At 41.7% G+C, this 72,089-nt stretch overlaps 2 protein-coding genes and 1 pseudogene across 6 annotated transcripts in view; all 3 read right to left on the reverse strand.

The window, feature by feature from the left end:
- Positions 1 to 8,121: 8,121 nt before the first annotated feature.
- Positions 8,122 to 50,845, reverse strand: foxo6b (forkhead box O6 b). The gene is made up of 2 exons (XM_044170972.1): positions 49,181 to 50,845; positions 8,122 to 12,370 (listed from the first exon to the last, which is right to left on the reverse strand). The coding sequence occupies exons 1-2, from the start codon at positions 49,676 to 49,678 to the stop codon at positions 10,655 to 10,657; spliced, it is 2,214 nt and encodes a 737-aa protein (XP_044026907.1). The 5' UTR covers positions 49,679 to 50,845; the 3' UTR covers positions 8,122 to 10,654.
- Positions 50,846 to 58,148: 7,303 nt separating this feature from the next.
- Positions 58,149 to 63,177, reverse strand: LOC122864839 (annotated as a pseudogene).
- Positions 63,178 to 69,586: 6,409 nt separating this feature from the next.
- LOC122864093 (replication protein A 32 kDa subunit-like) overlaps positions 69,587 to 72,089 on the reverse strand; it is a 4,084-nt gene continuing 1,581 nt past the window's right edge. For all 5 annotated transcript variants that reach the window (XM_044171162.1, XM_044171158.1, XM_044171160.1 and 2 more), the window contains 5 exons: positions 71,962 to 72,030; positions 71,735 to 71,842; positions 71,281 to 71,400; positions 70,250 to 70,347; positions 69,587 to 70,057 (listed from right to left, as the gene is read on the reverse strand). In XM_044171162.1, the coding sequence (XP_044027097.1) occupies positions 69,976 to 70,057; positions 70,250 to 70,347; positions 71,281 to 71,400; positions 71,735 to 71,842; positions 71,962 to 72,030 (477 nt within the window). In that variant the 3' untranslated portion in view covers positions 69,587 to 69,975. The remainder of the gene's footprint in view (positions 70,058 to 70,249; positions 70,348 to 71,280; positions 71,401 to 71,734; positions 71,843 to 71,961; positions 72,031 to 72,089) is intronic.

A 72,089-nucleotide genomic window follows, 5' to 3' on the forward strand; every position in this document is an offset into this window, starting at 1 on the left:
AACTGGATCTGAGAAATGCATACCATCTGGTCAGAATGGACGAGTGGAAAACAGTGTTCATCCTGACCCCTCATGCCAATTCATTGTCAAAGTGGATGCCTCTAATTCCGGAGTTGGAGCCGTTCTCTCCCAGCGTTCTGCTGATGAAACTCCATCCCTGCACTTTTCTCTCGTCGGCTGACCCCAGCAGAGAGAAATTATGATGCTGGGTATTGTGAACTGTCAACCATGAAGCTTGCCCTAGAGGAATGGAGGCACTGGTTTATTGTATGGACTAATCACAAGAAACTGGCTTACATCCAAATGTCCAAATGACTCTATTCTTCAGCTGGTTCTCCTTCACCTTCACTTACTGACCCGGCTCTTGGAACCTCAAACCAGATGCTCTCTCCCACCACTTCACCTCTGAGGAACCTCCCTCCAATCCTGAAACCATTCTTCCTGCGTCCTGTGTGGTGTCAGCAGTGATGTGGGAGATTGAGTCCCTGGTCAGGGACGCTCAGCCAAGCCCAGGTAATGGTCCTACTAACCATCTTTTTGTTCCTGATTCTGTTCGCTCCCAGCTCTCGGTTTTCCCGTCATCCTGGCAGCAGTCACGTTCTGTCCCTCCTGAAGCAGCATTTCTGGTGGCTTTCCATGGCTGCAGACACCCGTGCCTTTGTCACTGTTTGTACTGTGTTTGCCCATGCCAAGGCCTCCCATCAGCCATTAGCTGGTCTCCTTCGCCCACTGCCGGTCCCTGCTCATCCTTGGTCTCACATTGCCCTCAACTTCGTACCTGGTCTCCCACCTTCCCAAGGTAACACCACTAAACTTACCATTGTGGACAGATTTTCCAAAGCCATAAATTTTGTGGCTATTCCTAAGCTCCCCTAAGCCCTTGAGACTGCAGACCACCTGGAGAGCCATGTTTTCCACCTCCATGGGATCCCCACCAACAGTGTGTCTGCTTCATGGCCCCCAGTTCATATCTCAAGTTTAGAAGGCCTTCCTCCGAGCCCTCGGAGCAATAGTGAGGTTATCACCCACAGTCAGACAGAGCGAGCCAACCAGGACCTTGAAGCTCTTCGCTGCTCTTGCTTTCCGGAACCCCTACTCCTGGAGCACTCATCTGCCATGGGTTGAGTACGCCCACAACTTTGTCACGCACTACCATAGGTATGTCACCTTTTCAATGTGCCATGGGTTTCCAACAACCTCTGTTCCCAGCCCAGGAGGATGAAGTTTCGTCCCCTTGGTCCAAGCCCACCTTCATTGTTGCCGCAGGGTCTGGAAGGATGCTTCACTGACTGCAACTGTCAGATCGCCATCGGACACTAGCCCCCAACTACCTACCAGGTCAGACATTGTGGCGTTATTCAAAAGATCTCCCTTTAAAAATTGATTCAAAGAAGCTCACACCCTGTTATTTTGGTCCATATGAAATTGAATCTATCATCAATCCCACTGTCATCAGGCTCAAGCTCCCTTCCCACATGAAGATTCACCCCACATTTCATGTTTCTCAGCTAAAACCAGTCTCCACTAGCCCACTGTCTCCTCCAGCTGCAAAGATGCCAATAAAAGCCCTCATGTCCCCTCATGTCATATACTAAATTGCTCCGGCTTGCCCAACCCCCCATCAAAATCCTAGTACCTTACTTTTTACATAGATGATCTCTAGTAGTAAAGTAAGGGCGTTGCACTAGGATTTTGACAATTATCACATGTAAGACAACAAAGACTGCATAACAATGAGCAGCTGCAGACAGCATGCAAGCCAGAAAGTAATAACTGGTAAAATTGATTTTTTTTTCCTCAGCAGACTGAGTAAATAAAGAAAATAAATTGTATTAGTCAAAAACTGTGACACTAGTTGATTAGCACACCCTTTTGTTTCTTCAGTGAATTAATAAAATTAATTAATGAAAACACCAAATTAGAAGAAATTTAAATGTTTTTTTAGAAACACTGATTGAATACATTTAGATTTTTTGAGTTTCCATTCACCTCCATCAGAACCAGCTGCCCAATGGGTCCTTCAAGTAAACTCATCAGGAATTACACTCCAAGATGGATTTTGGAGTGAAGTCCTCCCTTCTTGGTCACTACTAACATCACCAGCTGTTGCACAGCTTCCACAAAGTTCTACAAATTTTAGGGGGCCAAACATTAAACTGGTTTGCCAAACCTATGTAAATGTAGGTATGACTTATATGACACAATGTGTGTTTTAGATATTGTAGTATGTAATTTTAATATGAGTGGGAAATATCCAAACATGCTAACCTAGCTGAAGTTATTAGACCATTTAGTCTGACATTACTGGCATAATGTTTTGCAATTTGAGGTATATTTTGTTGCACATGCCCAAAGAGCATGCACACTAAAGACCTGGAAGCGTCAGGAAGCCCCCGGGGGCTTTTTTGGTGTATGCGCCCAGTGAGCAACTTACATAGGACTGAATATTTTAACGCGGTTTCCAGGGATTTTTCTGTACGGATCATGCCTTGACTATCCTCGTAAAATAATGATGTCACAATGGGGTTTAATTGCCAAAGACTCCTCGCATACTGTATCTCTTCAACTTTTCCTCATCTGCACATTAAATCTAATTTATTTTTAATAGCTCTATAAGCCCTTCTTTCAATTAGTCTCTTCTGATTTAAATTACTTTATTTAACTGTATTATTTTTAATATTGAGAGCAAGTTGAGTGTAGGAAGGAATGATGATGAGGAACAGTGCAATAAAAATTATTTTCCTACATTGATAAAAGCCATTTTAAGCCCTCTTTATCCACATGTGTGTTATGCTAATTTTCTTTTGTCTTATTTTTCCCTTGTATAAGACCAATAATGTTAATAAAATATGATATATATTCTCATACTCACTGACCCAGACACATTTCTATACAAGAAAAATCAGTTTTTTCAAGTCTTCACCCTCCCCCACTGAAGTAACAATCAACTTCCAGATCAATTAGCATTCAGTATCAAATCTCACACAGTATGTACTAAGCCCAAGCTGCGTATTATTGAGCAGATAATTGTTGCCTTGCGGTGGTTTGAAGTTGCTCGCTGACTGACTGACACTGATACATACACATACATGAACAGTAATTACTAACAAGCACATAAAGACACATAAAGAGTGAGTGACACTGATAATTAACACACATGCAACACATGCACTCCTCTTTCTTGTGCCTTTCAGAGGGGCCTGTGTACACCCCAGTCAGAATAATCCATCTCCATCATGTCGACACAGCACTCTGTCACACAGATTGTCACACTCACTAATTACTCTTTAAAATAATCAGCCTGTGTGGCTGGAGATGCAGCTCCCCTCCATGGCTCTGTCTTGCCAGGATCTGAGAGGTTTAATCTGTGGCGAGATCAGACCTACTGGGAGCAGGAGGAGGAGGGATGGGATACGGATAGAGGGAGGCAGTTGGAAATGAGAAGGAATTTGGGCATCTTAACAAACTCTTAATTACTTCTCTATCCTCTGCTGGTGGCAGGCGTAAATGGCGGTCCCTGGGGAGCCTGTGATCCACTTTCTGATCTGCAGAATTCACAGCCGAGCTGCTGATCAAAAAGATGGAGCGGCCTAGATGCTTCAAACACATGGGACCTTTTTCCAGCGTGGGACTCGTGGCTTGTCATTGAGCGGAAGTTTGAATTGTTGAATTTCATGCTCAAAAAAGAAAAAAAAAGCTCAGCTCCCTTTTAAAGACAAGAAAAAAAGAGAATTTGAAGAGAAACAGGGTGTTAAGTTGCTGCATGAATCGATAATGAGCATTCATGCAACGTGCTGAAGGCGTTTGTCCCATATATGAGGCAGAATTCATTGGAGATGACCTCCACCCACATTCTTGCTGTTCTAATATACCAGGCACAGCTTTGATGTTCGCCATCAGCTGAATCCCTGGGGAGGCTCTGTTGTAATAAACCACAGCAGTGAGTGCACTGCAACGCACTCGCCAGCAGGAAGTACCATCAGCCTGTCCCAGTGGCTCCTTGGGAACTGCATGAGGTCAGGAGGCCACTGAGACTGGATGCAACTGTACATTATGTCCACTGACCACCAGTGTTACACTTTATATTTCATTGCTAATCCACAGAGGATGTAAAGTAAGTTGCGTGCTACTTTATGGGTTGAGACAATTAGGCTCGTCTTTAGAGTCGTATAATCTTTCATGTCATGACCATGAAAGAAACAAATTTCTGATTGGCTGGCAGGTGTTGATTAAGATTGCTTAACGGCACACATTAAACAAAGCCCTGCAGCACAGTTTGACCACTCGTATAAATGAATGCACAAGGTATATTAAACTGGAAGTAACCATAGCAACAGTACTTCCGTTTGATAACTCTCACTGAAATGGACCAACAGTAACCAACAGTTAAACTAACCACAAATACAATTTTAAAATGGTTTGTGATTTGAAGCCAGCCTACCTTGCTATACTTTTTTAAGTGGCCATGGCATTAAGCCTGGTGACAGACTTGCATGTGTCCTGATGAAGAAGATAAGATAGTGCTCTTTGCTTTCACCTTGTCCTTTATTTTCATGTATCAGATTTTTTTTGATGAGTTTTATTTATTTTTCCTATATTGGTGTTCTCCAGTCGGCATGGATTTTTGGTACTGACTGATGATGTTGGTACTGTAATGTGATTGGTGAAACATCTGTGTGGGTGGACACTAAAAGCAGTAGTTATATCACTTTAATTTCAACAGCGCAACAACCTCTTAACCAGCTTGGTCAGTTGACATTGTTACCCATTGCTTAGGCCATCTGTTATGAAGTACATCATACATATGTGACCTCAGCAATCCGTACGTTACTCTATCGTTTGAATCACTGACGCAATGTCGACTTGCGAATGACCACTTTGATTCAGCGTTTGCAGGTATGACATTCTCCAATCAGAACTGCACCACGGAAGTTGTCAGTCAATTTGTTTGGAATTTAGTGCAAACATGTGTGAAGAGACTGTTGCTAACAAAAAAGTTGACATTTTCAAGATTTTTTTTTTTCAAATTATCCTGTTAGGTTCAGTAGTGTTCACTTTCTGTGTTGTACTCTCACAAAGCTCCATAAATCAAAGGGTTAGGTTGAGGTATTGCAGTAGGTTATATATGGTTCAGTTTAGGTATAGTATAAGACTAGAAAAGGTTTGCAGAGATTGTAATTGCTGCAGATTGTTGGAGAAGATATGTGGCCTGAGAGTAAACTGTGAAAAGTTCTTTAGGCAGTAAAGTATTTATTCTTATGCATTGTATAACTGAAAAATGTACAATAAATTAACTCTAAAGTGAATTTTAAATGTAAGAAAAGTGTCCTTCTATTTGGTACTAACATGTTTGCAAAGAATATAAGAATATTGTATTGTAGAATATATGTATACTGTATATACAATATAGCCTATATATGTATATATAAAGAATATAGATTTGCAACAGTGGTTTCAATTTGGATTATTTTTTGATTATATTTTTCCATTTGATCATTTTGCAGTTGTATCAAGGGTGTAATTCCTTTTCTGGCCCTGGGTTTCACCTGACAGGTAAAAAGTCCTAACTGTCAGATTGGTGGAGCTTGTTGGAGCCATACAGATCTGCAGACAATACTGAGGGCTAAAAATAACTATGTCTTCCTCTTTGTGTTTTTAGGGAAAACTATTATCAGTTGGACACGTGTAATTACAATCTTCCCCTGAAAAGACAGTAGAATTTAGCATCAGTCAAAGAAAAGGTGGGAAAGAACAGTACTCTTTTTTTCTCTTTTAGAAAAGATGCACATTTTTATTTATTAAATATTTATCTATAAAGTATCATCTCTTTATTGATAAAAATTAAATGGGCATTTAGCGTTAGTGCATTAATAATACAGCTTTTTACATAGAATTTCCGTCTCTTTTGTTAGACTACAGTTATTAATGAAAGCTCAAAAAACAGTTTTACCAAAATTATTAGATAGTTATTTACAAAACTACACCATTGGATTGCATGATTAATCCCAAAAGTAGTTAGAGTAGTGTCCTGGGATTCAGTGGAGAATTTGAGTGTCTCTCACTAACATTTACTGACAGACACACACATTATACAGCACCATACAGTTATGCAGATATCATACCCTATACAGAGCTCGCCTATGAGCCCACAACCTTTGTCAGATCACAAAATTCCATATCCTGTGAAATATGGGGACGTCTCTAAACTAACTGCAGAAGAACATGGGAGATTAGGGAGGAAAAGTGCATTAAGATGCTTCAGTTGTAAATATATATGAGGAGGGAGAGAGTGAGAGGGAGAAGGAGTGTAGGTTTTTAAGTTGCTGTCACTGGGCTGTCACTGTGTCTGTCAGAACAGATCCATCACAGCTCTGACACGTCAGGCTTCACATTTGCATGGAGTGCAGCAGGAGCCCGTCCTTATTATGCATTCTGTCTCACACTAACCTTCCTCTCTCTGCCAGATGAACTAACTAGCATCCGAGAAGCATATTTTATAGAACGGCATGAGCTGCGGATGATGGAGAGCTGTTATTGGCTTCTGACAGTGTGTGTGTGTATGTGTGTGTAGCACTGGGTGCCGCCATCTTCTCAGGTGTACAGGGATCAGCCATCTTGTCAGGTGAGCTGCTGCTAACTAACTATATGTTACTTTGACTTTCTCTGCAGGCTCACGCCACACACACAGCAACAGAGAAGAGGGGGCGATGAGGACACAGCCGTATGTTTGTGTGTGTGTGTGTGTGTGTGTGTGTGTGTGTGTGTGGCACAGTATGGCGGTGCAGATGCAGTCAGTCCCTCAGTGAGGAAGCGTCCACTGGGACAAACACAGCTGTGGCGTGGCATCGGGTTGCTAACGAGCCTTATCACACAGGCGCTAGACTAGACACACACACACACACATACATGCACCTACACATGCAGGGAATAGTGCACAAAGACACACTCAGACAGTCCCAAAACTGAGGTAAGGGCTGATAAAACACAAACACACACAGGCACCCTGTATACCCTGCAAAACACATACATTATCTACACACACACACACTCATATTATCTCATATACATACACTCAAGCATACACAAACAAGCACATGCAGCCACATACACATTCATATACTGTATACACATGTTCTCTATAGAAACCTTCATACACATACTGTAGACACACAGGCCTCACACACAATTTCATGTACACACACATACAAACGCATACACCCCCACACATACAGCTAATGATGTCATATGCTGCCATACTGATGTTAACTGTATGACTGCTGTTAATGTGAATACCTCGTAATTCCACTTATGGTTTCATGTTCGATTGTAAAAATAAATAAATAAAAATCTGTTCACAATCTAACTAAACATTTAGAAGATCATTAAGATAATTGCTAAGACCCAGGAACACAGGGGTCATCGCTGAAAAGAAAGTCAGATGGGTCAAGAAACATAAGCAATCAGACGATCAGACAGGTCGTAAACAAAGCTTGAGGTTAGTCAAACTTGAGGAGGAGAAAACAACTTTCTGCTGTAAACATCCATCACAGTTTACAGACAGACTTCCTAGTCAACTTTAACCTACCCTACTTAGTGTAATTTTGCACACACACAGTTTTTCTGTGCAATGAGCAATTATTTTCAACATTTTAGGTTGGCTTACTTTCAGTTTTACCTCCAAATGAAATGGTTTGATAATCTGACTGTTGGTTTGTTTAAAAACTCTTTGATTGTCTGACTGCTTGTGTGTCTTGCTCCGTCATTGTAGCGATGTTGCTGTGTTTCCAGATTTCAGCAATTAGTGCTGAGTGTTATTATGACTGCTAAAAATTGTTAAAAAGTTGTAACAAACCAGATATTTTTAATGTCCATTCTTCATATATAATTGCACTTAATTTACCTAATACTTTAATTCTGATTCTCTATATTGTAGTTTTACTATTGCTATATCTATTCTGTATATATGACACCTATTACATTATTGTCTGTCCTGGAAGCGTGATCCCTCCTCACTAGCACTTCCTTCCACTTAAGAGTTCATATGCAGGAGATACAAAGTTTTCAGCTGACAGCAGTGCACATATGATTGTGTATGCAAATAACAGAGACAAACAAAAAACATTTATGTTCTTATTTGTTTTTATTTTACGGTCACCAGATGAGCAGATACATCATTTTAGAAAAGAAATTGATATTTGCAAAAAAATTATAATACAATTTTCTCAATATAGATTATGTACAGAATGAAATGTAGTCAAACTGAAATCAGCATTCTGCCTCTTTGTCATCAAGAAGACAAAGCAATGAGGGGTCTGAACGGTCCTCCATAGACCCATCTCCCTTACCAATAAATATAAACTGTATATATTATGTGTGCTGCACTCATCCAGGCATGGACAATACCAGGGCAAGTTAGTTCTCAACAAATTTCCCTTAATCAGTTCTTATACATCACTGTGCTACACACACACACACACACACACACACACACACACTCGCACACCCACGAGAAGCTTGACACACAAGTGCACACAAGCCAGAGAACAAATTACAGTTGGGTTACAACAATGGGTCATCTTAACTCATGAAAAGGAAAGAAGAAAGCAAAAGAAATGTGTATGGAAATACCCGTCATTGTCCTTGATCAGGAGGGAGAAGTGGCTTTCTGGTCAAAGCTCGCCGGAGCTGGCTGAGTAGCACTTGACATTTGGCCTGATTCAAACAGCCAATTCTACAGAAAGCTACCGAGCTGGAAAATCTCTCCCAGTCTCACAGATCCTGCCTACTCCTTTAACTCCCTCCCTCCCATTCAGTCTCTCGCTGTATCTATCTTCCTTTCTTCTCTCTCTTGTTCCTATTCTCTCTATCTTGAATGGTACAGGTGCCAGGACAAGGGTTGGCGAATGCCCCCTTTGCCTGTTTTCCCTCTGGGAATGAAGAAAATAAATGCACACGAAAGCTCCCATCCAAGCTGTATTGAAACAGGACAGACAACTGCACAATCACAGAACGAGCACAAGAAAAGACGACAGCAAAGTAAAGCTATGGCCAGTACAGGGTGGGGAATGCTTGTAAAGGGGATGCTTGAAGGACTTGAAGGACACTATAAGCACAACGCTTGCCAGCCGCTTTACCTTGTTGCTGGGCATCACCTCTCCAAAATCGCCCTCCTTGTTCTTGGGGGGGGGAGAATTATGACTTTGTGCCGATGAGCGAATACACACACTTGCATAAATCATCCATCTTGTTTGGCGGTTAATTACTCTTGTTTACCCTCCGAGTAACCTCGGGATGGGGTGGCGCGATAGGAGGGAGCCTGGGAAGAAGAGATAGCACCAAATAGTAATCTGCTGACGCTGTTCATCAGTGTGCAATTCGCAGGAGTAAAAGCACATAGTGGGCTTGAACCTGGGTGTTAGTGAATTAGACAAGGTTGCCTGGGGTCTGAGGACAGCAGCTCCATCAACATCCTGGCCTGACCACAGCTGCTCGCTAAGCTGTTCTGGGGTCAGCCGGTGAAGGAGCCATGCTGAGGCAGCCCAGCGCAGGCCAATCAGAGAGCTCCTCAGGATGTACAGCAGGCTCTGATCGTTGCTTATTTCATTACGGGGAAAGCTACATAAATCCACAAAATGGAGAGGAAGAGGCACAGAGGGAATATTTGCATTTCTCCTCTCCTATCATCTCCTCTCAATGCCCCCCTCCCCAACACCACCCCTTTCAATCCCTCCCCCATTTAGTGCAGAGTGACTTTAATCATCACTTTCGCCAAAACACATTAAGCCGGTGTGTCCGGAGTTGAGGGGGGAAAGGGGGGTTGAAAAAACACAGAGTAGCGCATTAGATTTGCAATAGTGATGCATCACTCTGGCATTACTTTGGAGATTAAAGAAGGGACGTTGCATTTCAATGGAGTGGTGCTGATGGTTGACTGATGGATGACTGTCCTCCTACACTGAACCAAACAGGAAACACCACTGTCGACCAGGGAGGGAAGTCACACTGACCCTGTAGTTCCCCCCCCCCCTTCTATCCCTCCATCCATTTAGTTCTTATTCCCTCTACTTCTAAAAACCTATTTTTTTCTTCATCCTTAACAAAGTTTCCCCTACCTTTTAACCCCCAATCTGAGAGCACCTCTCCATGAAACGATGTTTATGAAGCCGTTTGATCATGTTCTCAAGTCAAAAACAACACTTCCTTTGTAGGAGGAGATAATACTGTAAAGTGGATGGCATACATAAAACTTAAGCCAACACTCAACCTGACTTTGACTGGTCTTTGTGTTACTGCATCTGTATGGAAAGGATGGATGTAAAGTGCTTGAGAGCTTAGAACAGGCAGGATGAGATTGGGAGGAGACCATAAAAACATTAAACAAAACAAAAATTGAAGGGCAAGAAAAAGGGGGGCTTTAGAACTGAGCTCATTGGGGCAGGTTCAATATGGAGACAGAAAGCTTTTTAAACGAGGGGTAGGATGTGGGTGGGCGGGTTGGGTGTCCCAAGGAAACAAAATGACAATACGTATTTTGTTCTACAGTCTCAGAGAAACAGAATCACAGTCAGTCAGTCCAAGGGTGCAGCCCACCAGCAGCCTGGCCCAGTGGGTGAGCTTTCCGGTCATGCGTCCATCCAAACCCTTGAGCCTGGGTTCACCCTGGCACCCAGCTCTGGTTGCTGTGTGCTGGTGGAGGGCAAGCAAATGCCCCCAAGCTCACGCCCATCCCGATGCCCACACCTTGGGACAGAGAGCCATCAAAGTTGAAGTCCATGCTCTCTGTGTCCATAAAGTCACTGAGCAGGATGGAGTCTACATCACAGTCTAGGCTATTATGGATGTTCTCCATCTCCAAGTTGGGAGCCATTCTACTGTGCTGTTGCCCCTGGTAACCAGAGTTCCCCGGCTGGTGGTTGTTGTGGTAGTAGCCATGCCAGGAGTCAGTCATACCCTGATGATGAGCTCCAGGGTAAGGCTGGTGACGGGGGTGAGGTGCGGACGCCAGGCGGCAGGGGTCCTGGGGAACATCCATGACGCTGGCAGGGTTGGGCGGCAGGGACGGCGATGTTGGGAGGTGTGGGCGGGGCCCATAGTGGTTGGAGGTCTTGAGACTGTAGGGCTGCAGGATGTCAGTGCTAACCCGTGGGGAGAGGGCCTGTGGTTGTGGCCCACTGTGCATAGGGTTATGAGGGTTGTGGGTGTGGGGGTTCTGGTTGTGCATGTGACTCTGGCTGGAGCGGGGGTTGTGATCATGGCTGGCATTTACTTTGTTACTGTGGCCATGTTCGTGACTCTGACTGTAGTCGTGGGCTGGGTGGGGCTTGTGACTGTGGCTGTAGTCGAGGCTGGCTTGGTGTTTGTGACCCTGATTGTGGTTCTGATGGTGGGTTGTGTTCTGGTCATGAACTGATCCATGGCCATTGTGTAGGCTGGGATTGTGAGCATGCTCTTGGCTGTGATTGTGGTTATGATTGTGGCTGCGATTCTGATTGTGGCTGTGCTGGCTGTGAACGCCATTGGTTCCCTGTGTCATTAGTGTGTGTGTTTCCCGTCCCTGGCCCAGCACTGTGTCTTTGTTGCAGTACGGAGAACCTCCAGTAAGCAGACTCTGCAGGGCGTTGTTCTCTGAGTAGCCCCTCATTGGGCGCTGGAAGCTGACTGGCTTGTTCTCCTGGATGGTCTCCATGGGAGTGTGGTGCCGGAGCATTCCCATGGAAGGCTGTGCGTACATGGGCCCACAGTAGGAGCCCTCCGCCTTGGGCCCAGGCACGTAGGGATAACTGTTGCATTTGATTTGCGGTGGCTGGGGGTAGCCGCTCTCATCTAGACTGATAGCCCCAGTCAGGTCGGTCAGCTGGGGCAGCTCCACAGTGGGGCAGTGGCCCCCAGTGCCAAGGGCCGGGGAGCGGGTGCTGGTGGGGCTGGGGTATAGTTGAGGGGAGGCTGAACAGGACACTCCACCCTCCTCCGGTTCGTCAGCCTCTGCCTCAGCCAGGATCGGGGACAGGCAGCCACTCAGCGTGGAGGCAGAGGAGGAGGTACGGGAATGGAGGTCTGTCCAGGTGTCATACTCCTCACCCCCTATGCCCACACCTCCTTTCCCTGCTGGACTGCCATGCTCCGGGGAGTCTTGCATTGTGGGTCCAGCCCCCTGACCTTGTCCCCGTCCAAGGCCTGCTCTCTTACGGCTAATGCGACCCTTGGTCTTCAGGTAACGGGTGCCATTGTCTACAGATGCCGCACGTCGTCTGGGCCCCTTCCCCATCTTCCCTCCTTCTGGGTTCAGCATCCACCACGAACTCTTCCCCGTCCCTTCATTTTGCACCCGGATGAAGCGGCTGTGCAGGGACAGATTGTGTCTGATTGAATTCTGGAACGAGAGAGAAAGATGGGAAGGAGATGGTGGGTGAGAGGGAGAAGGAGGCAGAAAAGGGAGAGAGAAGAGAAGAGATAAACATTAACACCCAAGGGAACATTTAGGGTTAAATAATCATTTCTTGAGAACACAAAGTCATTTCAAATTATGGCCAAACTATCAAGGCTGCATGGCGAATGAGAAAAAAGATGGATAAAGAAAGAGAGGGAGATGGAGGGGAGAGCAAAGAGGGCAGGGAGAGTGAAGGACCAATCGATACCTCCCCTGACCAGCCTCTCCTCTCCACACGCGCTCACTGAGTCATAATATGGACATGGGTGCAGCCTCCACATCAAACCATCACCAAGGTTACAGAAATGAATCACGCAAGGCAACCCAATCACAGACAGCCCATATCGATTGCAGGGCCTCCAAATATGAGAGCCTGAGACCCAGCCAGAGACAGGGAGGGAGGGAAGGAGAGGGAGGGAGGGAGAGGCGTGATTTGGCAGGAGAAGATCTGGAAGAGCACCAGAATGAAAAAAGAAACACAGATACAGAGGCCTGGAATAAGATAGAGGGGAAGTAAATGGGGGGAGGGAGGAGAAGAGGGACATGCTCATTTAACCTGTTTTAAACTCATGGCACAATTAACTTGACCGTAGGCAAAGACGGCAGATATCATTATGATGAAGTCTTCCTGTGAGTACCTTTGAAGGAAGACGGATGTGGCAGTCATGGGTGGGTGCGGAGTGTGGGGGGTGTATAGGATAAGCCTCTCCAGACCCCTGTTTAAGTGTCTGAGTGACGGCTGTATAGTTAATCCAGGGCTCCGCAGCAGCATTTGAAGCCAGTGCCAACCTGGAGTGAGTTGATGAGATCTAAGCCTGCCTAAAGGAGAGCTTAGCAGGGATACACATCATCTCAGCTGGCCAAGTTAGTCTAAGTACAGCATGTTCATCCAAATCTTTCCTGCTTGTGTCATTATTCACACTCTCTCCAGCTATCCTCCCTTTTCTCTTCCGCCTTCTCTTTCGTTCCTCTTTTGCCTTTCACTCTTTTGTGATCTTTTGGGAGAAACAAACCCCCCTCAACCTCAACCCTCTACCCCATGTGTGCAATCACACACTTTTCTTTTTCCTCTCTGGAGATATCTATCTATTTCTGCCTTGTTTATTACCTGCACATAGCTCACAATCTCTGTCTCCTGATATCTTGAGCCATTCTCTATCTTCATTCACTCCCCGCCTCCTGTCCAATTTTCCTGCTCTCAGCCCCATTCATCTCCCTCTCTGTGTCCCAGCGTCTCTTGATCACGACATTGCTCATTCTCTCCCTCTCTCTACATCCATCCTCTCATCACCTTACACAACTTCCATCTTCCCCCGTCTCCCCTCTTTCATTCATTCATTCACACTGAAAGGCAAGCAAAAATCGGAAACAAACAGCAGGAGATGCAAATTTGAGCTCAGTGGGGGGCCAGCTTACATTTCACCCTTCAGCGCAATCCATACAGTCAGCATATACCAACCAACCAACCCCCCATACAATACTCTGGCAGCATACAGAGCCGCATGGCTGTGAAATGGACAGACAGCTAAAAGAGGTGACTGTTCTTTGTTGTTGCAGCGTATTATGAAAAGCACAGCATCCAGAACAGCAGGTAATATGTTTCTCGCAAAATGTTTACAGGGGAAATTCAGCTTTAAGTGGGTTTCAAATCAGTCTTGTATCCTACCTACTACTATTCTCATTCATGTAGAAAAGCCCCCTCAACACACACCCATCCCCTCAGCATGACTCCTAACAGGTAATTTTATCCCATCCTCCACTCAAATCACGCTGCTTTGACTAGACTCTCTTCACAGACATGGAAATTGGATTGGAGAGATGTATTTATGGTTTTTTTTCTGCTGTTCAGAGGGGTCCTCTCCAAAACACCAGGTCGGTAAAATTACACAAGCTCAACGTTCGGAAATGAAATGGGCTGACTGCACTTCTCAGCCGTGGCACGCTACGGAGCACAGACTTTATCAAAGCCAAATTGAACGATGACGTTGCGTGAAAGAGGCCGCCAGTGGATGCGACCCACATCAGGTGATCTGAGAGCGGTGCTCTGACAGGTTCCTCCACAACATGACGGCTCTGGCTGGGCGTAGCCATGGCAACAGAGTAAACCAAAAGAGAGAGAAATGAAGAGAGAGGAGGTGATGGTGGGGAGGAGAACGGGGAGAGAGGAGGGGAGGTGGCTGATGCTGTTTGATGCTGCAGGCAACTCCAAACAGCCTTTTATCTGAGTCTGTCAGATTCCTGCTTCCAATCCACCAGGGAGGCTCAATCACCAGTAGTCCCAACGTCTCACTACCTGTACCAAGCTGTGATTAGCAGTCGCGCGCGTGTGTGTGTGTGTGTGTGTGTGTGTGTGTGTGTGTGTGTGTGTGTGTGTGTGTGTGTGTGTGTGTGTGTGTGTGTGTGTTTGCATGGGTGTGAGGGGAGAGAGAGCTTCCGCACAACTACCAGAGCAACAATTATATCACAGTAGACTGCTGTTCGTTCACCTGCTGATATATTGTAAAGTAGGCTACTATAATGTGGCAGCTCCCTGCTCATCTTCTGTATATATTAAGATTAAACTGACATTCTTTTAAGGCTGAGACTGACCGTTTTGTACTAAAATTGCAAATAGTGATAATTTAAATACTATAGTTTCCTAACAAAACTTATTCATAATTATGTGTTTGGAATCTAATCAACATGCATCCGTTTAGGTTATGGACATAGACAACTAGTGTGCATTTCATCAAGAATGTATGTAATGTAAATTAAATTCAACCAACTGTGTGGACAAAAACAGGCTATGTAACATTCTATTTCTTCTTTCTACTTTGTGTTACTTAGCCTTCCAATAAATAACCCATAGGGTTTTACATTTGTTATTCTTGCTATTTTGTGTCTTTACAAGATGCTTAAGTCCATGTACAATGTTGCCAGTTTATGAAGTACACCTAAACTAATGTAGTCTAATACAACAGCCCTCTCTCACCTCACTCTACAGCTGACATCTGGCAGGCAGATATACATTATTAAAGCAAGTTTTGGAGTGATACAGCACTGACTGTAATTTATAAAATGGAAATTTGATTAAGGACAAATAATGTTCCTTGTCATAATCAACTTCTTGTGATCTAAAGTGGTTTATTTATGGTATTATGTGTACTTTTGGCTTCAATGTTATCCTGTCTGTTCTGTTGACCCTATGAACTCTATGAACCAAAGTAAGTTCGGAAGAGCTTTTATTTTAATGGCAATAAAGTTAACTCAACTCAAATCAAACCAGCTCTTTGGCTCCTTTTTTCTGTAAAAAGAACGGACATTCAACATTGGTTTCTTTTAACTATGACCACGGTCGTTTCCTAACCTTAACCAGGTGGTTAGTGTTTTTACTATGACAATCAAGGCCCTACAATTTACAGTCATCAGTTATTTAAAAAAAAAAAAAAAAGCCAACTACTAACTAACAGCAGGGCAAGAATGCGCAAAATTCAACCAAACTGCTCAAAGTCTGAGAGCTGGTCAAAATAACACTGCTAGCTTATAATCTTCACATGTGGCGTCAGCCTATAGTTTACATTATAGCTTGCTTAGGTCAGTTTTAGCAAGACCAAGAAAACAGCCACATCAAAACCATATATCAATGCCATTTGGTACAGTTTATGTTGTCATTAGTTGCACTAAAGATACGTTTCGCTAAATAGCCAACGTAAGATGTTACTTAACCATCTAAAAGAAACATTGTGAGTTCAGCAGAGTTCAGAGTTCAGTTCTGCCAAGAGCTGTCTCTAGCATTGGAAAGCCACCCCAATTTTTAGTCCTGTTTTCCTTTTTATATCACTTCTTTTCTTTGCCGCGGAATGGGGTTTTCCTGCTGGGAGAGGCTAGTTGGGATGGCGATAAAAGTAGCTTGCCAAGAGCTTCAGCCATCTCTGTGTTTCCGTGAAACTAGGGTTAACTTATAGCATCTTTGGCTGTGATTTTGTATTTTGTCTTTCACGAACATTTCGTTCAAAAGAACATATCTTTTGGGTGAATAAACTGAACTGAATCACTTCCTGAAATGATCCGTTCTCTCAGTCAGTTCAGTTGAGTTCTCAGTCGGTTGCGAGTGAACGTGCAGTGATACACTCACTCACGAATGACTCATTCATTGTGGAGGAATTGGGTGTGTTCAAGACAGCAAATACAAAGCTGATTAAGCTTGCTAACATTTAGCTGCAATGATTCAATAACATTGGTCTTGGACTGCAATCCAGATATATGACATTATCTAGATTGATATATGCATAGGCTAACATTTAACGTTACTGCGCACAGTGCCATGTGCATGCACACACACACACACAAATCCTTGAACGTCTATCTTTGTGAGGACCGTCATTGACATAATGCATTCCTAAGCCCCTTACCCTAACCTTAACTATCACAACTAAATGCTTAACCCTTACCCTTACCCTCACCCTAACCATAACCAAATTCTAACCTAACCCATAAAACCAAGTCTTAACCTTCAAAAAGCCCTTTGCAGTTGTGAGGACCAGCCAAAATGTCCTCACTTTCTAATAATGTCCTCACTCTGTAGGTAAAAAAACATGTCCTCACTATGTAGCAAGTACAAGTACACACACACACACACACACACAAACACACACACACACACATACAACGTTACTGTTTTGAAAAAAGGACAGCTATAAGGATTTATAGAATTAGATTTTCTATCCAGTACCTTCAGTGTTTGTTTGTAGAGTTTATGGAGTGGTTGCACTGTTGTGTTGCTCACCTGAGACCAAGTTGTGACACATTATGAGAGATGGGATAGTACCATAGAGTGCATAAACAAAATTTCTACATCTGTACTCATTAGATTTCAAATACATTTAAAAATGAGCTAGGTTATGTTTTACAACCTTTTGTAGTTTACAATGTGGTGGTGAAACCTGCAATATGAAAACATTACATGAAGTAATATTTCATTTAATAATTAGGTGTTAAATATATGTGCTGTATATAATAGGGTAGGACTTTGTTATAGCAGCTTTCAGTTTGCGAATGGTATTCAACTAAAGTCTCAGCTCACTGGCTTATCCTTCACAAACAACCATCCTCAGTGCACTAGTTCGAGCTGAACTGAATGTTCGGCCGTGTTTCAGTTCAGCGAGTGGGACTACGCAGTTGGAGCTCTGGTCAAGCACTGAACGATTTGGTGAACAAATCTTTCTAATGAACTGATTCTAATGATTCAGTACACTGAAAAGAACTGCTTTATCCATCACTATTGTGCTTGAAATCTAGCCTTCAGGGGCAGCTCTACTTCTTCGTCCTCTCATGTTGGACTGAGGGCAGACTGGACACTACAGTGACTCACTATCGCCTCTCGAGGCACAAGTGGTATTACAACACAGGACAGGCCAAACAACACTTTTTTTTTAATTATTCTGGGGGGCAATTCAAACAATGTATTTTGTGTGTGTGTGTGTGTGTGTGTGTGTGTGTGTGTGTGTGTGTGTAATTTGGAGGACTTATTGGTAAAAAGATGCTGTGGCAACTGTGGCTAGAGACACATGCAATGGGAACAAAACTTAACCAAAACACAGACAACCAAAACATGTTAGTGTGTTACAGATTCCGATCTAATAAGGAAACAGCCAATAGCAACAAGTCAGTTCCATTGATTAATGATAGACAAACATGATGGGAACAACTTCGCCCCCGAGAAAGATAAAAACCAAATAGACTTATAAAAGAATGACTTTATCCTCTATATTGTTCCACTTTAAACATCATCACAATACCATCCTAAGTGTTTGCAGACTAAGTGCAACTATAAGGGCAACACCACAACAAGATGCCAAAACAGAAAATCAAGGAACCTTCTGACTACCACTTTAATGATTTAGAGTTCAGCATGAGTTCAGTATATCAAGGTGACTCTGGTGCAGGATTGGACCATCACATGCAAAGGGAAGGCAGAGAGTCTCCAGGTTATCACTGCAATCAAAGGCTATATAGCAGGAGATGTCACTGATTAGCACACTGTCAGCCACAGAGGGGGAGCTGATCAGCAAAATCCTCCAGCGTAGTCTTTGGTTGGAATGAAACCTGCAGACTCTCAGCCCTCCGTAGCACATAGCTGCCCATCCCTGCCTGAGTGTATATATTAACTTGTCAGAAAGACTGATTCTGGATGTGGAGAAGCCTGTTCTCTCTGCTCTCAGCCTTTGTCTTTTTTCTAATGCAGGAGGAGATGGACTGTTGCAGAGAGAACAGTGACTGAATCTGTTCTCACATCCACCCTCCTCCTCTACAGGGAACACACTGCACTGTATCCAGCTCCACTACTGTATATTACTGTATGCATAAATAGTGACTGAGTTTGACCCTGACACATTGCTTCTTTCACTGAGTCAGGGGATAGTCAGTCCAGTGGTTAGCTAATGGCCCGTGGACACACAGATCTGTCTAAACACAGAATTCTTACACTTTTCCCTTTTTCAAAATCCCAGACCAGGCAACAATTTACGACTGGGTTTGGGAACTACATCATACTGCATCACTCTACATGCTGTATTATTACAGCTGAACATTTAGATGTAACCATATAACACGATTTGGTTACATATCATCAAAGTTCATTCTTGACCTAGGAAATACTTTGACCATTCAATACCAACTCAGAGTGTGATCACTAGCTTTTCCAGAGCTTTTAACCATATTAAACTTCTTCATCAGCAAGGGGAGTTTGCTCAGTTGTAGGAAACTCAGAAGCTGCTATGATTTAATCCACAGGACTTTTATATGTGTAAGTGTATAAGTTATATAAGTATAGTAAACGACTTCATGTGTAATATTCGTGGAGTGTCCCTTTAACATACTTCTCTTGGAATTCCTAATTGAGCATACAGGGGATGGACAGAATAACAGGAACATCTGTACAGTACAGTACAGTACAATCCAGTACAGTAGAGTAGACCTTCAGAAAATATATCCTTTGTTTCATTTTGTTAAAACTGTGTCAGACTGAGAAAGGTTGAATCCCTTTGTTGGTTGCAGTTTACATTATACTGTGAGTTGCTATTTGTCCACTCCCTGTACCTGCATTTTATTAAGACCCTGTCTCCAAACAGCCTTTTAAATGGTCAGAAACTGTGTGATCTCTTCAGCGAGATGCCATGTGTCCACATCCTCCATTTCAGAATAGCAATAACAGAGCAACGGCTAATTTTCTTGATTATTATTATTTTCAACCCCCTTGTCCTTTTTGTTATTCTGGGTTAGGTAGCTAATGCTAATTACATCTATTGCAAATTTTCCAGTTTGTGTTGCATAGCAACAAAAATGATGTAACCCTTTGCACCCTTTTTCCTCGTGTTGTCTCTCTGTTACTAGCAACTCTCTCAATGGAGCTTTGTGTCTGAGCAGAGAAAAGACTCCTATTCTAATTCTACACAACAAATCATGTCAAAATATATACTGGATATGTATTGGACCTTGTCATACCATAGAGGGAAAAACTGTTTCCAGACATTTCCACATCTTGTTGCAGACTGTTAAAGTTGTGGAAGTTCAGGCAGCATTGTACATTGTACAGCATTGTAAACAAACGCCACAATATATTTCACGACTTGACACATGTTCACCTCGATGTGCACACGCACACAGACTCACACACATCTACCCCCCACCCCCACCCCAAACTGACAATCATACTTAATCCCCCTCTAGCCTGAGTAATCCCCAGCAATCCAAGGCTAATCCTGGTTAATTCTGGGCACTCCTCAGCTGGGTTTCACCCTGAAACCACAGAGACAGGGTGGGGATTGGTCGGATCATGGCGATTGAGGCTGGGTGCGGCGTTGATGGACGTAATTGGTCGGGCAGTTATTGGAAGCCAAGAAAAACAAGCACAGGTTTTCACGGGTCTTCAAAATACGTGCAGATTGACTCCCCCTACGTCACACTACAGCCTTACTGTTGTCGCCGCTCCTGGTAGAAAACATGTTTTTCACCAGAGTCCTGCGTGTTAGCATAAACTCCTGTGTACATGCTAGCGCGCCCTGTTACTTTGTCTGCTTGCTGTGACAACTGGAGCTAGGGGATAGAATAACCTTTTCTATATCATTTAAAGGACTGAAAAATGATTTGCTAAAATAAAAACACAAGCAGGGTATACAGTATGAGTCATTCCTCCGGTGTAAGGGGCTTCTGAGACGTCATTAGCCTCTATTCAATCAGTTCTACCTACCGAAGCTCCTAGCTCAATTCTTCTTAGCGGCTATTGATCCTGATTCCAAAATGAAGCACTTAAGACGCCTTGATCAAGCTGCTCCTTAATCTAGCGTTAAGCAGATTGAGACCTTTTCACCCCGTGTCTCAGACAGACTTATTACTTTGGCACAGGGGTACAGTGGCAGTCAGAGCACACTTCACACAGACTCAGTTTGGGTTTTAGAGTCTGTTTAAGCCCCTTTGGTGCAGAGCAGGCGGCAGAAACACTTTTACTCTCTACCATTTTGAAAAAGCTGTCAATATACACAAAGCCAAGAGTGTTAATGAAGCAATATGTCACTGACAGGGGATGGATGGGGATGCTTTGTTAAAAACAAGAAGGCCTCTGGTGTTTGTGGGCTCGACTATGAGCCTTTTCAATTGAATTTGCACATGGAAACTGCAGGATATGTGTTTGAACCGTTGGTATACTCCTGAGAGTGTGAAAGCAGAAGCAAGAAGGAAACTGATTTACCTTCTGCTGCAGCTCTGTCAGCAGCGAGACAGGGAACAGGTTGCAGAGGAGTTCTGCTCCTAGACATTTTTATAGGCTGCTTTTACCTCTCTATCCTCACAGGAGAGAAGTCTCTTTAGAGGATTCAGTAGAACATCATGTAGTGGGTTTTATAGTGCTTTCTGCTTCACATTTTAAGCAGCCCACCTCTAATTTATGACGCATTCCACGACACATTCAAGAGGAGGGTTGCGTTTTAAATTCCATGCAGCGCTCCATTAGATGTGGTCCGGCACAATCCAGCCGAGTGTTGTGGGGATTGTTGTACGCCGCCTTGTTGAGAAGTAGTGGGACTAGGCAAAGCCGTTTTCTCCCCTTGCTCAACCATTATTTATTAATCCATTTCACACAGCCAGGAGTCATTATGCACGGTCCTGTCAATGGGTATCTCTCTATGCCGCGCATTTATTTGATAATAAGCAAGAGTGGGGGAGAAGATAAAAGCGCTGACTGCGTTCATTGTGAAGCGATTTCTGCAGGCGGGGAGACTTAAATGAGAGCAGCCAGGCTCTGTGTGGGAATGGGTCTCGTCTGCTAAGCCTGTCTGGAGGCAATCGATGGAAATTAGTCAACGCTAAAGATTCACTTCCTGTGACTGATGTCACGGGCAGCGCTTGTCTCTTTGAAGAGAAATAAAGAAGTGGGAGGCTGAAGGATTAATGGGGTTGGAGAAGGTGTGAGCATGCGGAGTTTGGGTGGGGGCTAAGCTGGCAAAAAAGATGCTATTCTTTTACTGGATTGCAAGAAAATAATAGGTCAGAGCATCCAGAGGAATGCAGTGCAGCTAGGAACATTCAAGAAACACAATAACTTAGTTGTATATAAGGCCAGCAACAGCATAGACCGATCAGTTAAAATAAAGATGTGCAGTCACACTTTTATAATAATAGTACTGCTACTACTGTGGAAACATCCTGGCCAACACACTGTGGAAGGCTGCAAATACTGAAATATTACTTAACAGTCGTAACAGTAGCACTGTCTTTTAAACATGTTTTATCATCTGTAGCACCAGAAAATGTACCACATGGCTCATTTAACAGTAGCATAAAGAACCACTTTCTAAAGATTGTCTGTGATGCCATACTGAATGTTATCAACATTTTGTGGTGTAAAGAACATTTTAAGAAAAGACTGAATGCTCTAATTCAGCAGGTTAAAACAAAGAACCCTTTGAAACTGGGAATACATTTGTAAGGTTTTTTGTAATTGGCAGGTTCTTTGAGTCGTGATGGTCTTACAGATCTCGTCAAACAACAAGAACTTTCCTTTTTCTGTGTGGAGGATGAATAATAGTGTTTACAGTTGTAGCAGCAGTTTCAGTTGTACACTCGCAGTAGCTGTGACAATACGATCAGAGTTAGTGTCTACAGCAGTTGTACTGAGGCCACCTCCTGAAAGGTGCACCAGTTTGCTTCTCCTCAAAGTACAGCCGAGGGACTAGAGCCAGCCCTCAGGCGACAGAAGGCCTTTCATTCCTCCTTACTCCCTGTGGAGCTCCACAAGCTCTGGGGGGAAGACAGTGAAACAAGGCAGACAGGGAAGGAAAAGACGGGTGGAGAGAGGCAGGGAGCGAGGCATCGTCTGGGGCTAACCTGAGAAAGGTAGACGGTAAGAGAGCCTGAGGGGCCAGAGGCGGACAGCAAGCACAATCCCCAATGGAGAGGCCTCTAATTGGAGCTGCCGGCCTGCCGAGGCAGCCTCTCCCTCGGCGGATGGACATAAGGAGCAGAGTGAAGGCGGAGAGCCCGAGGGCGGGAGGAGAGGACAGATAAAAATAGATGCAGATTAACGAGCATCTGAAAGCGGGGCAGAGGATCGGAAAATCCTCCCTGCGTGCCAGAGATGCCCAGTCCTCAGGCCACAGTCGGCTCTGTAAAGAGTGATGGAACCAAACTGGCTATGAGTGGTGCTTCCTTCCTGTTGGCCTTCCTTACATCACAACACCGGGAGGGAAGGAAAACCACTATGTCATGCTGGAGGACATTTCTTAAATTTTAATGAAGTACTGTAGTAGTCAACTTCCTGGGGTAAAAATACAGTAAAATTTGCTCTTTTGTTGTATTTATGTCATAAAAAATACAGAGTATCTTTTAAAAAACATCCTAATTTGTGTCATATGCTCAGGTATCACAATTATGTAGCTAGTATAATTTGTACAATGAACATTTTTCACTTTGTAGAGGTTTTTGGGAAGGGTTAAAAACAATAAAAGAAATATTTTCCTTTATCCCTTTTGTCTTTTTGATTTGTATTTGTGTTAAGCTTCTCTGCTTTGTACTTTTAGCCCTTCTTTGGGAAAACTTACATGCTAGCTGCCAAATGAACCAGAGGATTAAGCAATAGTTTCCTCTATTGTCCCCATGCAAAGTAAAACAAAATATATTACATTATGTTATCAACTGTGTTGAGAGTTCTAAGAACATGAGAACAATGTTCCTTTAGAAAATATTCATCCTCACTGTTTATTTAAGTTCTTTTGTTTTTAGCTATCGAGCTACCTCATAAAAAGCTAGCAAATGAGCAGGACTAGCTTGTTGTCTGGCTAGTTTGCTAGTTTCTAGCCTTCTGAACTAGCTTGATAGGTATATACAAAAGAACTTAATCATGTAGTCTTTATCTGAATGGATGTCTTTTTGGCTTATTTTAACTCATCTGGGACCATTTAATATAATTTCTGATGCAATGCTTCTATAAACGGGTTGCCAATTAAACATTAAAAACAGTGCAAATACAGAAAAAATCTCTGCAATTACAGTAACAAGAGTAAATGTAGTTTGTCACCTCCACCTTTGACACACACTCATAAAAGGAGTCCACCTCCACGGCTGTGATTTCTATGCCTCCCCTGGGAGCTTTCACACGCCAGGTGGAGCATCGTGACACCTAAGGGAGCCAAAGGAGAAGCTGAGAATCAGGCCTGATCACACCTGCCATCAGGTCTCAGGAGAACACCACCCACCTCAACACTCAGCTGTCACATCCATCCACACACTGAGGCTGTACAACACCTCCAACAAATGCACTGATCTACAGACAAAAGCTGATACACTGGCAGAAACACAGGCTGAGACATTCTGAATGGCACATTAATAAAAAGCAACAAAGGCTAGATTGACTTGAGGAATTGGAAAGATGGGAACATGCTCACAAACATCAGCCACTGCCACAAAAACTTGTTATAAGAATAACAAGTATCTCTTCTGTTCAAATAATGAGTTCAACCTTTGGCCTTTCATCCATAACTTAGAGAGTTGACAAATAGAATTCTGTAGCCTTGAATAAATAACAGACTCCTGAAAAAGAGGTGATCAACTTTTCTTAAAGTGCCTGTACCTCAATTATAGGTTAGTTTGATTTAATCCAAAGTAGTACTGAAAAGCCACTTAATCATGACCATGAATATTCAACACTTTGTATTGAATATTCATTATCATTTGGGAAAAAATGGGAGGTATTGTTGAATATTTAGAGCTTGAGTACCTTTGCTCCCAAACATGCAGCTTGATTAAAGTATCAAACTACCAGCTGAATTTACTGCTTCAGCAGGGAACATCACTAGCCTGTTATTCTGAATTGTCATTTAGGTTCAATTCATTCATTTAGTCACTCCAACGAGGTATCGCCTCAGTATGAGGCTTCAGGATAACTGAGTGGTGATTTTCCAAAATTATTATCCAAAATTATAGTACAAAATATCCTTTGTGTTTTGTTCCTTTCCTTTCCTTTTGTGTTTCCTTGCTGAGTCACAGCAAGGGGCTAGTTGCTTGTAGGTTTGATGCTGGGACAAAACACCAGAAACATACTTAAACAGAGATATCTTTTTGATTTTGCTAACTGAGACTATTGACACCTCATATTAGCTTCGGTTGAACTTTGGAATGCATTTTTGCGCAAAACAAGGACTGGATTTTGTCCCCCTTTTCTTACATTGTAGTTGCTGTATCACCAGTATGGCGAGGAGGAATGATTACAGTCACTCATACTCTTTTATCATACATTTGGCACTTGAGTGAGAACCTAACAAGATTTGTTTCTGTACTCAACTTACAACAACCTTAACGGCTGCATCATTCTTATCCACACTTTTTTTGTGGCAATGGTGTCACTGTTTTTCGTGGATGTAGCAATTTTTTTTCAGGAAAATGACATCCCAGTTCTAATCCTGCCTGAAAAGCTCTGATTTGTATGGTTGAAACCTCCCTCAACAGGCACAACATCTGACCTATTTTAATCACTAAACAAATCAGAGATGTGTGATTCAGAGGTCTGGAACCCGGCTCAAACATCACATCAGTGCACTGCAAACAGTTCAGTTCAGTTCACCAGAATCACCAGAAACCTCTGATAGCAACATTTATCAAAACAAAATACATACAAAGATCTGTTTGGATCATATTTCACTGCAACTTGGGTGGTGTGTCTCTGTTCATAATGGATCATCATTAGCTTCATCTTTAATTGCGTCTCTGTAACCTGACACCTGCTTTGGGGCCCACACTCAAATACCGAAGCTAGACAAGAATAGTAATGATAGCAAATTTATGAGAAGAATACATGCTCATTGACTACAATAAATACTTCACAGTATCATTTGATTCAATTAGTCCTTTTTTATTCAGCCAGCTTTGGATACACAAAAATTAATGGGAATGTGACTTGAGATTGATTGATTCTTTCCAAGTAAATAATTTTGCCAATTCACACTGTCACACTTTTTGAGAAACACATCTCTCATCAGATGTGCTCTTTTGTAGTATGCCAATTCCCTTCTAAAAGAGAAAAAAGTCAGATGCTCTTCGGTGTGTGATGTGTTGGCTGTCATTCTTCCAGGATGAGGCTACAGATTTCCATTTAGTGGATGCAATCTGAGAAATTGACAAGAAATTGACAAGACACAGGGGAAAAGGGATATACATATTCACAAATCATGAATTTAACAGAACTTCTTATCTGGTATTATTAATTGACATCACAACAGAAGTCAAACCCAACTCTGGCAGCGTGCATATCACCCTTGCAAAGACAAAGCCACGCAAACACACACACACACACACACACACACACACACACACACATCTCGTGCTTCGCTAGCATGGCATGCTGGGCCGGCTCATTACTACAATGCCAAGCTACTAGTTGCTAAGGAGACCTTAGGGAGAGGGAGGGTTCCTGTTGCCATAGCAGCAAGCCTGCATCCTGCCAACTGTCTTCCCCCATGAGACATGACCATCGTAGACATAGAGAGAAAAAGAAACGGGGAGAAAAAGTGAGGGCAGAATGAAGTGAGGAGAGAAAGGCTGGAGGGGGTTATGGTTAAGATGTTGAAAGAGGAGGACTTGTACAGATGCCTGTGAGGCGGTGGGCTCGTTGGAGAACCACAGAGACTGTAGAAATAATGCGCGGGGAAAACTGATAGGGTGAGAGCAGGAAAAGAGGGAGACCTTGTAAAAAAAAAAAGGCTTTTGAAAGCGCCAGTGTGCATGCAGCAGCTTTCCCATGGCTAGCATGGTCGCTGCCACAACTAGATCCAGGTGTTGACAAAGACGCCAAAATGACGCTCAGTACCCCGAACCAAAACCCCATCTTGACTCCCTTAATCCCCTCCCCATAATGCCACGCATGTCCCTGAGTGAACCGCTCGCTTCTCAGTTTTTACTACGCGAGCCGAAGATCTGACAGAGCTTTTGGACGAGCGTTCACAGAGCCCATCCGTCATGGAAAGAAATCTGCTTTGGTGAGAGTGAGCGGTAATGAACGACGGATGGGAGGGAGAGAAAAGAGAGAGAGGGAGAGCATCTGGGAGGGATGAGCAGAGAGAGATTAAACTGATTGGGGAGTGCAGAAGAAGGGCGAGGAGGAGGTCATACGAGGCGAAAGAAGAGAGAAGTCCTCAGTCTCAAATTCAAATTAGCTTTATGGGTTTCCAAGGACACTGAATTATTTCCATCCTCCATTTCTTTCTCTGTGTCACTGTCTCACCCCCTCCCTCCTCCCCATGTCTCTTTTCTTTTCCTCTGTTTCTTTTTCTCTCTCTGACTTCATTGGCTCTTATTAAATCATTCTTTTCATTGCCTAGGACTGGCTCGTCACATTGAGGAGTACACTTATTTTAAGGGAGCTATAATTGCAGAGTTACAACATATTAACACCTTAAGCTCACACCTCTCTCCACCCAGTTCTGCTACCCGAACTGAACCTGGCTGGTCACGACAAAGTATTAGGTTTGGAATCAGGTTTGGGTTGGGTTGCAGAACTCCCGTTTTGTTGTGTATACAGACTCGGGGCGGGTTCCGGTTTATTTTTAAATGTTATTTATTAAGAAACAATCCCTGATTGTGCTAAATCATCTGTGTCCATGTGTGTCCAACCTTATTGTCGGACAGAATGTTGATATTGGATGATTCTGCAAAACCCTGCAGATTACGTTCAGTGGCAACATTTTAGAAAGTCCAATGCCAACGTAGACCCCTTGGTTCAAATTAAGGGAAACGATACAATAAATTTTTTGACAATAGTGGCATTGTGGCAACAATTTGTGTTTGTCCCTTTCCTCTTTCAACATAACCCATGACCCCCGTGCACAAAGCCAGCTCCATAAAGAAATGGTTTTCCCAGTTTGGCATGGAAGACTTGCACAGAGCCCTGATCTCAACTCCATCCAACACCTTTGGGATGAACTGGAACACCGACTGTGAGCCAGGCCTTACCACCCGACATCAGTGTTGGTCCTCACTAATGCACTTGTGGCTGAATGGGACCAAATCCCTGCAGCCAGGTTCCAAATTCTTAATTCTTAATTCTTAATTAATAGTCATGGTTTTGGAATGACATGTTCCACTATCACATCTGGGTGTAATGTCTGACTGTCCACATACTTTTGGCAGTGTTTTTCATAAGTGAGAAAACCTTTTTAGCAAACTGAACCAAGCATATCTCTTTGTCTTTGAAAAACATTCGGCAGTATCAGTTGGGTTCTGCTGGATTCATCTGGGTTCGGGTCTCAGTTTGAGGCCTTTGCAGCACAAAACATATTCCTACATTCTGCTTCGGACCAATTTCGTGCAACGTGCAAACATGCTGCAACTGTCCCACCAATTCAAAGCGCTTCTCTCTCCCTTTCTCTCTCTCTCTCTCACTCTGGTTTTGATTCTCTCTGTCTCTGTCTGTCTCTGTCTGTCTCTCTCTCTCAGTCTGTTTTTCATTGCGAGGGAATGTGGCGTCTGTCTCATTGTCACAGACGCTGGGAAACAAGAAGCCTCATCACCCTCATCCTCATCTGATGCTCTCCTCTTCCCTCCCATCACTCTGTCTCACCCACACACACTGCACAGACATGGCTTTATTGACTTATTCATGCATGGGTTTGTTTCGGGGGCAGAGCTCCTGTCTGCCAGTCTGACAGACACCCTGTGAACCCTCGAGACTCCCCTCCCCATCTTTCTCTCCACACACACACACACACACAATCACACACACTCACATTATCCCATCCCATCCCCCCGCTCCCACCCCTGAGCGCCCCTAACCCGAGCATGGCACAGGGAGTACTCGTATAGAAATCAGGGTTCACTCAGGTTTCCCTCCTCCTCTGTCGTTTCCCTCCCCTCTTCACTTTCTACTTCGCTTTTCTCTCTCTGCTGGGGAGAAGGGGAAGGTATGCCCACATTTCCCAGAACAAAGACAGCCCAATTAAGTCAGTTTGAGTTAAGGTCTGTGTGGCAGAGAAGGATCGGAAGCGAGGAAGCTGAAGAGAGAAAGCGGCAGCGGAGGAGCGAACAGCGAGGAGAAGGGAAGAGAGAGACAGTCTAACGAATAGGGAAAAGAGGGGGTAAAAAAGAAGTAGAAGAAGTGAAAAAAAAAAGAGGAGCGCGAGTCACTTTGTAGCGGAAGCGGGTCGACTTTCGTTTTTAGCTCCTCAATGGGAGACTATGAAATATTAATAACTGCTCCAGCCATATACTTCAGAGGCCTATGGTAAAACTTAAAGTCTAATGAGACGCCGCTCATGAATTGCTAATGGGGATGCTGGAATGTGTGTTTTTTGTGTTTGAGTGTCTGCACATGTGTGTATGTGTGAGTGAAGGGGGGGGGTCAAGCTGGTAGCTGAGGGGTGGAGTATAGCAGAGCGTTCAGTCTTTCAAAGAGTAGACGAGAAACTTCATTAGAGGCTTGAAGTTCTTCCTGCTGCACATCTAAGCACTTCGCGTTTTCTTGAACTGAGAAGTAACTCCACTGTTCTCGATGGTCCAACCACAGCTAACAAAGTTTGTAACCATCCTGTTAATTGAAACAAAATGGAATAGGTTTTTTTTTGTGGGTGTTTTTTGTGTGTCAATCTTTCATAACAGCTACATTCTTATATTCTTGGTTAGACTTGCATGCATGTTTGAAGGGCAGAAATTGCTACAAGAAGTCAGTGTTTCCTTTAGAATTATATTCTTCTTCTTACTCCTCCATGCTGCCCTTCACCACCTGTGATTTCATCACGCTACTTACACATGCTTCATTAGGGGTTTCAATTGTTTGAAAGTATGAATATCAAAATTAAAGATATCCATAAACTTTATCATGTGTAATAAAGCAGTGGTTTAACTTATCTTTACCTTAACTTAGCAAAAGTAATAACTAATGCTATAGGAGTATTTATCGCTGCAGATGTGCGACCAGACTCGGTCGTAGAGAATACAGAATTTAAGCATAAGGTCAAAGTGCTTGAGCCCCGCTACAATGTGTCTTCACGTGTGCATGTTAGTCAGTCCGTTGTGCAGCTCTGTATAAACGAGCGCAAGCTGCAGTTGTTCAGGAATTATCAACAGGTCAGAGTCTTACTGACATTTGTGTTATTTCTTTTTTCTTATTGACAGTAATCCAGTATTTGAGTGCATTATCTGTTACACTAAGAATTATGGCCAATGAGCCACTGTTGAATGTTTACATTTTTTTCATTATTTTCTGCATTTTTTTGGTTTTCCCTCCTTATCGAAAAGGTACCGAACCTTGACCCCAAAACCGAGGTACATATGGAAACATGAATTTTGTGTACCATTACATCCCTAATATACTGTATATATGCTGTATATAAAAGCCGTTAGTTAAAATGTATAAACCCTTTAAAGTGTCATATGAGAAAGTATCACCAAATATTGTACTAAAAACACCATTGATAGAATATACCAACCCCTGCTCCAACACAGCACGCTCAGTATTTCTCTGTAACTGTCTCATATTGGTTTCCAACCCAGTTATTTCTTACAGCAGTGAAGTACCTGGCCGAATCTCCCGGTCTAATCTGTGCCAGAGCCTTGCGTAACCCCGGCTGAGTGTAATGGCAGGTCTGAGCCATCAGCTGGGGGATTGTGGGCCGTGTGCTGGCTGGGACTGAGGGGAGCCCAGGGGTGTCGCCCTGCATCACAGTGTTGCTTACTGACCTCATTTCTTACCTTCCTGAAACTCCCCTGGCACAGCGCTGATGTTGAGATGCTGAGGCGGGACTGAGCCAAGGACGCTTAGACAAATTGGTATTTTATTAAAAATCAAATATGAACAAGTTGGTGTCTTCCAGTGATATACTGTATAATGGATTGATTGTAGAGTTGATCAATACCACACTGGATGTCTATGGGAATAAATTACCCTGAATTGATTCAAATAAGCTATTTTGATCAGATTTCCATATGCATGACTGTTTATTATTAGTAAGGGCCAATTAGTAATTAGGAGCAAGAGCAGCAGGAGAATACTGAGTTAGTGCTTAAGCACACCCTAATGAAAGAATAGAGAGTTTTTCTGTTATTATTTTATTGAGAAAGTAGGCTATATCCACAAGCAATTTGGAGGTGTTGCTAAATATGTGAAGTGGCAACGATTTATTTCTGAGCACCACTGGAGTGTTTTCTGCCTCATCTCAGATTGAATGTGTGCATAAATAAATGTAATACTAGGAGAAAATCTCACCTACCAGCAGGTTTTAAAAATGTTTGGATTAGTGTTGGCAATCAAAACCAATATTAATCAAACCTGAATGCCTGCATCCAGGTGCAAAGTGAATCCAAAGCAAAATTTGAATTGAACAATTAAATATGAATTAGTTGTGTTTACCTGAGAAGGGTTGAAGTCAATAAATTGTTTTTCTGAATGCAGAAATATGTGGCGTCAGATAATGTTTGCTACACAACACATTACAGTGGCACAAGAGACGGGCTAAAGGCGCACATATAGTCCAAAAATGATGCGGACGGCAGACATGCACGTGGTTCTGTTTGGACTACATTGGGTGCCTGCACACACAGACGTGTTCAGACACGAAATTTACGTGACACGGACTCTTGCGGACCTTCACGGAGATGCAGAAACTATAAATTCAACCTAAGAGGTAAGAAAAAAAGGAACAATTTGAATGAAATAAATAAAAATAAAAAAAGAAACTAGAGAGATTACATATATGTATATATATGCTATACATTTATATGCTATATATATACAATAACGTATACTGTACACCTATAAAAGAATTGTGCAATTATTTGAGCAAAAGGAATAATAATTCATTAGTGCAACTCTAAATCCTTGTTAGGTAAAATACACACTGTAGGGCTGCAGCTAACAATTCTTTTCATTCTACATTATTTTGTGATTAATCAGTCGATCATTTAGTCTATTAAAATAGTAGCACTTCACTTTAAGTCCCCCTATTTAGCATTTATAAGCAGTAAATAAACATTTATTACATGGTTTATAACACACTATAATGCAGCTGTAAGCAGTGTGAACACCCATGAGTGGAGGCTGCTGTATAACCAGATAATGAATGATAATATAGTAAAACAGTTAAATAAATGTCTTCATAGGAGAAGTTATAATTGTTGAAACTGTACATTAATAAACACTTAAAACAACATTATACTGTTTAAATGTTTATATACTGCTTACACAAGTTGTCAGCGCCCAAAGTAACATCTTCAAATCACTTGTTTTGTTCAACCAACAGTCCTAGAGCCATATGTCTTTAATATTCAGTGTATTCAAGTGACTTATAAACGATTATCAAAACTGTTGATGATTCATTTTCTGTCGATCAGCAACTCGATTAACTGTTTCAGCACTAATACGTGCGCTTATATACACTTGGAGTTATTTAATGTGCAAACTAAATGTAATACAGTACAACCATCTTCTGGAAAGTTGTGTTGACATTTTACAGACAACACATCATGTCCTCAGCACTAACTGTTGAGACTGAGGCATTTACCAAGCTTATCATGTCAGACCTGCCTCATCATTCATGTGACTAATACATCCCCATGTCTATTTATTACAGTATTTCTTTATCAACAAAAAAGTTTTCTGCCTCAAGCAAGCAAAAAACTATTTTGCGGGAATTTCACTGAAATGTGACACTTTCCATTCAGCCTATGTAATTCAGTGTGTTGTCATTTGCATAAAATTGCATGGATGGAGAGTCAGCTGCTCCATAAGGATGCTATAGAGTACAGGATCAGTGCTATATGTGGATAAGTAATAGTGTGTGGTCTATTTGTGTGTTTGTCCTTTGCTCTACACATGTGTCTGTTGACATGTGAGTGAACAAATGGGTGTGATTTATTAATGCAGATCTATCCATCTCAACGTGAGTGCTTACGCAAGTTGCCGTGCATGTGTGCCACACATGCATAGTAAATATGTAGCATTGGAATGTGTAGGAGTTCATTACTCTATGTGTGTGTGTGTGTGTGTGTGTGTGTGTGTGTGTGTGTGTGTGTGTGTGTGTGTGTGTGTGTGAGGGGAGGAGGGGTGCAGCCTTTCCGCATGAGTGGGGCTGTCAGTGGGCATCAGTCAGCCAGGCAGCGACAGGCGGAGCAGATCATTAGCAGAGACGGAGAGGGAAAGGGAGAATGGGGAAGACGAGGGAGAGAGGGAGTGCAGGGACAGAGCGGAGGGAAGGCCTCAGCGTTGCGTCTTTAATATTCGTCTTACGAGAAATACACAGACAGGCCTGTGCACTGCTCGGTCACGCAACCACACCGCTACGACCATCTTGTCCCCCTCTGCCCTCCCATCAGCTTCATTACTGTAGGCTTCGACTGCCATCATATCTGTCAATATCTCTAGAGTGAAGCTGCAAAATGACAACATTTCATGATGACAGTCAATAATGATCAAAAAAGCCTCCGATACAGCATTAGGATATCATGGGACATTAAAAGTGAACTCCAGCGAAACAGTTGATACTATAATGGATATTACTGCTGATAACAGTAATGCTTTAATAGTATCTGGTCAAAGTAATGTATTAGATTCAGATCAAATTTACTTCTTACCATCAGCTGTGGTGTTGATCACATGTTCAATCATTTAAACTGTGGTGGTTGTGGTGTTGCTGCAAGTAACAACACCACAATAGTCTGGGTGCAACACCACAATGTAAAAATACTCTGTTTTCAAGCAAAAGCTCTGCATTCAAAATGTTACTTAAAGGGGTACTTCAGAAATTTTGTATTGCACTTTCATAAAGTTGCAAAAAACACTCGGAAGAAAGAATTCTCTAAACCGGAGCAGCAGAGGCCAAGATATCCTGCCTTGTCGTCCCTAGTATGGGTCAAGCACCAAAAACCCTGAAACCCTACAATTCCCATAATACAACTTGATAGTGTATTTTGTTGGACATTCCCTGCCTATTAAACACCGATGTCTTTCAAGTGTCACGTTCCTAGTTTGTAACACAGGTTTCCAATAAAAATTGTAATTTCCAAACTACAGCCGAAATAACCCTGATGATGTCATTATGATGTTATCAGGGTTATTATTATCTCAGACTTGACAAAGCTCCCCCGGAGCCACAAAGGATATTATACAACTGTTTTCACAGGCTGAGTAGTACTGCCCATGATAAGAAAACTTGTGTAAAAGCCACTATATTTCCCTTTGAGATACAGTGACGTAGAAGTAGAAAGTAGCATAAAGTTAATCACACGTACCTCACGAGCATTAGCGGAAGAAGTATAGAGATCTGATCTTTTATTTAAGTAAAAGTAGCAATACCACAATGTGTACTTATTATACTTTATTATACATAAAAGCCCTGCATTACAAATCTTATTTAAGTAGAAGTACAAAAGTATTAGCAAATTGTTTTTAAATGATCAAATACTCATCCTGTCTGTTATATTACTGGATTAATATTACTGCATTAAGGGGTCAACAGCAATTTTATCTTTTAGCTGGTTGACGTGGCGCTAATTCTAACTACTTTATATACTGTTGGGTATTTTATTTATATTATCATTTATCATATTTGATGATCTCATCATATGTTTTGTATGTAAAATCTTGACTAGTAAACTAGTAAATACATCTGAAATGTAATAGTATGGAGTAGTAGTATAAAGTACTAGTAAGTAAAGTACTTCAGAATTGTACTTAAGTAAAGTCAATGTATTTAGTTCAATTCTACCACTTCTCACAAATGTACTTAGGTACATGTCATGAGTAAATGTACTTAGTAATGTTCCACCACTGATCTTCATCCTATCAGAGGTGGATGTCACTGTTAGCACAGAATACATGATAAAAGTCTATTATGATCCCAGTATATTGGTGTAGCCTTATTCTTAACCACAGCCAATTGAACATGGCTCAAAGTCCTCACTGTGCTGCAAAAAAACACAAAACAACAACCTGCCACAATGCTGACTGTTTTGGAAAACACGTGAAAAAAAATTGCATGATGTTTAGTCAAGATATGTTTTAGCAGGCTCATTAGCTAAACAGGGTTATGAGGAGATGAGAAAAGAAGCATACTTGTGTAATCCAATGAATGTAATCCAATGTCACATGAGAATCAATTATCGTGTGTTCTCAATAAATTAGCAGAAACGCAAACCGTGCTAACAAATAAAATATCACCTCAGGCATGTGTTTAGTAACACCTAGCGACCGATGACAACCTGCTGCAAACTTTGACAGCACTGTCTGATTTATTTTTTTTATTTCACACCATGTTCAGTAACTAGCTCTAGTCTCTATCCGTCCTGTCTTATGTATAGTGTACAAGAAGACCTTGTTTAGTTCTGCCACTCTCCTCCACATCTCAACTGTTTTGCATTTTGCCCTTTCATCGTTCGCCGGCTGGACTCATAACTCATCTTTTAGTGCTGCATCTTGCGGTGACCACCTTCCACTCAACAACACCATTAAACAGGCAGATTAATGCTGCTATTAAATCCACACATCGACTTCGGTGGCACTCATCAAAGACAGTATATATGACCAGCGGTATCACGAATTTGATGAAGTCAGACTTTCAGAGGGCCGATAAATCAGTTAGGGAGGTGCACTTCACAAGGTAGAGGCTGACAAAGGAGGAAACAGATACTGGACAAATAAGGCTTTGCAGAAAATGAACGTAACAGACATGTGTACAGCTGTGCAAACATTTAACTTCATGTACTTCAGTAACAGTAACAGCGACTTTGACCGGCTAGTTTTGTATTACTTGGTCTTCTCTTCTGGAATAAACAGACATTATTACTTTCATTGCAGTATAGTATGTTATTAGCATGGCCGGATTAAACTATTTGGGGGCCCTGGGGCAAAAATGTGTTTTTGGGCCCCTGTTGATCCCCCACCTACCATTTTCTGTGCATCATGTATGTCTTTATTGTACTCTATACAACTCTATACTCTATTGTCTATAGCAAAACACACATGGCAGCTTCATTATAGGCCCAGGCAGTGTGTGTCAGTTAGTTTGTGGTACTTTGATTAAACACAACTTTATCTGTGAATTTGCACCATGTGAGCAAAATATAATTAAAAATATAAAACTAAAATAATAAAGTTCTAATAACTAGAATTTGACACAGTTCTCCTCTAAAAGACGGGGCCACACATTTAGCTAACACTGCACAAGCCACTTTAGTTGATATTGTACTATTGTGGTGCAAATCTGCAATAATCAAATCACCAACAATATGAAATTGCTGGAGTTTTTTCACCTGGGAGTGGCACTAAAGGACAGACCATGGACTCATTAAAATCAAAAAAGTTCATCCTTTTTGGAGCATGAATGTGCTCAGTAAATTTCACGTAAATCAATTTCTACCAAAATGTCATGCCTTAGATTTTTAAATAAATTCGGCAATTTTAGCCTTGAGAAAGTGATGCACCTCTTGTTGCACTACTCCCAAATGTTGTTTTGAGCACAGTTTTCATTCACTACAATAGGCAATACCTGTTAGATTATGGGATATCTTGTGTTAGAAAAATTAGGGTGAGGTGGCACTAAAGGAAAGCTAAAAGAGAAAAGGATCTGTGCTGTGGGTAACATAACATGACATGGCAATCTGCCCATTAGATTGTGAAATTTCATGTACACAAAATGAAGCCTAGCAGTGGCAGTAAAGGAAAAGTCATGAGCTAACCAAAATCATTTTAAATCAACTTCTGGAGACTACTTATAGTCATGCCATTAATTTTAAAGCAATTTGGGTAGTATTTGTTAATATCTTGCTGTAGTGTTGGGTAAAGAAGGCCCTGGTGCTGGCAGAGCACAAACTAGTGTTAGCTAGATAGCTACAAGACACACGTTCACAATTACATGTGTTGTTTTTCTAAATTAGCTGCTGCTGGCTAATAGCCAGGTAAGACAGCCAACCCTTCTCAGGCATCAAGACGGTGTTTTGAAGGCTATGAAACAACCTCTTTTTCTGTCTAGGTAATCTAATTGGACTCAGATCAACCTTATCAGAAAATTCACTTAACAGAATTGACCTCGCAGCAGTCTTTTCACTTATCTCTTCTTGTTGTTAGCTTTATATTTACCCATTATTTGTGTACAGCCAATTCTCCACATGCCAGAGGTGGTTGTGACTCAATTGCAAAGCCTCAGAATATTGCTAAACATTGAACTGGCTCATCTCTAAGTGAATTCACCTTTTAGAGAGTCATTTTTAAAGCATGGCAGTCATGAGAGATGAGGGGCTGCTCTGTAGGAGAACAATAAATCAAGCCCTTAGTGGTGACCAAACATACTGTGGACCTTATGCTAAGCTAGGTCACTGCTGGCCACGGTTGAAATATTATCCTCATAAAACTTTGCAGCACATCTATTTTCTCTCTCGAAAGCCGGACTTCAATACTCAAAAGTACATCTAAATCAAATAAATTCTACCAGACGCAGACTATTGTGGATTTAAGTGCAATTTCTGTGGAGGAGCGGGCTTAATCTACGGCCACAGATTTGAATTTCTTTACGTGAGCTTGAAGCGATGGAAGCCACAGCAGACAGAGAATGACAGGACAGAGTTTAGATTATGGAGGAATGGGGGAGGGAGGAATGGGGAGGGAGGAAGACACGGGGCAGAAAGAGTCTGGAGTTCATTTGAGGCTAGCTGTCGTCAGACTCGGCGTCAGCCATCACATGGGCAGAATGCTAAACGCTGAGTTCTGAATTCTGACCTATTTTCAGCAAACTGACACAGAAATCCACTGAGAGGCCGTCTTACACTGCTAACCTCGGTCTGCCTTCTGGACCGCCCTCAGCAAGCTATCACACACACACACACACACACACAAATTGTACGATCTGTACATACCATAATGTAAATCTGCTTAGTCGTGATTCAAAGCAGTTTAATGATGTTTGATTAATAATCTCCAAAATTACTAGATTGAAAATTATTTCCACTCAGCTCCAGCTTGAAAGGCTTTTATTGTAATTTGTCCAAATATGCCGTTGGACTGATGAATATTCATTAAGTGAAAATACTCTTCCCTGACCCTTCTTTGTGCTGACAATAGACAGTAAGCATGTTTTTTTTTTCTGTGTCTGGGCTCAACTTGACATCGTTAGCAGACACCTTCCCGAGTGTAGCAACAGCTTTAACAGACTTTTTACAAAGACAATGAGCAAATAACTCTGATTAAAACACAGCAAACGATCCTGCTCTTAAGGCACTAATGGCTTTAATTTTCAACTGGCTTTTATCAACTATGATCAAAGTGCAATTACAGACATCTCTAATGAAAATGGTTTCAATTGCCAGCAAATTTGACTTGACTTGATTGATGCTGAACATCACCTGAACATGAGAACAATATGCATTAAGTGTGATTGATAGTACTGTAAAATGATGGAGTGTAGCTTTTTACTAATATGGCCTGTTGTTCTTTACCTACTGCAACCATTAATTTCCCTCAAAAAATTTAACCTTTTCAGCATCTTGCAGTGTACAAATCTACTTTGTAGAGACTTTTTTAGCTTTTCTGAATTGACTCAGTCATTGGGCCTTATGCAAGAATGCCTTTGTATTCTTATCCTAAACCACTCTTACTTTTTGCTGAGGTTTGCTCATACCATTGTTCCAAGTCGGATTTATCAAAGTCTCTTAACTGCAAGAACTTGTCATAAATTTTTTTTTTCAGCCTGATGAATGCCAACTGTTCGTGAGTAGTTGTGCGTTCTTGAGATTTGATCATTGGCATAATCGACGCCCCCAAATTGCTATGTAAGGCTACCTGTTCTACTCCATTTGTGGGCAAGTTTAATTCATAAAAATGTCACCCAAGAGTAAAGCCACCGCACTCCAAGTCCTGCTGTCGGAAATCATTAGATGTAAACATAACAAATTAGTGTCAGTAGTCCTATTAGCTAACCTGAAATAATTAGGACACTTTACTACACTTGTCAACACTGTATCATCTCAGAGCCACATTGAGACAGAAATAAAGACGCAATAGTTTGACATCAAGTTAAATGGCAAAAAAAAGTTTTGCCAGAGCAAAGCGGTCCATGACTAAAATGGGAGTGGGTCGAGGGAACACGACAGTCATGGAGATGAACAGTACATTTCATTGTATGTGATGTTACACTGTCAGATGCTGTGGAGAATGTTCCTGGACAGCAACTTCCATAAAGACCCTGAGGCAACTGTTTGAGTCTGAGAATTTTGAGGCATAAATACTCATATCGATTTTACGTTAAATTCTACATTTTAATTTTTAGCCCTGCTAGCAGCATGGCTCTATGGATGGCAACTTCTGCAGGGCCACTTACCTCAACAATTAAAGGATAGGAAAGGATAAATTTTGTACAGCTCTTTATGGTCCCCATAGGATAAGTCTACTGATTTTGGTTATCCCTGATTTTAAAATTGACATTTGTGTCTTTGAGTGAAATGTCTCGAAAACTGTTGGATGGGTTGACGTTCATGTCCCCCTCAATTGCCATCATCAGGTCAAAATTTTAATTTGACCAGTATATTGGTTTACGACCAAATCTCCATCAGCCTCAGCGGTACTTTGTGTTTAGTGATAATTAAGAAAATGTTAGCATGCTAACACACTAGTCAATACAAGGTGAACATGTTCAACATTACACTTGCTTAACATCAGCATGTTAGCATTGTCATTGTGAGGGAAAGCTCTGAAGAGTAACTAAACTGTGAAACACCAGGCCGTTATTTAAATGCAACATAAGTCTGATAGGATACTACTTGTCAAGCAGCAGCAGTTCTCTTGTTTTTACATGCCACCCTCACTTCAACTCTACAGAAAATTCGGGGTTGAAAAGCCGTGATCCAGGTCATCTAGCATGGCGCTGAGAGGTTCACTCACCAGCAACATTAATCACAGTGCTGCTGTCCTCTGACTGATTACCTCCCATCAATCTTAGTTTGCTGAGCCCTCCAACAGGAGAAAGCCCTCATGAAGATCTGATTAAAAATGTAAGTGACTCATAATAGGAGTACATGCCTGGCCTCAGAGTCGATACTCTGATAGTCAAAAGCTCTGAGTGGGATTTATCTACTCATCTCCAAATGTCCATTCACCTGCTCACACAAAGATACTGGCCTAATCTCAGTGAGAGGACCTGCTGCAAAGATGTGAGGTCTGGAAGAGAACTAGTGGTGATCTGTGTGTGTGTGTGTGGTAGTCATTTGCAGCTGCAGACAGGGGGGGAGTGACTTTGAGAGTGTCTGAGAGGCACATCCTGCCTGCAATTAAGGTGGAATCAGAGAGAGATCTGCACTGCCTTGATAATGAGCCTCATCTGAATTATTAACTAGAGCTGTACCCCCCGGACCTGGACTCCCATCAGGCCTAGCTATACAACAACAACAGCAGATGCACACACCCACACACACAATAATATACACACACAGAATCTTCAGATCCATACAAACCTCTATCAACCCCATTTTAGCGTGTGCAGGAACTCAAAACCTAATCCCATTTGCAGTAAAAATCAGGGCAACACATTACTTGAAGTGGTGCTCATAAGGCATTATAAGGCATCAAAAGCCCATTATAAACACACTGTGAGTGCATGATAATTTATTAAAATTTGTGCATAGTATAATGAGTACAATATGCAGAAAGTTAGGGGGTTGAATACTTCATGAAGCAACTGTGTCATTAATCACATTAAAATTTAGTGCAATTTCAGATGTATGATTACATTATAACATTTTTTCTCTGATTCCAGTGGGATTCTAATCAGTTTGGTGCTGCTGTGAATTGATGGATTGAGGTTGTTAGGATGACTGTATACAGTGTTGTGCAAGTTCACACTTCACAAGAGCTAGCTCAAAGTTCAGTTCACACCGATTAAAATGAACTAGTTCATGTTCATAGTTAACAGTTTTTAATTAAATTCTCAGTATCAAAAAATGAACTAGTTCACGTTAATTTCTTCCATTTTTTTCCTTTACAAAATGCTGTGAGTTTGACTTGGGTGGAGGAACTTTGCGGCTGCTGGCTTGTGGTCTTACCCTTTAATGATTTCTTGTGAACATCATTCACTCGCAGATATTTCCCAAGACTGGTCGGATGCTTCAGCTTAAGTGTCATTTCAAAAATCTGTGACCCATCAGATTCTGTGACCCAAAACGCCGGCATGCCGGGTGCCGTAAAACAGCGTGTGAGCGTTGTTGATTCTCGCGGGAGTGAACGACGCTCACATTCACGTTCATTAGTTGTAAACGGATACGTTCAGTTCACTGTTCACCCAAAAACATGAACAGAGCTCTTTGAGCGCATTCATGCACAACACTTACTGTATGTCAATAGTAACTCCTTGTGTGTTGTATAACTTTCAGGGTTATTTCAAAATGTGAAATCAAACAGGTTTGTGTGTCTGTTTTACATTGTTTTACAATTACTGCAGAAATGTGCAAGTTTTATTTCCTCAACATCAAATCATGTATATTAACATTTTTACTGTTTCAAATGTATACTATACCATTTTTGAAGGATTTTTTTCCAGGCAGCCATTGCTTTTCATTATGGAATAAAATTAATCTATCAATGTAATTTACATTATAAGCAGACATTCTGTTGTGTTTTAGCTATTTTTATGTATACTGTCTTCGCTGTAGGCATCCATTGATTTCTAATCATTTCCATATGGTAAATATGAATGTACTGTATGGTGTCTACCCCTCCAAGCAGCCATTAGTTTCCATTCATTTCTATTTGGTATGGAAATCAATCAATCACATGTACTTTACATCACAAATACCGATTTTGCAAACCATGCTATTGTGTTTTAGAAATTTCAATGAATTTTGTCTACTGCTCCAGGCAGCCAATGTTTTCCATTCATATCGAAACAAAATCACTTAGCAGACTTATAAAACTTGCTTATGTTGCATAATTAATCACCTTCAAGTCTGCATTAGAACGATACCTTATATTCAAAATTCAGAATAGTTTAGGATTAGGCTACCTCGGTTGTGTTTGAATCAACTTGAACAAATTACGTGTTAATTATGATTTGTTCAAATTGAATTTATAGAAAAAGTGACAGCCCTAGTCTGCATACATTTGTGTTAGTGTTACATAATCATAATAAACCTCCTGTTAAACTTGTACTGCATTACCCCACAACAATGACTTTGTAACTTGAAAAATGAATGCAGACATGAAGATCATTGTGAAATGGAAAGCAGTGGCTTCCTGCAGTAAACAAAATACAAAAAAAAAATCTCTAAAAACAACAGCATGATTTAGAAACGTGTTGTAAATGTGATTAACTGATTTTCTTGCTATATGAAAATGAATGAGACCAATGGCTGCCTGAAAGGTAGGAAAAATACATCAGAACAATTGTATAGCATGCATTTATTATTTATATTATTATATAAATAATATATTATGCCTATTATAGATACATTTACATTTGTTGTTAGCTTGCAAAAATACTGTTAATGTGATTTACGTTATCGTTATTTACTTGCTTCACAAACTGAGAGCAACAATGCATAACACATAAAAAACATTTGATTTCACACTTTGAGATAATCTTCACAGTTAAATATTACTCAGAGTTACTGTAATGGATTACATAACTCAAGCCGGTTTCAGCTACGTTGTCAAATCAAATGGAAATGAATGGAAACCAATGGCTGCCTGGAGCGGTGGACAAAATACCATCATATTTCTGACATACAGCAGCGTGGTTTTCAAAATGGTTAGTTGTGATGTAAAGTTTACATGATTTGTAGAAAATGAGCAAAGATGATAGAAAGCCCCTTGTATGGCCATTTAAGGCCTTGTTAGCAGTGTGACAACATTATGTGCTGACCTGTTCCTGAGTCACAGTCTGACAGTGAGGACAGAGCACTCTGCTCATCGTCCGAGCCAGACACCAGAACATTTTGAAGCCCTGAGGTCTGGTAGACAACACGGAGAGAATGTGTGCTGGGCCGACATTTTACGACACACCACCAGGCACGATTCCCAAAAATCCGCCTTCCTGACTGACTGTTGTGAGTCTGGACTCGGTTTTCTCTCTGGAATTTCCGTCTGTAGAGTGTTTCTCAACATTTTATTCCAGCTGATTTATTCCAACTGATTGAAGTGTGAGGGCTGAGGGCGAGAATATTATGTTCTATTCCAACCACTATGACTCATTTAAGCAGTGAACACTGCCGGTGCATCCCTTGTTTACATCCCAGCTCTTCTCCAGACTGAAGTGATATCTCCCTGCATTCTATTCAAATGCCTTTTGTAGCTCGGCATCAACTGACAAGGTAACAGATCCTCTCGGATCAAAATCTGTCCATCTCTGAATGGCCTCCTTTCCATTCAAGCCCTCAACGACACTTCCCAACTGTTTTCTCTCCATTCACAGGACTGATCAGATGAGTTTTACCATAGTCTCAGATTCAACAACCAACCCCCTTCGCCTTCCAAATTCCTCTTCCCATTCCCCGCCCCCGGTTAACCCAGCGCCAAGCCCGCCAACTCGAGAGCTGCCTCTCCTTCTGCTGCGCCTTTGTGATAATAACAATAACTGTGTAGCAGTGCAGAGGGCTTTCTGTTGAGCCAGCGCCAGGCCGGCTGGCACAGGGAACCCTCTAAGCCTGTTCCACCGTCTCCAACCAATTCCCCTCTGTCTCGGCTGGCGCTGGAGCATCACAGGCATTAAGGCTGCTATCAATGTGCTCAGCAGCAGGGGCCACCGCCACCACTCTCACACTCGCTCCATCTTTTCTCTTTCCACCTCTCTCCTACTCCCACTCAATTCTGAATCCAATTCAAAAAAGGTTTTATTGGCAGGACAAATAATACCTTGTTCTTCAGAATGTCTCCTTGCCTCCTCTTTTTTTACTCTGTCTCACTCTGCACCCTATTCTCCTCTATCTCCTGCAAGTGGAATCTCAGCAGAACAAGGTGATGGCCATCAGCGTGGGCGGTAATACTTTATGTGAAGTGCATTGTGATGCATTACAAGCTGATTAGAAGCATATTAGAGGTAAAGATCCATTTTTGCTCTCAGTAATCAGGGATATAGAAGAAGGTAAATGACCTAAAGTCAGTAGGACTATTTTTAGGGTTGACATAAATCTTTTAAAATTGTAATTAAAACAGTATTTCCCTGCATATATATCCTATTTACTTTATAAAATTGATTTTCATACTGAGTAAATATTTTATTGCATTTATTTTCCGAAATTTGTGTGAATAAAAATGTCAAAAAAATAAGCTCCTGCAACCAGTTAACACCAGTTAAGTTTTGGTACAGTTTTATTGGCTTAACTTTTACCTGCTGGGCCTTAAAGCCCTTGAAAACCTGGTTTCAAATCTTACGTTTTTCTAGATGGCATTAAATATTCACAGCTAAATAAGCTGCAATCAAAGTTAAAGTTTTGAAAAAAATCTTTACATATTATTTGACATCACCTTCTTCCAGCCAAACTCCACCCACTTCAAACCGGTGACAAGAGCACAGAAAACAAATACAGAAATCTCTCATCTGAAAGAACCAATAGTGTTCGAACTTTGGCAGATTTTGTTTTCATGTAGGACCCTACAGTATATCACTCATTGTAAAAAAGCTGATAAATAAATACATTTTGAGGGAATTTCTTTCTCTTCTGCCACTCCTTACCAGGTGTCTGTTTTCTGTATTCTCTTGGATAACTGACTGCTTGTCCCTGGGATTGGTTGATATCCTATTAAAGTATATACAGTACATTTAGTATATGTCTATAAATATAATGCCTGATGAAGGCTGTTGGACCAAAACACAGCCATTTAAGACATTTGCCATAAGTGTTGACTGTACAGGAGCTTACTTCTCACGTATATATTTCTTCTATATTTCATCCATTACCGACTGTTAGCTCACCAGGCTAATGAAATGCATCGTCTGATAGCGCCCCCTATTTACTATATAGTGCACTATGTTTATGCTAAACCGTTTAGTTCGAGTGTTTGAGTGCTGAAATCTGTGCTATATATTGTGTCCTCAAAAAATGTGAAAAAGTAGTATCCATGGCATGTATGCTGTTTTCTGTTTACAATCCCACAATGCCATGAGTCACATTCGCAAAAGTTACAGTCATACGACTCTACAGCTGTCACTGAGGATGCAAAATGATGACGATTCATAACTTTCAAAAATCTCTATTTACTGCTCACTATAGAGTTAATTACTGGGTGTCTATTATATAGGGAGCAGTGAATGAAGGAGGGATTTTGGACCAGTTATATGTCTCTTTCCGTCTTCCCAACTGGGCGTTTTGATTCCACTTGCAACAAATGACAAGCGTGGATGCAGATGATTGGCACATTCAGAGAGAGAAAGAGAGAATTTTATTCATAAATTACATCTGAAATAAACCCAAACACACAAAACACCCGACCTAAAACCTCGTACTCTGTCAGAACACAGAGGATTTGGGTCAGGTAGCAGAACCCTACTATATACAGGTGTACAGGGATTATGTATCATTTTGACAGAAGTCAAAATGTGTGGACATGGAGCTTCAAACTGATCCAAACGCTTCCCAGAATGGTGCATTCATGAGCAATTACATAGCCTGAAAAAAATTCCTTCCCTAATACAAATTTAGATACTGAAAGTAATGCTCATAAATGTTTGCAGCCATATCTCAGGTCAAAGAAAGAAACTCCCACCATGTGAAAAATACTGTAAAATGGACCAAATTCTTATAAGTTAAAGAGTTTTTGAGTTAGTAAATTAAATGTAGTCACTTTATTACACATTGAATTTGTGAAGGGGGCGTGTTCAAGCTAAAACAGGGTGTTAAGTTGCTCTTTAAACCTAAGGAATTAATGCTTTTCTGAAATTATAATTGATCCTTGTGCGTATTGCTTGTTGTTGCTGTGTGCTCATTATATCACAGCCTGATTATAACAGTCATACATCCGTGACATGCCTGTAATGTTTGTAAAGCCTTCAGGTAGAGTCAGTCAGCGCCTACCTGCCTGGTGCTGACTCTGTGTACAGTACAGCCTGCAGACAGGCCACAGCTCAGCACATCCATTCCCACGCAGAGCCACTTGTGAAATGAACATAACACTGTGTGTGTGTGTGTGTGTGTGTGTGTGTGTGAGCGCAGACCCCGCACCAGCACCACCATGACCACCTACAGAACTGAACTCACTTTGTATGACCAAACACAGCCTCCCACCTCAGATGCAATAACAAACATGGCCCAAACACTTGACTGCAATTACTGAACCACAGTCAGAGAAATCCATGCATAGTCATCATGGTAACCCTGCTGTCAAATACTTAAGCAACACTGTGTGTGTGTGTGTGTGTGTGTATGTCTATGTGTGTGACCACATTCAAAGAAATCCATTCACTACCACTGGACACAAGAAGTGTATGAACGTGTGAAAGAAATCCAATACACCGCTACAGCCTTAGCGCTTGACACTTAAACAAGTGAGTGACACCTCAAAAGTGTGTGAGTACAGTATGTATGTGTGTGTGTGTGTGTGTGTGTGTGTGTGTGTGTGTGTGTTTGCGTGGTATTAAGAGGCAGGAGAAGCTGCTGGCCCAGATGAAGACAAAGAGCCCAGCGGCTGAATTGAGCAGCAGCTCTTAGACAGGATTACACAACAGCTCTTAAAGAATGCTTTTAATAGCAAGACTCTGACTGGATCTTATTTCCCTCCCACTCATCCCATCCAACCATACATCCATATACCCCCCCCCCAGTCCTATTCAATCTAAGCAGAAACATACACATACTGTACGCAAGTGTATGTGTGTGTGTGTGTTTGCGGGCGATTCTATACCTCCGTGTTTCAAATCTCATTAAAATCGCTGCCAACTGTTACAGCCCAACATGTGCGTGCATGTGTGTCCCTCTCTCTTGTTGTTGTTGAGGAGGGTTATCATGATTGAATCGAGTTGTTTTTCGCCTCGACGGAGCCTCTCTCCACCAATCAGTTCCCTTGCCAGACCAGCCTATCAAAACCTCCACGCAAAGCTGGAATGGGAGCAGGTATGAAGCTGGGCATCCTTGGGCAGCACAAACAAGGCCCTGGGAATTAAGCCCGGCTTTAAATCCAATTTTAAACCCCCCCATACCATAAAGATTGGACAGGGGTTGTTGCCACTCGACTCAGACCTAAATCAAATGGTGATTTTATTGAGATTAATCTGTGTCTTAATACTGCTCAATTGGATGCTGGTATGGAGCCAAATGAGATGTTGGGCCAGGGGGAAAGCATTGAAGAAACCTTGTGTGTGAAAGGGACAAAAAGAAGGGAGACAACGGCACTTATCAAAATATGCTGTAAGGATATGACAACATGACAGGAGAAGCAGATGGAGGATTTTGGGTCAACTCAATGTCAAACACACAGATAGTGTGAAATGCCTGTTAATCCCACTGCAACCTGTGTTTCCCCTTCCTCTGTAGTCCTTGTATCGCCAGGCTGTGTCAGAAAAGCACAACACACCATGGAAAGCAAACCACAACTTGAAAAGCATTAAAAGAATCTTAAAGGGGCACTCCACCAATTTTACACATGATGTTCAGTTTACTGGTCGCGAGGTGTACTCCTCAGCCTGCGCAAACAGTTGTATAATGTCTTCCGTGGCTCTGGAGGGAGCGTTAGAAAAATAACCCTGATGATGTCAAAGTGATGTCGGAAAGCCTGTGTTACAAACTGGAGCTGTGGGGTGGGAAGGGAGTGGGCGGGGAGGATGTAATAAAAGATGTTGTTGAGTTGCATTATGGGAATTGTAGGATATGGGGTTTTTGGACCAGGGACTAAAAGTTAGGATATCTCTGCCTCTGCTGCTTCAACTTTCTTTCTTCAATCTGTCTATTCGAGTTCCCCAACTTTATGGAAATGAAATACTGGAGTGACCCTTTAAACATGTTTCCCAGCCATCTTTAAGATTGTCGTTATGTTGAATGATGTATCTCTTTTTCAAACTCCTAGATAGAATAATGCCATTAAATGTTAAAGCCTGCCGTCAAATTTAACAAGAAGAGACTTATTGAGGCTACTCCCCTGTTCTGTTTGAGTTAACAGTGTGTATCCAGCCTTTTAGAAATTCCCATAAATTGCAGTGTTGACCTTTGTCACCTTTTGATGAAACTACAGAGAAAATACCCTAAAACACAAGTGGAGACAAAGCAAATCCAATTTTCAAATATATGGGTTTTTTTTCATTTTCTTCTCCTTTCCTGAAAACATCTGATTCAAATGTTATTTACTTGTGTTTACATATGACTTACATATGAATGCCCAGTTTAGACAGTCTTGGCTGATGTATTTAATGGGACATTTAACGCCAGTAGTCCATATGATATAGGAACACAGTCCATTTATTTAGAATTTCAGAGCTGCAGAGCTGATTTAAAAACGATCCAGGTGGCCTTAAATGGCTGAAAATGTAAAGAAGTGGCATGGAGGAGCACAACTTTGTCAAACACAAAGGATAGTATGGAAGCTAAAGTATAGGGCTTGGAAACAAAAGACCAGTAATCCTCACACAGAATGGGTGGTAAATTTAAGTAGATTACAGCAACCAATCTATTAGATTAACCTCGTATTAATTTGAATTTAAGGGATAATCTGTAGTTACATCTGTTTGCTGTGACACCCCATGTCATCATCTCTTGTTATTGTCCTTTTAAACCCCTTGCCTTGTGCCATGCTTTGGCACAGCCTGTGCGTATTTCAACGTGCGCGCACTGGATAGCAGGGGGGCGGGGTGGCTCCAAGCGGTTTATCCATAACACCCAACCGGCGGCAAGGGTGACGCTCCAGTCGAGAAGCTGTAAATCGGACCGGCGGCACACTTTGTCCCCCGTGTGACCCTTTAACGCAGAGAAATATAGGCTTGGAACCAGACGCCACCAATGCGCCACAGTGCGTAATAGTTGCCTATCCAAAGGGAACCGTGAAGAGGGGGAGTTTGGCTCCGTGTGGCTACTCCTACATGCACAGGCTGCACTCCCTAAATACGATGAACCCAGTGAACCCTTATCCAACCATGCTCACCGCCCCCTTCCACACACTGTAGTGTGGAGTGAGATGGGGACACGCCACGGACATAAATTGCTGGAACCAGGGGTCAATTATGTGGCTTTCAACTATGCAGAAAAGGAGTTATGCTGCAGACACAGACTAAGGCTAAATATAGTGCAGCTTCTCCACTAAAACCTTCACCATGTGGTGTCAGAAAATTCTTTCATGTGGCCTACCTTCCATCCTGCTGAACTGTTGCTGTCGCCTTTATCCTTGAAATAAGGAACAAAGCGAACCATCCAGTCATAAATTTGGGACAGGGTGAGTCTCTTCTCCGGGGTGCTCTCGATGGCACGGGTAATGAGGTCTGCATAAGACAGGTTTCCCCACGCGTTCCGCCGGGAGGACTTGGCTTTGCGCAGCTGGCCGGCAACATCGAGTGCAGCCCCGGACATGCAGGCGGCGGCAGCCACAACCGGGGCCGGGGCGCCGGCTGGATGTTTGATCTCCGCCGGTGCGCCGCCTTTTCTTTCGGCCCGGCATGCGGGCACGTTGTACTGCTCCACTTTGACCGATGCCAGGGCCAGACCTCGGCTCGCCTCTTCTCCCCCGGGGAAATCCTCCGGACACGGCAGCGGCCAGGTGCACGACCGCGACCGACTGTGAGGCTCAAATTCCGAATCGATATCAACCTGATGCGCATCCATGCCGCTGTTCTTCATCATCATCAGCATGATGATCTCCCGCTGAATAGATGTCAAAACCGGGCAAGGTCACTATAACAAAAAGCCTGTCAATTTTGTCAATTTTGACGTCTGCCAGTGAGTTAAAATGCCCAAATTGGTCCCTTGTACAAAGAAAAAAGAATAAATGTGTATTGTTTCACACACAGAGATGATCAACCAGTATGAAAAAGCCGGCAGCGGTGTGGGATATTATCATTCTCCTCAGTGCAACAACAATGTGGCATCACATCAGGACAGATGAAGGTGTATCCGAGGCATCAACAACAGTATCAGTCTCTCTTCCATGTTAATTGCACAACACCGGTAGTGTGGCTGCATGCAGGACCAAGTGACGGTCAAACATCCGTTATGAAAGCCAGACACACTTGGAGAATGTCTCTGTGCTCGCTCCGGCTGCAGCAACAGTTGATCCTTTTGACAGATGCGGTCCAGTGCAGGTTCAAATGAACGCTTATCAAACTCCCCAAATTAATTGACTTTAGAATTTTCTCCGGGCTCTGATCCCAGCTTTACTACCGTCTTTCTGCAGTTGGTTGGTGACCGGCTTCAACTGAAACTCACTGCGAGCGCAATTACTCCCTTAGAAATAGAAACAGGCTCTCATGAATCATTTATATGAAGTCGTGAATTTCCAGACGAGAAAAAAAAGCCCTCATGGATTTGACTGGGAGCATCCTCTGTGTCTCCTCTGCATGCCGCCAGACGCCTCTCTTGGTATAGTAGATGTTTCTACCTTTGTCTTTAGCTTTCCGTTTACATGTCACATGGGTACCGTCTCTCTGCCTCTTGCTCTGCCTTTATACTACAAGCCTGTGTGTCTCTGAAGGCTTCAAGCCACTTAACTGTAGCCTGGAATAAAGTGGAATAAGTGCTGCTTCCATATAATTGGACGCTGCCTGGATCAAGTCACTCCCTCCAGAACAGGTTTCCAGAGGAGGAGGGTGTGTGTGTGTGTGTGTGTGTGTGTGTGTTTGCGTGTGTGGTGGGGATGATATTCCCAACAATACAATTTCCAAAGGCAGTCATTTATGTACACAATATACAGACAGATTTTAAAAAAAAAAATACTAGATTTAGCTTATAAATACCAGCAATGTGTACATTTTTATTGACTAGAAAATAAAAATTGGATGTGTCTGCAAAACCCTGAGTTATGTTCCCTGTGTTATTTTTTTCTTTTTTCTTTTTTTTTTTACCTCCAATGCCAAGGTTTTAAAAATATCTTGCTTTTTATGCGTATTGTAACCTCGTTAAGCTAAAGGTTAGGAAAAGATTGTGGTTATGGCAAATGAACTATGGTTGAGATATGGTTAGGGTTAGGAATCTGGAGCACTTGGTTAAGGTTAGGGAAACATCAGTTCGCAAAGACTAGACAAGACTAGAGAGTAGACAGCAAAAAGGCAAATGTTAATTGCAGGTCTGTGACAGGACACGAACGCTGGTTTTCTGCGTGAAAGTCAGACGTAACACCCATGCTATGCACGTCGCTACATAAAAGCCACTCTGCTTCTTGCATTGGCACTGAACATTGGTACTGGATGTAAATCATGAGGTGCAGAATTCCTATAAGTCCCTAAGATACTGGGCTGGTTCTGAAATGTAGACTGTAAATCCCCCCATGGTTGCTAAAAAACCTCCAAATTCACCACACACAAAAAAAAGACAAAAATACTGAGGACATGACCTCAGTGTCCTCATTTGCCCCTTTTTGCCCAAACAGTTTCAGGAACTACTGAGCCACAGGAACTAAACTCAGAAAATAAAAGTCGCTTTTATGAATTCCTGTGTGCAATTTCACATACAGTACATGTTGTAGCAGCTGCAAGTTCTGGGTTCCACCAATGAGACATTCAGCTTTGCAGACTCCACCCCAATAGTTCCCCGGCCATCCCTGGGCGCCTCACTAGCTCACCTGGTAGAGCGAACGCCCCATGTACCAAGGCTGAGTCCTCACTGCAGCGGCTCGGGTTTGAATCCGCGGCCCTTTGCTGCATGTCATCCTGTCTGTCTTCAGCTGCACTATCAAATAAAGTCAATACTAACCGCAGGGACTTTCTTGGTACCAGGAACTACGACTGAAGAACTTCATTTAGACCGTGGTTCCTCCAGTCAAACAGGTAAGGCTCCTGAGTGCCTGAAAAAGTTCCTGCAGTGGAAATGGGCTAAATGGTTGCTACGGCCCTGCTTTCTCCCCAGTCGACGTATTGCGTTTACATTTCCACCATCAACATTTTCAACATTGTTAACATTCTACTTGCTTTATAGGTTTCTACTATTTTCATTTTCATGTTTTTATTTGTTTTTTATTTGTTTTCTCCCTCTTAATCATATTACTTTTTGCTGGTGAAACAACCTAACCCCTCTCAACATATTCATCTAAACTGCATTATGATAAAATCAAATAGGACTAATTATCAGATGGGGTGATTCTACTTGTGTTTGGTGTCAAAGAATCAAACTACCAACTCCCCTCGCTGTCTTTGTCACACACCATTGCCTTTGGTGGGTCTGAGTCCATAAAGCAGGCTCCATCAATAGCTGCTCTGTGTGTTGTAAGCTCCTCTGGAAACCCCCAACACTGATAGAGGCTGCCACTCTCTGACAGCCGGTTGTCAGTGACAACCATAACCTCAAATGCACCTAAATGGAATGCTTTCATGAGGACTAAATGGGCCTATCAACACGAAGAGGGTGAGCCTTCAGTGTTTGTGTGTGAGCGTGTGTGTGTGTGTTGAGAGAGAGAGAGCGCAGAAGAAAAAGTGGAGAGAGATGCTGTAAATGGGAACAAACAGAGGGAAAATTCAAAACATATGGCTCTGCGGTTTCGAGAGGAGATTTTTATGTGCCGCAGAGAAGTTGTAACAGGAATGTGGTGTGACTCCTATCATATGGAATGAAAACACTGAAGCTGTGCCAGCAGGGTGGATATAGGGCGTTCAGCTGTGGCTTACAGCAAAGTCCTCATCATCACGGCTAGGTGATGTACCGCTGCAGCGTAAACATGAGAAACATGAGTCACGCGGCTGGACACGACACGAGGCAGACGGAGAATTACATGGTTTCACACAGGGGGAGTGGATTTGTCAGAGATACTGGAGCCATTTGTGCAAAATATGAAGTGACTACAAGAAGAGCCTGAGCATTCAACTCTTCCAAGAAACATATTTTAACATCAGTGTTTCATTTCCAGCAAGAATTTGTAACTGATTCTGCCAAATGGATTTGTAAGATTCATGTTTATCCATTGTCAGTCTATTTTCTCAGCATCAAATATTGATGATATGCATATTGACTGTCACTGCCGTCTCCCTCAAGCTGCCTCTTCTTATTGATCTGTAAGTCCACTGATGCCCAAATAAAGGGATGTAGTGAAAGGTAAATAACCTACCACACCAGAAATCGGTTTATACGCGCTTTGCGATGGAAATGTGGCGCATTTAAATGAACAGTCCAATATTTTAGGAAATATGCTTGCCATTAAACCTATGGTCAGATGAGAGAAATAATCAATTTCGTCCCGGCACATCTAGTGCAGACATCCTGTAGCTCCAGGGTGTGTTAGCCTAGCTTAGCACAAAGACTGAAAGTATATATATATATATATATATATATATATATATATATATATATATATATATGCTTTCAGTCTTTGCATATATCCCACTTATATGTTCCACTTACTTACATCTTCACCAGAAAAAGGAGCTTAAAGCAACCTATGTTTATGTTCTCCTGACAAGAAACTTCATGTGGTGGCACAAATAATGACTGACTGTAACACAGCGTGACGTAGTGCCATAAAGTCTATTAGGGATGCAGGTGCTGGATTGTTGGATTCACTGAATTTGAACCATTGGTTTCTTTTGACTATGACTACAATCTTTCCTGAACCTAGTTGTGGTAGTTTCAGTTGCCTAAACTTAAACCAAACCTTAAAGCTGGAGTGCAGAACTTTTGTCTCCCCCTTCTGGCAGTGAGAGTAATTACACAAACACTGTCGACTGTGCTTATGATGTACGCCTACAGTGAGCTCGCCCCAGGTTTTTGTTCAGAAATAGTTACAAAAATACAGAGAAATTTCCACAGTTCCAAGACAATAATCCATTATTTAGTAAGTGAGTGAGTAAATGTAATAGCTAAAAAGCCTACTCCAAATATTTTACTGTAATCCTTCCTCTGAACGCCGAGTTTGTTTTTTATCTGGAGCATCAGACACTTTTCTTGGACGCTTCTTAGGTTTCATACGGTCTGTGGTTTTACTCCTAGTTGCTGTAGCCTACTCCTTCGCGACGGTTGCTCCAGAGGCATGTAGAGAGAGAGTTTCATCGACTTCGTTCAATTTCATTTCAAGTAGCCTTATTGGCATGACTGCATGCAACTACACTGCCAAAAGCATATTAACACAACTATACAATCATAATAAACAATGCTCATTAATCACAGCGATGGCGGATCGCGGAGCTCTCTGCATGGCTCTGGGTTGCTCCGTGTCGGCAGGATTCTTAAATAGGCAAGGCTTTGCTAACACGTTCCCCACTACAACTTTATAAGGTGATAATAAGTCATTATTGTGTTTATAGCCGACCCAAATTCTAACCCTGTTCCACTGTCCCCAAGTGGCCAAAAACTCAATGAATGTAGCTCTGACCACAGATCGGCACAGATCAGTAGACGTTTATGTTGGTTGTTTGTAAGACACTGACATGACCTACTTTGTCATTTACATATGGAGACATAAACCGCAATGTCTTGTTTTTACATTTCTACACTGCATGAGAAGGGAAACTTTGTTGAGTTGTTGGAAGGAATGTTTTTTATACTTTTGACAGAGTTAGGCAAGCGGTGTCCACCGGCTTACAGAGTTAGGCTAAACAAATCCCAGACCACGATGGTAGTGGACAAATAAATCTTTAACATGACAAAGAAGTGTATTTTATAAAATGTCTGGCTGTCGCTTTAAATTTATGGAAACAGCATAGTAAGTAGTGTCCAGTTCAAGGGGTTCATAAAAGGGAAAAGTTTACTCCTTTCTGAGAAACTAATAGATTTTTTCTTTTCTCTTGGCAGTTGTTTGCATTAGGCTGATCACCAGCTGGGACTCGGGGTTCACCCTCCTTTTTAACACTACACCACTAACTATTCCAAGGCCTCGCACACCTTAGAGTGAACACTAATTGCCTCCACGGGTCTTCCTCCTTCATTTTCATGCCGTATCCAGTGAGCCAGTCAGTCAACCTGCAGGATTATTGATGTGTTTACCGGCAGAGGGGGGTGCCACTCCCTGCCTTGGGAAACCCTGAGGCTTTCAACTGTTGAGTAACACTGACTGCTGCCACCGACGCCTCCAATCAGAGAAGTTGGAAGGATGTGCTTTTCTGTGCAAAACAGAAAGACAGAGATGGTTGCACCATGAGTTTTTGACTCACCTGTTCCACTTCATTTAATCTTAAAGCTGAGTCTCAACCATGGCCCATGGATGTCTTCCAACCCAACCCAACACAAAGGAAATAAATCTGTTAAGACCGTGCAGGTCCTTCAAGGTGCTTGAACCAGAAAGCTTTTAAAGGAAAAATCTGGTTCATAAAAACTTGGGTCTTACTTTTGTAGTTTGGGCCAGCAATCCTATTGTAATAACAAGACTGTCCCAGATCTTTTCAAGCTGTCAAATTGTCTGTCGTAAACATCCATCACAGTTTACAGACCGACTTCTTTCACCTGCCATACTGCCGTAAATTGGGTGATAATTCTTTGTTTCAACGAAAGAAAAAGGACTATGACTGAAATCACCTACTGCAGTGCTTTTTAAAATGAAAACTTCCACAGCGTTTAGCCTCTGTGGCACCTAGTTGGGAATCTCTGGGTTAGGCTAAACACTAGCTTTGAATAAGTCATTTACTGTACTCAACTTTGTTTCAATGTTCAGCCTTAAACAACCTCCCCTCATTTTTTTCTTTCTCTCCATCAGTCCATAATCCCTCCTTCCAGTCCTCCCTTTTCTTTACAACCTACCCCAGTTACATAAGACTGCCAAAAACTGTTGTTTTCCACTGGGACTCACTGCTGTGTGCGGAAACTGTGGGAGCGGAGGGTTGGGCATCTCAGCCCGTACACTGCCAATGGCCATCCCAGGAATGCATCCTCTCTGTGGGTCTGGGCTGCAGCCAACCATGTGGCCTCCCAATGTCATTGAGGCACTCAGACAAAAAAGAGACGGAGCCCTTTTTTGAGTTTTTTTTCCCCCCAATAAACAAAAGGCTGCATTTTGTTCCCATAATGACAGTACATGTTGAGGTTGTCTAATACTGTGCACGTGTATTCTTTCTTCTGCTTTTTATAAGTAGAAACCACAACATTGTGTTGCGCCTGCCTGCCTCACAGCCCTTTGATGAATGCAGTTTTAGTAATATTTAAAGAATCCCCCTCAAGCAACGTTCAATGGTGAAAGGGTTTAGGCAGACGCAGTGACAGACTTCTCTCTGCTGTACCTGACATAAAGAGGTTTAGCTAACACTACCCGACACCTACTGTTAATCCTATTTCATATTGCACTCTCAACCGTGAAATCCATTCACAAGAGGAAAAAATACACTGTGATGCAGTGCAGAGGTGTTACAAAGATAATCTTTCCCCTGCCACTTTCCCCCACTGGCTTTAAAGCAACAAAAGCAAGCAGGTACAATTAAAGCACGGGTAGGTCTACTGAGCAAAAAAAAAAAAAAAAACGAGGAAGGTTAGGTTTTTGTGAAATTAGGTTATGTGGTAATAAAAAGGGGAATGGTATCACACTGTGTCAGCAGGCAGTGCCAGACATATGGCAGACATTGGTGGTAACCACACTGTAAGGTTTTTTGCCAAGGCTTGATTTGACCCAGTCCTATAAAGCTTCCTGATGGTGGTTGCAGAAAGTTAATCATATGAACTCTTCCAAGCCTTGCGGTCTGCTAACCCAGCACTGATCCCAGAACTCAGGCACGGGTCTGGATGGCCGTTTTTCAGCACAACATGGCCTTTGCACGACCGGCACAACTGAGGGTTCACAGAGAGGAGTAACAAGCAAAACTTCCACCGACCTAAACCCTACACGAGACATTAGGCTGAGGTTCAAAGCTAATTCTTGACCTTGGAAATGGAAGTAGATCATATTACATGATGTTTTTATGGAATTGGTTGTCCAAATTAACATTTTTTCTGAGCGCATCAACAACATCTTGTCCAGTTGGTTTAAAAGCTGAGGTTCCAAGTACATTCTTGACCCTGACGACGTCATAATGATGTCATCAGGGGTCTCTCAGCTTGGGCTTCATACTTGACATTTTCAACAAAGTCTTTGTTACAATCTGGAGTGTAGGGTTTGAAGGACGTGGGCATGGAGGGCAGGGAGGGTCTAATGATAGATGCTATTAAGTTGCATTATGGGAAATGTAGGATCCAGAATTTTTGGGGCATGACTCATAATAGGGAGTTAAAGTCAAGATGTCTCTGCCTATGTTGCTTCCATTTTGATGATTCTTTTTTAAATTTGTCTCTGATGAATCCCCCAACTTTATGGATGTGTAATACTAAATCGCTACTAAGTACCCGCTTAAAGGATTGGCTAAATTCAGGCAACTAAAAATGCTTCATAAAGGTTAAGGAATGATTGTGGACATGGTTAAAACAAAGTAACATTGCCCTTTGGTGGAAGACAGGGTACAAACTGTGGCCTATTTTTCTGACGGTCTCAGTTCCACAAATGAGGGGTTTAGAAGAAAGATACCAAAATTTTGTTCATCTGAAAGCACATATCACCATAAAAAAGTCAAGAGCAAGAGACAGTGACTAGACAGTAGCCTACTCAACTTAATAAAAGTCCAGTTTTGGCCCAGTGCAGTTGCTTTTCATGCACAACTTCTAAACTTCTGACTAAAAGATATGAAAAACTGAGAAAACTTGGGATTGGTGTGGACTGCAGCCAGTGAGGGGGCAGCAGGCTGACAGGAGGCCGTAAAGAAAGGCAGTAGACAGTATGGGAGGCCGGCTGTGACAGGGGGTGGCAGGGTGGGTGTCACCAGGTACGATTCCCCCTGTCTCGGTGTATCTCAAGAGTTTCGCCTGGCTGATCAGGGCCGACAGGACCGCTGCTCCCAACCTTCAGTCAGCTGTCACAAGAGGTCACCGCAGAAGACAAAGTATGCAAGTCACACACTGTACAGGCCAGACACACATCGGCTACATGCATCGGCATGCAGTAGTGTGCGGCTTGTGCTGCATGTGAAGTTTGACACCACCAGTTCAGGCGGCCAACAGGAAACGACGCGGTGCTGAATTTAATTTCTCTATAATTTCTATTATCGTGGCGATCACGGGTTAACACTGGGGAGTGAAAATGGAGGAATAAAAACACAACTTGGATTAGAGAGAAAAAAATGAGGGAGTTCAGAGGGTCGTATATCATTAAGCAATTGAGAAAGTTAATTAGGCAGCTCTGATAATTATTGCCATGGCAACCTGAGCGCACTCATGCAGATTTGATTAACGAGGTGCCATTTATCTGTACTGGCTAGACAGCAGGGCCTGAACAGAGCTTGAGAGACCCCTAAAGGTGGAAGCTATGCAATGTATGCTTTTAACACAGGCACAGTGTACTCTTATATGTCATTTAATGAATAAAAAAAAATACAGATTACAGCTTCTACTGTAGGAAAAAAGTACATAATGTAGCACAGTTTATTGCATCACTCATAGCAAAACAAAGCTTTAGTTTTCTATGTTCCCTCAATGTCTCATACTACTGACAGATAGCCTGAAAAGTGACGCTGCTGAGAGGATTTCCCATTAAAATAAATGACATTTCTATATGCATAAGACTGTCAATGTTAGTGTAAAGAAAGGATGTGATTTACATCTAGAGGAGTGTGGAGTGGTGGTGGTGGTGGTGGTGGTGGTGGTGGGGGGTTGTGGATTACAGTACACATGTTGCCCTCTGGTGGAAAAACAACAACATTTAAGCTTGCATGCCTTGCTGCTGAAGGGTGTCTGGAGTCTTGTTTAGCAGCAGGCAGCATATTGTCAGGCACAGAGACACTTCATTATGTGGTGGGGACGATTATTAATGGCTGTAAAGAGAGCACAGTACAGCAGTAATGTGAAAAATAAAGCGATAAAAAAAAAAAAAAACCCATGCTGCATTCAAAAAGACGAGCCGAGCCATTTCAAAAGCAATACCTGTCACCAATCAGGACACAATTCAAAAAGAGAGAACAGATAGGTGCTCAGAATCTTCAGAGAATATTTTCATCAACATGGGGAGAAAATGACACATTTAGCATGTGCGAGAGACATCCTATCAAAATCAGTTTGCTCAAAAAAAATCACTTAATTAGCACTCTCAAGGGTTTGGGTTTTTTGCCATAGATGGAAGTATTGTGAATACATGAAAGTAAAATAAGCTCAGTGGGAGATTTCTCTAGGGACTTGCTAATCCTCCACCACATCATTTCACACACAGCCAAGTGAGAGGTATGGATTATAGTTTATTATACAAATATCAAGCAGAGATGAATTCTAATAACAGTCATAATCAATTAAAGCCCTCTCACTCTGAGTGTTTCATAAATATCTGACAATGGCACTTGCTTATAAAGCCACATTTTGGTATAAAAATAGAAAAAGAGACAAAAAAAATAACATTGATTTTACTGTCACAAATACCGGTTTCTTTATTGAGTTCTTTTGAAGTCAATCTTCACCCGCAGTTCATAGCCTTGTCAGACTCTATTACAGGTATGTCTACTATTCCTTCCCTGGCTTGTGACATTTTCTTCCTATTTTTATGAGGAAATCAGCTACTGACCAAATATAATTCATACAGAAGGTGGTCGGCAAAAATATATACAAGACAGAAAGGAACATGAGCACTTTTTTTAAGATTTGCAACAACAGTTAAAGCTGACCTATAGTAGGCCAGTACAGTGTGTACTACTGTTAATCCATCAGCCAAATTCCAATAAGATATCAGTTAAAGGGTCATTCTGGTATTTTTAAACCTGGACCCTATTTTTACATATTTTGGGGTCTGAATGACTAATAGGTACAAAGAGTTTTGGAATTGGTCCAGTAGATCACTGCGAAAACGGGCTGCAACGGCTGCAACGTCATCCTTGTGGGCAATTGCGCCCGTCAAAAGTACGTCCACTAAAAGTGCTTGTTTTTGCCACTGACAGGCTCAGATTGTTATTCTAAGTGTCGGACAACATTTTGGAAAGGATCCCTACAGAGACAGACCTTTTGTTAAAGAGTAAGATCCTTTTTGAAAAACCAGAAACAGAAGTCTCGCTCTGAAATCTCGCAAGAGGTGAGTTATTGCAGGAAGACGATGGTGGAAAAGTGAGTCAGAAAGTCATCTTACTCTGAATATGTGATAAAATCAACATAATAAAATATATAAATCGAGATCGAGAGTCATAACTTTCAAAAAGCTGTTCTCAGATTATGTTTGTGTGGACTTGAAATATGGCTATAATATCAGAAGTCCTCTGTTTAAGCAGTGAAGGTGTGGGCCAGGCCTTTTTGGCATATTTCTTTTTGCGTGGTTCATTCAGAGGCTTTGCAGTGTAAGGTGCTGGTGCAGGGGCGGTGTTAGGGGTGCCAGGGGTCTCTGCAGAGGTGGGTGTCTCATCCCAGGATGGTTGCAGCTGCCTGGGGTGCAGTGTGGTGGTGGGTCGCTCCCTCGTGGCTGGTGGGAGGAAGGTCCCTGTACAGACCTCCACTGATTGGCAAGATCTGCATCCTACGTACAGCTGCCTCCAGGCCCAACAAGCCATGGACTTCCATTTTCTTTTTCTAAGCAATGTCAAGGGTTACACAGACAACGCGCGTCAGTTTATTACTTTTTTTTTTTTTAATATATTTGTTATTTTATTTCATAAAGATTGAAATCAAAGGGCCACTTGAGCACAGCAATGTGTGGTCAAAATGTCAATAGAATATGTCCACCATATGGACAAGAGATGGATGTAATGACCCAAATGTGCAAACTAAAAAAGGATTTCTGATTGTCTTTACAAAATCCTTAGGCCACTAATATTTCCTGAGGGCATTATCTAATTCAATAATTGATTAGAAAATGCCATAATAATTAAATGATACTGAGTGACATTAAATGACAATTAAATCATTTAGAGAGTACAAACTAATGTTGCAGGCAATTTACAGTAGATCACTACTACTACTGCCAGTATGTGTAGAGTCTGAACATTTCTGAATTTGTTGCTTAAAATCAAACAAAAGGCCAAATGTACACATTGCTATACTTGATATTGCATATGCATGTATACACGTATTATAGTGATTTTAAGGCCATACATATTAGGTTAATTTTTTTTGGTTTGTTCACTAGACACAGATTGAACTTTTTTCTGAGTTTTCAAGTCAGGACAAATGGTAAGGTATTTCAAACTGGCCGATCCCATAATTACCTTTGCTTTCTGTTTTTTTCTTAAAGGTCCAGTGTGGAGGATTCAGTGGCATCTAGCGGTGAAATTGCAGTTTGCAACCATTTGAATACCACTCGGCTCACCCTCCCCTTCCAAGCGTGTAGGAGAAACTACGGTGGCTACAAAACTCGCGAACGGCCCAATCTAGAGCCAGTGTTTGGTTTGTCTGTTCTGGGCTTCTGTAGAAACATGCCTGTGCAACATGCGGCCTCCGTGGAAGGGGGACCCGCTCCCTCTGTAGATGTAAAGGGCTTATTCTAAGGTAATGAAAACACAACGATTCTTATTTTCAGATTATACACTAATGAAAACATACTTATAAATATTATATTCCATTTCTGCCAAAAGCTCCTCCTAAATGATGTTCCACACTGGACCTTTAATCCATGAAATTGTGTTGAGATCCAAAAACACAAAATCACTGGCCAGCATGTAAGTGATTAGTTGAATTCAAATCAAATTCAATCAAACCCCTTTTCATGGAAGGGATAGCACATTCAGTGTATGTTTTTGGGTGTCTCTACCTGGATTGATGACTTGGTCATGACACATGGCAACTCCTCCTCCTTCTCTTGGGCCTCTGGATCTCCAAGTTGCCCTCGTTGTTGGTCAGGGTGGAGATGCATTTGTCGTGGGCGGTGTTGAACTTGGTCAGGTTTTGTACCCAGATTAGTATAAGAGAGTCAGACAATTTTATTCCACATGTTTTGGAGGAATATATGAGCCATAAAATAATATTCAGGGTGCTTAAGCCTTGAATGACATTTGGATTCATAAAACCGCACTTAGTTGTTGGACTTTGGATTTTGCTTTCTGGGGCTACCTCCTTTTGTCTAAAATGAAAACCAGCTCAAGCTATGAATTATTAATGCCTCTACAGCTGTCAATCTTCAGCTTTGTCAGATTTCAAGAAATGCAGTTTTTCTTTTGCAAATGTGTTTTGGAGTTTGGAGCTGCTCACATTCAGGAGTTTTTGCAAAGAAAAGGCAGATTCCCCCTTTGAATCCAGACTTTTTAACACCCTGCTGAGAACCAACAGCGACAAACAAAGATTGAATCCGTGCATGTCTCCGTCTCCTCTTCAGGCAGTCCCAGCAGGCCTTTCAGCTCTTCATCCTCCCCTTCCTCCGGCTCCCCTGGTGCGGTGCTGCCTTGGGTCTGGGGGTTTTTCCCTAAGAATGCTGCCAAGAATGCAGATCCGTTTAGATGCCCCGAACGACATGGTGGAGTTTAATGGAACCTGCTGGGGCCTGTGTGGTTCCAGGAGTATTCGTCTCAGTATTCGTCCCATGTGCTGAACAAGAAACGCCAGAGCCAAAGACTGTTTTCATTCATATTATGACTGGACAACAGCGAGACAGTGGAAAAGAGACAAATAGCAGAGATGACATTTAAAAAAATGCCAATATGATTGTTTCTACCTCAGTTTTTTTTTCTTTTAGTGGTGTGGAAAAGCCTCAATATGCAGCTATTCTGTGACCAGAGAAACTAATGAACATGCATATTGAAAGAAAAGGTTTTTAAAGCATTTTCAATAACTGTAAATTACGGTAAATTTGAAAAGAAAAAATGTTGGAAAACTACTGTTAACCAGAGATAATAACCAGGTTCATCAGCGACGACAGACAGACTGTCTAATGTGTATATTGTTGGTCTGATAATGCCTATATGATTATCATGCATCAAATCATTGATAGATACTGATAGAATTCCACTTTTTCGCTCTGCAGGGCGAGGCACATGCAGCGGTCACTTTCCAGTGCAGAGTAGAGCTGTAGCAGAAGTCAGAAACCCACAACATAAACATAAACTAATAATAATAACATAATTTGACAACACATGCACAGCACAACCAAATACACAAACGTGCTGCGAATACACAAAACGACAATGGAAGTGTTTCAAACCATGGCAATGGTATGTAATACTCCTGTGCAATATTTAGTTTTTCCTATGCATTGATATTGATATTATTCATACCTCCATTACTGCTGTGCGATATCCACCGTCTCATAATAATCTTAATAGGCTACACTTAACTTGACAGTACTTGCACTACTACTTATTACTTATATTATTACATTGTATTATTATACCGTATTATCATCATCAACCGGTAAACCCACTTGGTACTTCACACTTATTTTATTTTATACTTATACCTGGTACTTAATTTATTTTCTGACCTGTTTTTTAGTGTAGTGTTTTTTGGGGTTTTTTTGCCAGTACTTTCTCCTGTGTGCACTGACGTAAATGCGAGCTGCTGTAACAAAGAGTTTCCCTTCGGGGATCAATAAAGTATTTCTGATTCTGAAACATGTTGTCGTTGTGTGGATTTGCAGCATGTATTTCTAAATGCTGCGTTTGTGTTGTCAAATTAATGAAGTTTTCTTAATTTGCTTGTGTTTTGTCTATTTGCATGTGGTTTCTTTAGTTGCAGTGCGTTTTCCATTGTCAGCCACCATATAATACGCTTTCATATTGCTTGCTCATAGTGGGATTTGTTGGGTCTCTATAATTAATATTATAAAGAGTACGGTCTAGACCTGCTCTATAGGAAAAGTGCAATGAGTTATGAATTGGCAATATAAATAAAACTTGAATTGAATTGAACTGAATAGAATATCTAGAATTAGCATTTGCAACAGGTTAAAAAAGCTGGTCTACAATGCCAAACATCCAAAAACTATGGTGGTCGACAGGGGCAAACACACTACAATGGCCTAAAACATTTCTATTAGGAAAAACCAAGCGGCAACCTCTGAGGCTGAAAAGTAAAGCCAATGCGAAAGTGCCAAAAACTGCTGTTCCTCAAATGGCCACTTGAGGCTGTCTCCAAAAGCGAGTCAAACCCCATAAAGCCCTATGTTAAAATGCCCAAATATACAGCAGAAATAAACATGTTTACAGCCTGGTACAAACAACGGTTTTGGTCTCCATAGCTAATTTCCCCCTTCATGACAATTGTGAGGGGGGTGAATTTTTTCATAACTCACCCGTTTAAATTATTTTAAGTCTTAAAGTTCTGCATAATTAAGAACGTGGCCGCTTTGAGTGACAGGTGGGTGCCCTCTCAGGTGGCTAGCTGCTAGGTGGTTCAGCAACCAGGCTTCATTCGACCCGCCTCAGCTCCATTTTTGGATTAGCTGGAGTCAGGCACTGGCAAGGTGGCAATGGTTGGAGCCGCCCATTTTGAGCTTCACAACAGCTCTTCAGAAACCCATGGGTGACGTCACGGACACTCCGTCCATGTTTTATACAGTCTATGGGAAAAACGTGCTGCAGCTTCAGAAACGATGCCAATTCAAAAACACATATGAAAATCCAAAACAAACAACCACGGAAACGTGCTGCAAATGAAAAAATGTGCTGCAGAAAGCCAAAACAAATGCATTAACAGCAAATACAGAAACGATGCAAAATCAAAAACACACAAACCCTGAAAACAAATGCAACAGAAAAACGCTGCATATCCACTCAGCACAACAAAGGTTCTCCACGCCTCTAGGGGGAGCACTAAGTGGAACAGCTTGATTTTCTTGCTCTTTTATAATATTGTAAAAGACTAAGGCCAAATGTAAAAAATAATATGTACCTTTTTATGTCGCCTCTTTACTCCACTTCAAAAACAAACACACGCTCTCGTCTGGTCTCTCTCAGGTCAAAAATCAAGGTGTTCCACTTAGCTGGTGAAAACAGTGGAGCATTTAGCAGCTAAAGAGCCAGATCATTTTCTCGAGAGTTGTTGGAAACTAGACCAGAGGGTGGCCAGAAATGTGACTCCAAAGGAATGACAAATTTATAAAGTGATAACAAGTCAATGTTCTGTTTACAGCTTGTTACACTGCCACCAAGTGGCCAAAAATAATCAATGACTGCACCTTTAAACTTTATAGTGATAGAACACAAAGGGAAACAAACCACGTTAAAACATGAACAACAATTAAGCAAATGAAATGACATATATAAATAGCATATATTATATGAAAAGATGGTTCTTGATGCTCTTCAAAAAACTCTTTTGTCCCCTCATCACAAACAAATTTGTGATGAGGGGATGAACAGTACAGTGGTGGTTTTTGCATGTTTGTCACACTTGACATCAAGCTGATGCGAACTTGGGTTCTGCAGCAGGACAATGATCCAAACCAGACCAGCAAGTCCACCTGAATGGCTGAAGAACAAAATGAAGACTTTGGAGTGGCCTAGTCAAAGTCCTGACCTGAATCCTATTGAGATGCTGTGGCATGACCTTAAAAAGGCAGTTCATGCTCGAAAACCCTCCAATGTGGCTGAATTACAACAATTCTGCAAAGATGAGTGGGCCAAAATTCCTCCACAGCGCTGTAAAAGACAAGTTATCGCAAACGCTTGATTGCAGTTGTTGCTGCTAAGGGTGGCCCAACCAGTTATTAGGTTTAGGGGGCAATCACTATTTCACAAAGGGCCATGTAGGTTTGGATTTTGTTTTCCCTCAATAATAACAACCTTCATTTAAAAACTGCATTTTGTGTTTACTTGTGTTAACTTTGACTAATATTTAAATTTGTTTGATGATCTGAAACATTTAAGTGTGACAAACATGCAAAAACATAAGAAATCAGGAAGGGGGCAAACACTTTTTCACACCACTGTCCCTGTGAAAAAGGTCAGTCAGTGCCAGTGGTTTAGCCCTAATTATAGCATTATGTTATTGTAAGTGAAGCCATTTGTTTTGTCCAGGTTGGTTCCAACTTAAGTGTGTATGGGCCAAAACAGATGTTGCTAAATCACTGACAGAAGAGGAATTCCAGGTATTACTTTGGGTTCTGCTGCTATGAAAGGGACTCCTAATTATGCATTCTTCATTTGTTTGATATTGGATTATTGTTTTATGAAAAAAGTGTAAATTAAGTATTTCTTTGATACTTTTGATGGTTTACTTTGGGCCCCAGAATGCACCCAGCACACTTCCTGCCTCTATGAGGTCAGGTTGCTCAGTTCATGGCTGAGGTCAGGAAGGTCACCACAGAGTTTGATTAACAGGAGATTATTGAGCTCACCTCCACTAGCTTGTATCCCCCTGCCCCGGTAATAATAACTTTTACAAAAAAAGTGTTGATTTGTAATCCCACATTGATTCACAGCTTATTAACATGTACATCTGGTATTCTAACAAGATCTAAACATTTCTGACAATTCATCATCATCAGCATTCTAACATGCTCACAATGACAGGCAGTGTTTGCCATATTCGCCATGTTAGTTAGCATGTAAGCATGCTTAAATTTGCTAATGAACACTAAACGTACAGCTGAGGCTGATGGGAGCATCAGTTTTGCAGGTATTTGGTAATAAAAGAAGGTGTTGTTGACCTGATGATGGTGCTAGATGAAAAGTCAGAGGATCACCAAAGTTATTACAATTCATCCTGAGAGGGGCATGAATGTCTGTAGTAAATGTCATTGCATCCATCTAATAGTTATTGAGAAATTTCATTCTGAAACAAAATATTTCAACTTGCTGGTGATGTTGTCAAGTACTCCTAGTCCATAGGAATACCTCTCGGTAGGTTATGCTCGGTCTACTGATTCTCAGTTTGAGTTAAAGTCTGGTCATTTGACCAGAAGGTGGTGCTAGAGGAAAGCTCATAGTGTGTCTCAAATGTAAATTTTCATGTAATCTGTTTATTAGATTGTGATATTTAATGTTATCATGTGGAAATGGTCTAATGGATCAAGAGGAAATACCATAGGGTAAGCAAAAACATTAAGATTCATCATCCATGGACCATAAATTTTCATAACAAATTTCATAGAAATCCGGCCATCAGTTTTTTTAAATGCTTTGTTATGGACCAAAGTGCTGTCCAGGGGAATTTTGACCTGACGGAGGTGCTAAAGAAAATGTCAGAGGGTCAGTAAAGTCATTAAGTCATTCTCTGGAGAGCACGAACACCATTACAAAGCAATCTTGCAGGTAGTTGTCAAGATATCTTGCTACAAAACACCAAGAGACTGCCCAACATTACAACCCTTAAGGGTTCAGTACACTTCAAAAGAACTAGTTTGCATGACGTGTTGTCCTGCCACATCTAAAGTGTTCATATCTAGTTATGATACCTACCCATTCTACCAAATGGCCACACCCAAAGGCAGGGCAAAAAACCTGCCATCATAACCTCGTGCGGGCTACACCACATTTCCTCCCTGATCTCTTTTCAAGAATTCTGAGTGTCTTTGTTGTCTCTACACAAAGAATCATACAAATGGGGATAACGGCGCACACTTTTGAACAGTCTGTCTTTGAAAACATTCATGGTGTTGCATTCTTCTGATTGCATATTTCAGAAAGTTACAACAAAAAAAGTCGGACACAGCTAGTCCAGATTGCACTGGCGAAAAGGGGGTTTCAGGTTAGACGATCCAACAAGCACTTGGTTAGAAGCATACTGATGCCTTTATAATGCTAGTGGGCCAAAAAACAAGAAGCACACCAGTACAACTGGAACAGATGGAAAATAAATTGTTTGTAACTGCAAACAGTTCAGATGACAATTGTGAAAAGGGGTTACACTAACACTCTGGCTACTGTGTTAATTGTTACAGCTGGTTCTTTTTTAAGTGAAGTGGCAGGTGGCTTGGTAGGCTCTTTTCTTGCCACTGGACTTTTAATATGAAGGCAAACAACAGCATTTCCTGTTTAACCACAAATCTGGTTACTTAATTAAAAGCTCTAGCGTTTGATACCTTGAGCTTTATTCCCTCTCTAGACTATCACACTGTTCCTGTGAACTGCCCATACTTGTTCAGCACAGGCAGCCAGGCCTTGCTGCGATGATATGCAACAGTCTATTTCACTTGCATAATATCAATTCACACACAAGCCACACCCATGAACACGCTGCTGCAAGTGGGAGTGCTTGATGTGGGGTTAGGTGTCCTTAGGCCACAAAGCAGCTTTGCTTCCCACATTTAAATTAATATAGAAAAAGATATTTCTACAATACATTATGTGTTATCCAAATTAATTAGATTTTTAATATTGTCATAAATCTTTATGGCTGGATGCAGCCCTGTACTGGCAGCCCTACTGCCTACAATGCAAAAATTCTGGTTAGGTGCTAAATTTATAACAGATTTGTTTTTTGCCAATGTTGCAGAGTATTCAAAAGCCAGTTTAGAGGGTGTATTATTGAAAAACATCTAAATACTTTAGAAACAGGCAGCAACAAGCATGTCATGTATGATGGAATTCCCTCTGGACCAATCAATAACATGTTTTGCAGTGTGTGATTGTAACCCCTCTGTCCACTGAGATCATTATTAAGGAAGGCTTAGCATGTCTACAATGCCAGCTAAGTCACCCATCACATTAGTCTTCATATAAATTGTGGTAAACAGTGGTAAACCTGACCGCCATAACAGGCTACTGTTAGGATTCTAAGACTTGTATGTGCCTAGTTCTGTTTACAGCTCATTTTCACAATTCGGGTCTCTGTCTTCCAAACATATTCAGAAAATGAGCCATTATTAGGAAAACTACACGTAAACACGCTCAGTTCCAGACTCTTCTCCCTTCTAAGTCTGTGTGTGTCTTTTCAACTGTAACACTTACGTTGAATCCCCACTCCCAGGATGGTAAGTTTGCATGTGATTGACGAGACCCAACAAAAATTAAGTTTCTTTATGGGATTTCGTTTGCTCTTCCTTGGAAAAGTAACCCTTAAACAGTGTATTTAAATGGAGCAGTTCTTTGTACTACTTTTCAACTGAAAACTTCATGCCAGACTCACCAAAAACATGTCATATCAGTGTTACCTTGTTAGAGAGCAGTATTACATAGCTATACCTCACTTTTGCAAGTGACAGAACTCAAACTTCAAATTGGCATACAGTAATTGAATAGCTAAATGGTTCACTAAACACATTGTAGGCTATTTGGTTAGGAGCAACTTATGTTAGTTATTTTTGCTAAATTGGCGTAGTTTATTAAATGGAAAATTGGGTGAAATGACATCCATAGGACCCTAAAAAAAAAGTCTAACTATTATATCTATTTCAGAATTTTGCTACGTTAACATTCAAATGTGGGATTTCTAAGGCAGACTTGGCCCGCCCATCTATCCACGCGCAGGACAACCTGCACGAGCTAATCCAGTTTACACTAAACAAGGTTTCTTGTGAATAAGCTCCCTAACGCTTTGACGGTCATAGCTGTGTTTAAATTCATGTTACAGGAGCTGCGACTGTCTACACAACATACAAACTTCATGCAGCGTTTACCAGGACAGAGTCAAAAGAAGGCACGTCGTTGTTAGCTTTGCTGCCACCTTCTCATGCTTGTTTTCTGTCTTGCATTGTGGGAAACGGAGGACTGCACAGAGGCAGACATATTTGGACTGTAGTTAATGAAAAGTGTCCTAAATAAAGAGGGCACGAGATGCATTTTAAACTTAATTCTTTATATGCACAGCAATCATGACATCATTTGCAGGGCACCCACAAATTAATTAGAAACAAATATAGTCAAACATAAAGAGGCCTGAGCAATACATCAGTGCAGTAGTTCTTTACAGGCAACAAACGACTCACTATAAACCCTGTAACGGTTTCCTTATCTGTCTGAGCATAATTATACAGGGTTCAACATCTTTAGACCAAGACAGACAAAGCCATCAGCTACAGTGCCATAAATAAATAAATAAATAACTCAATTTAACCAAGACAATTAAGATTGGTCACCCCAAAAATGTGGGAAGCGTGTACATCCTGATCAGCTGTCATCCAGGGCTGTGATGTCTTGATGTTTCACTAGCCTCCAGGTAGCCCGCTAACGTTCTGTCGACTTGAAATGATGCTCATCGATGGTAGAAAAGACATGACCTTCATTTATCAGAAACACCAAGGAAGCTCTGTAAATAATAAATAAATAAATAGTACAAAATAAATATGCAGTATGTGGAGTGATGCTAGTGCTCTATCACCACCCAACATGTATGGACTCGGTCTTTAAACACACACACAGCCTATATAGTGCCTCCATCCAAAGTTCCATACTGCACATGTACACACAGTACAAGAGGTATGATGAGGTCAAGAGGTACCTGATGTCTCGCGTACTTAAGTAGTCCAGCTGTGTCTTCAGGTCATCGAAGCTGACGCCGTCATCACGGACAGAGAACCTCCTGATTACATGCAACACCTTACACGGGAATCAAGAAATGACTTTCCAACTCTGTGGCGCTGTCATGCTGCATTTCACTAAATGCATGACGGGTGTCATTGTTGCACCGTCATCAACAGCAGTCCAGAGACAACGTCACGGTTACTGAGGATAACCTCACTATGGACTGCTGTCTTCATCTGTTTCTGGAAAGACACTGCTGTTGAGTCTTCCGAAGTAAAAAGTACTCCGTTATTAGTATTGTATTCATTTGTAAATATTGTAATAATGTCATTTCAAATGTAATTTGAGAATTTACACTAAGCTCCACCAAAGGAGAATCTATTCAGCTGACTACTGTGCGTAACTGAGCCATTATTTGTAACGGTGGCAGCAGTGACAATGAATTACAGCAGCTTACTGCTGCCACCATGACGAAATTATTTCTCATTAACATGAAAATCATCTCATTAAAAACAAGACACTGTTATAACAACCTATTTTTCATGTTATGACATTCTCGTTATCAATACATACATTTCTCTCTCACTTACCCCTGTTATATCACTAACATTTCCCGTCAACTTTAATCTCGTTATAACAGCATACAGACTTCTCATTAAAAAAATAAATAAATAATGGAAATTCCAGTTAATTTCAGTACCTGTGATGTGAAGTAAACACAGAAAGCAACCGCCTGGAACGGCCGTTATGTCATTTAAAATTCCTGTTTATTTAGAACTCTCTAGAAGCTCGCCCTGATATCCGTTGTTTTGTGCAAGTCCTTGTTTTCCTGCAGAGTTAGCACAACGGCTTGATTTTTTGCATGTTGGCAGCAATATGGCTGCTGTAGTGAACACCTAAAAAAGTCTTGGCAAATAAAAACAATAGTACTCTGTTTGGCTAAATACCGCTACCGGTAAGTAGGACTATACAGTTTGTCTGTGATTTGGATCCTTTAAACCCACTAACCTGATCCTGGATGGTGGACAAACCATTTGGTAAGATGCCTTCAGGATGTTCACCGCCACTACGCCTGACGACTCTTCCAGACAGCGAGGCGGCAGTGGTATTCATATTCACATCAAATGCCTGGATAAACAACATGAACAGACTCAGAAAAATCCAAAATCTAGTTAAATAGTATTACACGTTTACAGGGTAGAGACTGAAATCAGGCCAATAGAGGCCATTTACAAAATATTACATGCTTACGTTAGGACAATTTCTGTACCTCAAGTTATTCAAATACCACTTTTTAGCTGAAGTATGTAGTACATGACGACGTCAAATTCTGGGTTTCAGTGGAGAATTTTTGTGTCAGTCTGAATTCTGCTCAGTAAATAAACTCAAAATGGTCAAACAAAAGATTTTTATAAGATTAGAATTTGTGTTACAGGTCGAAACCTTCCACAAGCTCCTGTACCTTTCCAAAAAGCTGCATATGGGCTTGTACTACTTCCAACATGTGGGATATGATCTCATTCAGGTCCTCCAGACAACGGATATTCATTGCCAGCAATGACCTTTGACCCTTGTGCAAAACAAAAAAAAAAAAGGAATGAGTCAGATATTCACAAAAATTAAGAGACCGTCAACGCCAACTTACATTTAAAGCTCATCATCTCTAACCCCGTTGTTTGTATTCCTCACATTGAAATTGTGGAGACTTCCAGTAACCTTCACATATGTTCCAGGAGAAGCAAACGTCCGAGCGCAGTCCTGCGAGAAACACAATTTGAAACTGATTATTTAAACAGTGCAGTTTGCGGCGCTCGTTT

Source organism: Siniperca chuatsi, linkage group LG17 (assembly GCF_020085105.1).
Source record: "Siniperca chuatsi isolate FFG_IHB_CAS linkage group LG17, ASM2008510v1, whole genome shotgun sequence".
NCBI lineage: Eukaryota > Metazoa > Chordata > Actinopteri > Centrarchiformes > Sinipercidae > Siniperca > Siniperca chuatsi.

Bases quoted from the DNA above. Each gene is read 5' to 3' on its own strand.
- foxo6b (XM_044170972.1), bottom strand. From the start codon at position 49,678: ATGCTGATGATGATGAAGAACAGCGGCATGGATGCGCATCAGGTTGAT. The intron at 12,371-49,180 runs GTAGGCCACATG...CTCTCGTTCCAG, and splicing joins ACAGTTCAGCAGGATGGAAG to AATTCAATCAGACACAATCT.